The sequence below is a fragment of the Diceros bicornis genome, chromosome 15, assembly GCF_020826845.1.
Source record: "Diceros bicornis minor isolate mBicDic1 chromosome 15, mDicBic1.mat.cur, whole genome shotgun sequence".
In the NCBI taxonomy this organism is placed as follows: Eukaryota; Metazoa; Chordata; class Mammalia; order Perissodactyla; family Rhinocerotidae; genus Diceros; species Diceros bicornis.
The window spans coordinates 14,314,443-14,386,531 of record NC_080754.1 but is presented as its reverse complement, the minus strand read 5'-3'; the positions used below and the strand labels follow the sequence as shown (position 1 = coordinate 14,386,531).

The 72,089-nt window shown below is 41.9% G+C and overlaps 1 protein-coding gene across 1 annotated transcript; it reads right to left on the bottom strand.

Moving 5' to 3' along the window:
* Nucleotides 1–21,989: 21,989 nt before the first annotated feature.
* Nucleotides 21,990–71,738, bottom strand: PLCXD2 (phosphatidylinositol specific phospholipase C X domain containing 2). Its single transcript, XM_058555766.1, has 4 exons — nt 71,043–71,738; nt 41,382–41,842; nt 34,945–35,186; nt 21,990–28,520 (listed from the first exon to the last, which is right to left on the bottom strand). The coding sequence occupies exons 1-4, from the start codon at nt 71,203–71,205 to the stop codon at nt 28,361–28,363; spliced, it is 1,026 nt and encodes a 341-aa protein (XP_058411749.1). The 5' UTR covers nt 71,206–71,738; the 3' UTR covers nt 21,990–28,360.
* Nucleotides 71,739–72,089: the final 351 nt, after the last annotated feature.

The following is a 72,089-nucleotide window of genomic DNA, read 5'->3' as shown; positions in this document are numbered from 1 at the left end:
GGTCATCTGCCTGCCCCCCTCCCCCCGCCACAGTGAGATTATCCACCATGTGGTAGTTTATGTTTCTGTGGTTTGCAGAGGGCTTGGGCTGGTTTTAACTAATTTTCTTCAAGGTCCTCTAAGCCAGTTTAAAATTATTTTGTAAACTATTCATTCTATCACATGCTTTGGCAAAATCTTCTGCAATCTAATAAGCATCTGGATACGTTCTCTGAGAGGCAGCCTTCAAAGTCTCCTTTTCTTAAATTTCAGCTTTCTACCTCAAATCTCTTTACCTCCTTGGTGTTTAAATTTTCCCAGGCGCTAAGTGTTTAGACTCAGTCTTGCTACATAATCCACAAGAGACTCTTTAAGATTCATGGTCTGTGTCTCCAATGAGAGGTTTTACAAAATGAATTGAACATGAGGTGGTAATAAATAGGTCATTGAATGCTTGGGGGTTGCAGCTTGCCTTGTTCTTTGCTTATTTTTAATTCAGTCCATACAAGTTATTTCTTGTGGGTCCATTACGTGAAAGACACTGGGCCACAGCTCTTTGGCCCTGAACCTCGCACAAGTTTCTCTCTCTCTGCTCTATCCCAGGGTGATTACTATTTGTCTTACAGACACACACACACACACACTCACACTCACATAAACATCTTTGTCTCCATCTGCATTTTTTTTTAATTTTCTGAGATCACAAGGTTGACTTAGAATAGTTTTTCCCAAACTTCCCATTAAAAATAATCACCTGGGCATTAAAAAATATGTTTTTTTAGTCCCTCTAAGCTGGTTTAAAATTATTTAAAATATAAATAAGAGAAGGCACATATATTCCCTGGCATATATGATTCAATGTTGCCGAGAAAGGGACCAAGCATTTTATTTTTAGGAGGTTTCTCATATGATTCTTGTCAATGGATGAATTTAGGAAACTCTGGAGTAGGAGATGATCTCCTAGGTCACTTCCAACTTTAACACATGACACTTCAGACAATCGTGATGATTTTTCTCAGAGGTCTTAATTGATAAATTACATTAAGTCTCTTCTTTAACCTCTGGCCCTAATGTGTGCTTGCCTCCTGAAATTCCCTAGCAGCTATCTGTGCTATTCAGGAGTTCCTCATGCACTAACTTGCAGAGTTTCTTCAATGCCTCAAACTTTTATTGAAATCTTTAATTTTATTTAACATTTTGAATTTTTTTCATCCTTCCTAAGGAGACATGGTAGACTCCTTGAGAGGAGGGGCAATGTTCTAGATATTTCTTTTTAATTCTTCGTTTGTGTTCACATAATGTTTTACACTCAAATGAATGAGGTTTTGTTTCTAATTTAATTTTCCCTTTAAATGTTAATATTTTGCTGGATGGATAAGGAATATATCATTTCATTCCATATACCAAGAGGTATACAATTTGGGAACCCTAGTTTTATCCTAGCTGGTGCAGCTGTTAGGTACTCATATAACCGACTAATCCTTTATAAAAACTTAATCGGACAGCTGCCTTGATAATATGCAGTTTCAATAACAGCCTCTGTTGAGGAAAAGAATATCCCATTGTAGTAGGTCTCACAGATTAATGATGTTTCTCTGCAAAGAAACGTCTAATGGACAGGAGTTCCCTAAAGTGAGACTCAAGCTACACGTTGAAAAAAATCACCCTCAATTTCTACCATGAGATGGAAGTGTATTCTTTGGAGTTAGCAACTGTTGGTATCTTTGTTGTATTAATGGTTTAATTAGACTGTTTCATTGTAGCAAAACAGTTCTTTAAAGTGCTTTTAACAAGGATACTATTGTTAAAGAAAAACAGCTCTTTCATTCAAGCCGTTAAAATTATAGGAGGGAAAAATGGAAAAATACCCCTGGCAGCATATTTTTCAGTTCAGCTGTGACTTCTCCAGTCTGATCACCAAAAAGCCTCTGCAAGGCAGTTCTTGTTTACACAGCAGTTTGATCTGGATTCTCGTAAAATTAGCGAAGGTTGACAAATTAATTTAACACCACCACCCTCCAGGATGTTGTAAATGTAAAGGAGACTAAAACAAACATAGGAAATGTTCTTGTAATAGGGCAGTGTACAGTTGGATCCAATAAAACATAAAAATCTTGCTTACAAATATAATTTTGTGCAGAGTATCAACCAACGGTTGATATTACTTATTTTTTTATGTGTGCCTACATCATCCTTCGTACACCACTAAAACAGAAGTCTTTGTTTCCCCACAGATTTTTTTTACCAGAATTTCCCAGAGACATCTATTCGATTCTCAGATTAAGCAGGCCAGTGGTTTTGGGCTATCACAGTTTACAATCTCTTTCAAGAATTCATGAAATAAGCATCTTACATTGTTGGTGGTTAATTATGTTAGAGCATTCAGTCTCTTTGAACTTATCCTCAAAATGGATTTTTTTTTTAATGAAAAATCTCACAGGTAATCTGAAACTTATGTCCCAATAGAATTTAACAGGAAAGACTCCTCAGCCTTGTCCAAGTTAATTTAGAAGTACAAATAAGAAGACTCTAAAATTTTAAATGAGAAACTCATGTTTAAAGTCTGACTTTGAAAGACCTAGGAAATATATATTGTGTAAATGTAATTAATCTAACAAATATTCTGATTTGCAAACTGCTCAATTTAACAAGAAAAATGAGGTGACTATAAAGAGGGACAGCAGTTGGCTGCTCTGGTAGGGCCTCACAAGGTCACCAAGGGAAATAGATTTGTGTCATTTTTGCCTGCCCTGCCTTCCTGTCAGAGAATCTCAATAAGCAGACAGAAGCTCAAAGGGCTAAACGTTCCCTTTCCCAGCTCCCAGTCTTCTCAGGCACCCGGCTACATTTGCCTGAGACTTTGAGTCTTCGCTGAGGAATGCAAATGTCCCGGGTGCCTTTACAGATTAAGGTTGGCGCCCCTGATGGAGGATAGAGTCCAGGTATGGTCGTTGGAACTCTAGCTGGTGTGTGTAGTAACAGTGCCAGCGGCAGCATCTCGAATAGACTGTCCTGGGTGCCATCTTGGCTCTGTTTTGCCCCGAGTGTTTTCTTCCTGTGCTTCTCTCCAGCCTTCTCAGACATTCTTTGAACTATCTGACATCCTTCCAATAAATTCCTTTTCTGCTTAAAGCTCCAGAGTTAGCGTCTGTTTGCAGAACCAAGAAGCCTGCAACACCAAGGTTTAATTCCAGCTCTTTAGGACCAGAAACTCCAGTGTGTCCACATGCCCACAGGTGATCGGGCTCTGGGGGCAGCACATCTCACAAGAAACTGAGGTTAGTGTCACTAATTTATCCAACAAGATAAAGAAAAATAGAGGGAAATAGGAGTAAGTAAAAATAAAGCTGTTAGAGCATGAATCAGACCGCTAAAGGTATTACTTTAGAATGAGAAATGGAACTTGTAGGCAAATGAGAACTCTCAGCTCAACTGGTCCTCACATTCTCTTCTTTGGGAAACCAAAGCAGTCAGAGGCTTCCATGGGGAGGATGATGAATATGGAGTCTGAGCAAAGGAAACCAGGCTCTCTTCAAGGGTGGGTCACCAAGTAACAGCTCCTGGGTTCCTCTGCCCTGGCTTTGCTGCAGCTGATGAGTTCCTGCTTCTGGCTCTGCAGTGCCCTTTAAGTCTCGTCTTTTAAAATGTAAAGATATTCAGAACAGATAATACATTAAATCATTTACTTTAGTAAAGTGTTTCCCAAACTTCAGTCATTCATGTACTATCATCACAATTTTGTCATATTCCTGAACTATTCGTTCTATTTCTTTTTTATATCTAAATACCTCCAATACTGTTGTTCTAAATAATATAAACAAATGTGAAAGCTTGCTATGCTATGTATTCTTTAATACTCATGGAAATAAACTCATATATTAAAATTATTATACATTATCATCTTGCATTCCATCCAGAAAGTGTATCAAATGAAGTAGGATTTCGTCCTTGTTTTAAAAATCATGCATAGAAGTTAACATTTTGGAGTCCTTACCTATCAGAAAATGTCTATATTTTGCTCTAACCCTTGAGTTAGTTGGCCTTGGTATAGAATTCTAGGTTGAAATCCCCCTCAGGTCTTTGAAGGCATTTCCTCAACATCTAACACCAGACAGTGATGATGATAAGTCAGAAGGCAGGTTAATGAACATTCCTTGTAGGTTACTTTTTTTCCTCTCTGAAAGATCTTGTGTTCTTTTAATCTCTGGCACTCTAAAATATCATAAGATTGCCTAGTTTGTTTTCCTTTTTAATTTATTTGGCTGGGCATGAGCCCTTTACAATGCTTTGTAAGCATTGTGACTTTTGAGTGCTAAGGTTCTTTTTGATAATTTCTCCCCTTTGATTTTCTGTGCTATTTCTGAGACACCTGTTAGTTACATATGGGACTTCCTAAATTAGCTCTCAGTGTTAGGAGCCTGTATCAGTCAGAGTTTGGTTAGCAAAACGAAAGCTTTCCTGTATGTTCCCAGTAGAAAGTGTTTTAATAGAGGAATAAGCATTGGAAGGGCTGGAGGAAGGAAAGTATCATGAACTGTCACTGACTAGTTCAGTCTGCCATCCCAATGTGCGTGATTCCCTGGATGGTCACCTTGAAGCTGCTTCAAACCTCATGTGCACCTTCTGCCCCTGCATTTGCCTGCAACAGTCTCCATGATTCTGGAGAATAATGGCATCTTCTCTTCTACCATCCAAATCACAGATACACACTCCAGGCTCTAACCGGAAACCATGTGGGAGGGAACTCTGGGAAATATAGTTCCTGCTTCTTTGGGATGCAGAGAAGTCCTTAGCAGGTATGGCTCAGATGCCAAGGAGACAGAGACAATCCAGCACAGAGCCTCACTGGCTGCCTGCATACCCTAAATCTACCATATACTAGCCATATGGTCTGGGAGAAATGTCTAAATTTCTTAATGCTTTAATCTCTCCAGCTGTAGAGAGGGAATAATATTACTAGCTACCTCACAGGTTTGCTGGGAAGGCTGATAGAAAGAATGCATGTAATGGATGTATTCGAGTGCTTTTAGTATATGTTGGCTATTCTAATTTTTATTATTAGTATTTAATTATCTTTTTATGACATTTCCACCAATGACATTTTGCTCTAAATTTTGAAAAGCTTCTTCAGCATTATTTTCTAGTCTATGGATTTTTTATAACAATAATAATTTTAATCACTAAGGGAACTTTTTTATTCAGACTGTTCTTTTTTAATAGTCTTCTTCTCTGTTATAAGTTTATTCTTTTTTAAAAAAATACTTTTATTTTAATAAGGTCTTGGGAAGATCAAGAGGCCAAATCTTGGGACTAGTTCGCTGTTTTGCTTGGAAGCTGACAGTATTGAACCGACAGTCAGTTATTCTGCCTTTATTTTGTGTCAGGCCGTGTGCTAAGAGCTTCACTTTCACACTCTCAGCTAACACACTCCAATCTTAAGACATGCATACTAGTATTATCCCCATTTCTAAAGATGAGATAACTGAGGCAGGCTTGCAGAGGTCAAATGACTTGCCCAAGGTCGCATAGCTAGTAACTTGTAGAGCTAAAATTTAAACACAGATCTATTGGTGACAGGGTTCAAATTCTGAACCACTACTGCTAGACGGATCTCATGATTTTGAATGGCTGCATAAGATGCTCGTGTGTGTGTGTATCCAATCCCTCTCTGATGAACACTTACGCTGTCTTCAAAATTTGCTGCTATAAACAAGCCTTACATAAATTTCTGTGTACTATGTGGAAATTTTAATGCACTCTTCTATTTTTGTCTAAAAATAAGTCCTAGAAGTAGATTCGCTAAGTCAAAAGTTACCCACATTAAAACATTTTTATATAGTTTGACAGACTGCCCTTACAAAAGAGGTTGTAGCATTTCACACCTCCATCACGGCAATGTGTCAAAGTGTCTGTTCACCACATGCTCACCAATACCTGGTGTTACCCAATTTTTGCCAATCTCATAGAAAGCAAATGCTTTCTCACTGTTTAAATTTGCTTTTATTTCATTGTTAGTGTGGCTAAGCAGCTCTTCATTTGATTATGGGTCATTTACCTTTCTTCTTTTGTGAATTGCCAGTTCATTTCCTGCCCAACTTTCTACTGGGGTATTGCCTCTAACTTGTACAGATTTATAAATACTCTTTAGGGATAGTAATATTTTGCTTGTTATTTACGTTGCAAATATACTTTCCTAAGTCACTGTTTCTATTTTTACCTTTGCTTATAGTATTTGTAAAAGAAATTTTAAGTATTTATGTAGTCAAATCTATCCTAATTAACTTTTACATATATTCTTTATTTCAGTGGATGAAAGAATGAAACCAACATGAAAATTGGATCATTAGGAGTTTGACTTATGATCTGAGTTTCTAAAAGAATCAGACAACTCGACAATCTCTTGGCCCAGCTTCAGAAAACAGGTGAATTGTTTAAGACGGTGTAAGTTTTCACTTACGCATTCAATATTTAGTGAAGCCAACTTAAGAAGGATTTCCAATGGGCTGGGTTGAAAGCTACTAAGCTTGCCCTTCTGGCTTGTGTCCTGCTTAAAATGCGTGGAGTTAAAGGCAGAGCTGGATTTGGATGTTAGTGAAGGCTGTTGGGATGGGCGCTGGGTGGGTCATCCCTCTTCTTCAATGCTGAGCTTCCTAACTGGTGCCAGCTGCCGACATCAGAAGACCTCACCACTGTTTCTCCAGTGTTGTGTTCTTTGTTTTTCATTTCTGTTTAACATTGCTCCCAGGATAAATGAAATTCAAGTTATAGCTGAGTAGAGATTTATAACAAGACTGTTCACCAGGCAAAAGTCCCCAGGGTTTGGGAGAGCACGTGAGGACTGGGGCTGCAGGGAATGATTCTAAATTAAGGCTCCACGTTCAAGGGCTGTGAATTAGGCACACGCTCTGATTCAGGGTAAAGTTCTAGTTCTTTCTCTTCCTACCTTTTATTAGAAGAATCTCTCTGGACCCTCCTCTTACCTTCCTTCTCCAGGCAATCAAAACTTCTTCAGCCATGCCTACCACAACTCTCTCTACTTTTGTCCTTTCTCCTCAGGATATTCAGAGAAATTCCTAAAAGGAAGCAGCTTTCTCTTTAAAGTCTGAATTCTTAAAAAGGAAGGATGCAAATCCTAATTTCCTTTTCTCTGAGACAGCTCTTGGACCTCAACTCCTCTGAAAGACTCCGTGAGCATCCATCTAGAACTTTTCTGTAGTGTGTCCAGTTATCATTGCCCTTACAGCCTCCCATCTTGCTGCCTTGGCTCCTTTATTGGTTCATCTGCTCCATGAGTTGTTAGTCTTCCTCTGGACAGAAATGTGAGCTACTCATCTCCGTATCTACAGCACTTAGCACGGCATCAAACACACATTAGGCACTCTATAAGTGTCTTTTTATTGGATCTATGTTAGAACGATGGAAAATATTTGATTCCAACATGCTTTTGTGACCTTGGCTTGGGGCAAGTGGGAATTAATAGCTTCTGATATAAATACATGTGAAAAATAATAGTATCCCAGTTGGAGGCATATCAGATAGTGCAAAGAAGAACAATGGTGACCCACAGATAATCCTCTTAGGGAAACAGCCATAGATTAAGCATAACTAGACATTGTCAGAGTGCGTGTCTGCAGAATCAGAGAAAAAATATGTTTGGAGAATGGGCTCAGTGCACAATGTAACCGAATACTGTTCAGGCCACTGTATCCAGTGATCAGTTTACTCTAATTTCATTGGCTAATCTTATTAGAAGATCATGTAAAATAAGATGTCAATGGGATATAAAATTTAGCATGCTGAGAGTTACTTGAAGACATCTGAAGTTCAGTATAATTAACTGACCCTGAGATTCATTTAGACATCTCAAAAGAATTTTTTACATGCCAAAGGTTCTTGTAATTTGCCTTTTCTAAAAATGATCAAAATATGTTGTAGCAATTTTGGAGAAAGGGGTATGCTATCAATAGAAGTCTTTAAGGCCCATAAATTGGACAGACACTTGCTAATTAATTCCAGAAATTAAATAAGTATCTAGATTTGGTGTAACTCACACCCAGGAATAGTCCAGACAAAGAATTTTTCTTTTTACCAAATTGATCTAATGCCTTTCTCATATTAAAATTCTTTCCATGCATTGTACAGAGACACACACACACACACACACAAAACTTGTAAATTACTTTGGTTCCACCACAATTACAGCAGAACAGAACACTTGGTGCCCCCAAATGCCTGAAGATTTATGGCACGAAAGTCTCCTCTGTCCAAAATGCTGCTTCCTCCTTTTGGCCTAGTGAGCAGTGAAGAACAGGATTATCTGGAACAGTCTCTGCATCTTCTGGAAAGGTCGATTGGATATGCCCCTCCTTACTTTCACTGTCTGGCAGACTCTTGGCACAGATGGGGTACTGTGGACTCCACCTCGCTTGACTATCAAGGGGCAGAGTGAGGACTCTGCGTAGGTGTACATGCAGCCAGATGGCTTTTTGAAAGTAGGAAAACAGAGTTCTGGATTGCCTCATGCTCTGAAACACTGTTTCTCCCTCTAGACAACTGGCAGGGCCAGAGAATCCAGTCCAACGTTAGGAATTCAGCTCAATTCAAGAAGCAAGGATGTGCTCACCGACACTGAAGAAAAGGCTGTGAAGGTGCCAACTGGTGCTTGTTCATTTGGCCATTAGCATTAGAGAATGTGTGAGATTGTCGCATACATCAGTTGCTTGTCTGGTTTGTTTTGACTCAGTGGGAGTACATTGAGGTCTGTATCTGAGCTGAGTTTGAAATTGACAATGATTGTTGGAATCATGGGCCGTTTGGTTCTCTGGCTTCATTCCGAGGTAGTACATTGTTGAATCATAAGCCGATCCTCTTCCTCTCCTGCCTTAACTGAATGTATACAGTGGTCAACACAAGGGTGATTTTTTCTGGTTGTTTGTTTATTTTGTTGTTTCTAAAAAGTGCGTGTAGCCAATATGGTTGTGGACAGTGTCAACTAAGCATTATTTATGATGTTACCCATCCCTCTCCCCAAGAGACTACCTGAGAAGAAGTCAATTAGGTATTAGGAATAGAGTCAAAACTGAGAAGTGCAAAAACTCAGTAAGATTTGTGTTGAGTACAACAGGAAGTCAATCGAGGACACTGCCAGGAAACCAGTCTATTCTCACTGAGTTCATGGAGTTCCCCTGTCACCCAGAAAATTACCAGATATCCCTTGGTGATAATAATTAATGATGTCTTTCCCTCTGTCATCTTTAAAGAGGGACAAAAATGGGCAGGAAAGTGTTGCAGCCTCTGAATACTGCTGAGACGTAAGACCGTTGATGCCCAATTTCTTTCAGTGCTTTTCTTGTTGGACCAGAGGTTCTTTCCGTTACTTGTGAGAGCGGTTCTTCAGGGCCTTAGAGCTCCCTGGGCACGGGGCTGGGGTGATGAGTAAGCCAGTGTGGGCCATGACACCACACACTTCACTAGAACTCCCTGTCATGGCTTGGAGCTTGGTGCAATTAGCGATTCCTTTGAACGGTACTGCCCTGGGCTGCTCTCTCTCGTGCCATATCACAATGAGCAAGCATTATTCTTTCCTTTTTATGGGAGAAGTAGAGCAGAGACAAGTGAACTAACCACAGAGGTGAAAAATAAAAACTATCAATGCTTGGAATGGAATGTCATAATTCTATCAATCATCCTGAAGACCATTAATTTCTGCAAAAAATAAGAAGGGAATCAGAGTCTCTCCAAAGAAAACTGCCCTTTCAGTTCAGGGCCTCGGGGAAAATCTTTGATGCGTTCTTCTTCCTTCTTGTGCCTTCTATTCATTACGAATAGCCTTTCATGATGCTTACAAGAAGGGACATGAGCACAGGCACCCAGTTAGCAATAACCTGGGTGAGTAACCCTGGGTAGGGCTGCTGAGGTGGCTCAGGGAGGGGCTGATGGCGGGGATGCTCTCAGGATGCAAAGCAAATTTAGAGCTCTTCCACAGCCCTTAACCATTGTTTTGTGAACTTCAGAGGAGGCGTTTTGCTTATAATGTCACCCATCCCCCAACACACACAGTTCCCTCTGACTCACTGCCGTGTTCTGTTGTTCTGTAACCTTGGGCAAGTCTGGTCACCTCTAATGGCCTCTGTTTATTTATAGAGGGAGGATGGTAGTCATGCCTGCCTGCTGGCTGGAGCTCGAGTTAGTGACACACAGGTGTGGCAAGGCTGAGTGTCTGGGCCAGAGTTGCAGCAGGACAAGAGAACTCTACATTTCCCGAGCTGAGTGGGCTTCTCTAGAAAAGATGGCTGCCCAGCCTTTCTGGTTTATAACCACCTCAAGGTTTTATTCCTCCCAGTGCATAAGAGATAGGAACGATGGCTCCAGAGAGATAAAAACCATTTCTGTGATTACTTTTTTAAAGAAATTTCTGATCTTAACTTTTCTAGTTTTTCATAGAAGACAGAATATTAAAACTAGAGGACATCTTAAAAAAATGATAAAACCACCCCTGTCTCCATTTTGAAAAAGAGAAAATTGGGGCCGAGAGAGCTGAAGTGACTTGCTCAGTGTTGCACGGGCAGCAGCAGCAGCAGAATCAAACAAGACCACGGCCTCCCGTCTGCTGGGCCATTCTGTCACCGGATGGCAGGACAGCAAGGAGCCCTCAATGCACCAGTCCCTCTGCACCACAGGTTAATACTTCTAGTTCTTTCTTTAGTCATGCCTGGCAATTCAGTCTTTTTTTTTTTTTAAATCACTTGCTCTACTAAATTTACAGTCAGTTACCAATTCATTATCACCAGTGAATATTTATTGAGAACTCCTAATCTTCAGGATAGTGTAAAAATAATTAAAAATACACAGAGACACACCCAAATAGGGACTCTAAGGAAGCTGTGTTTTGGCTCACTTGATAAGTTTAAAACTTTCAAGATTATTTAATCCTGTTTCAAAAGCAGTGTCTAACATGTTTCTGGGAAAGAGAGGGTGTCTATTGCAGAATTGAGGATGACCCATCCATAAATGTTTGTGAGTATTCAGAGTGAGGATGCAGATGGTAAAGAATCGAAACTGAGTCACCACCACGAAGTTTAAAAGTTGGCACCAACCCGCCCAGCGAGACACTGTGGAGTCAGGACAGGGATGCTTGTTTTGGGTTATGTTTTACGTTCTATTTGTTGGACTGCAAGTTACCAACACAATTACATTCTGTAATGATACCTCTTATAAGGGACATTTCCATTTTGCAAAGAGAAACAAAATGAGACGAATTTTCGTAGAGGACAGTAGGTTTCGGGAAGGCTAGACATTGATTCTTGCCTTTATTCAGGATTCCTATCTAGGAAGCAGAGCTAGATTTTTTGGAATACATATGTTTGAACTTGAAGCTACATCTCCTCAGAATTGGTAGAATCAGACTGAGATACTGATTTTCCTTGGGCACAGAGAAGTCTGCCACCTGCTTATTCACTGCAACTTCTCTGGTTTGCCTCTGGGTTTTCTCCTCTCTTGCAACCTGCTCACATACTAACCACAAGTTTTCAGCTGCTTGTCTTGTGAAATCTAACGAGACCACCCCAAGCAGGCTCCATGGATGAAAGTCATCATTAACCAGAAATACACAACTCCAGGTCGAGCTCAAGGCACCATAAAAGGCTTATCTTAAATAAATCCTTGAAAACATCAGCCCAGCGATGACAAAAAAAGAATTCTGCCTAGTTAGAGTTCTCTGCAGGAAATATTTTTGATATTGTTTTGGCTTCAGAAAAAAAAAATACTGGGCTTTGTGGGGGTTACCTAAGTGCACAGTGAAACTGCAGATTCAAACTGTTTGAATCCCATCCTTCAAATACAGAGATCTTATGTGAAAACAATCTCATTTTTCGTTTTGCTTTCTGGGAACGCCTCCAAGGCATGGTGAGTTGCCAGCTTTTTGTGACCTTCAGTTCCTTAACTGCTCCCAAGGGAAACGACCTTGGAAATGTAGAGAGGAGGGGACGATTTTCAAGTTGGTGTGGGGCGGGAGCAGAGGTTCCATTCTCTTTGTTTGCTCATTGCCCAAAGCTTATGGGTTCTCCTGTACCAAGATCTTTAGAGCCTCTGAGGTCCCAGAAATGGTGACAAAAGGTGCAATAAAGATGCATATTAACCCCAAAGCAAGGACAATGACAACAAGAATGTCACATGGGATGGAGATTCAAGCAGCCAGCTAGGAGCAGCTCCCAGCTAGGAACAGTTCCCTGTTCCATTTCCTTGTTCCCATTAGGAATAAGAAAACATTTAGTCGCCTCCAGATGCACAGCAGATGCAGGGCTCCCTGACCCCTCAGAGCATTTTAGGACTGAAATGGAATTCACAGGGCACAGATTCTTCCTGCAACTTTAATTGGTTTCTACAGGGATTGGGACTACACCCATGATGGTGGACTGTAGGAGGACTTCCTTAGCTTTCCTACCACTTGGCAACTGCTCGACCCATGAGCCATCCATCTGGTGATAGAGTTAACCAAGAGAGGATTTGTGTATATCAAGAGACACCATGGGGGCACCATAACCCCAGCCCACGTACACTGTCCCACAGGCGTGCAACAGATTAGAGGGCTGTGGTTTCTTACCTTTCTCCTATCAAGAATTCCTTTGATATCTTACTTTGCTCATGGGCACACGGATTTGAAAGATTATTCCTTTAAAGTAGATTTTATTAAGTAACAATTAGTGTCTTCATTTTCATTACTCAATAAAAATCTAATTAGAATAACAATATTACCACTCTGACCTAATAGAATCCCAGCCAAAAGCAAAGCAATCAATGTGTGAGTGGGTCTCTGTAGCCCAAGAACAGGTTGGGAAGCCATTTGGCACTTGTAATTTCTGAAAACAGCTTGTGTGTCCCATTCCTACCATTTGAAAACCTTAGGAATCCAGAAAACAACTGTGTATTAGGGGAAAAAAAGCACAGGATTTGGAATCCCAAGACCTATGAGACTTGTCAGTTGAGTGATGTTGAGGACACTCACCGTTATTGGATCTCAGGTTCCTTATCTGAAAGGGTATCATCTGAACATGATATTCCCCTTACAAAGCTGTTATGAAGATTCAATAAAACCATACCAGGGGCTGGCCCCGTGGCTTAGCGGTTAAGTGCGCACGCTCCGCTACTGGCGGCCCGGGTTCGGATCCCCGGCGCCCACCGACGCGCCACTTCTCTGGCCATGCTGAGGCCGCATCCCACATACAGCAACTAGAAGGATGTGCAGCTATGACATACAACTATCTACTGGGGCTTTGGGGGAAAAAAAGGAGGAGGATTGGCAATAGATTTTAGCTCAGAGCCGGACTTCCTCAGCAAAAAGAGGAGGATCAGCACGGATGTTAGCTCAGGGCTGATCTTCTGCACACACACACAAAAAAAACCATACCGGGAAGTTTTGACATATTTAGCTTTCTCAAAGACAGAAATTTGACTGCAGAAATAAACTTTAGAAAAATCCTAGTATAATATATGAAAAATTTGTTTCTATGTTACATTAAAATCAAATAAGCAAACAAAGCAATGTTTGTGAACCAGGAGATAAGAGCAATTTTCTCTCACAGCTTCAGAAAGAGATCAAAATGCTGACCTGTGGGCACTTGTGTGTGTGTGAGTGTGTGCACATGTGTGTATGTGTGTTTTGCGGTTACTTTCCCGGAAGAGAGAAAAATCGCTGTGAAATTGAGTTTTATGTCTGTACAGGATCAAGAACACTTGGGTGTGGGGGGTGGGAGGGTCATCAATATATACTCTGAGGATCCAAGTAAATAATTTAGAAAGAACTCCTTCCTTACGAGGAAGCGATATAGATACAGTTGGTTGACAATTTTTCCCAGGGCAGAGTGCTGAAGAACATGGGTGTTGGAGTCAGACAGACCCCAACTCAAATTTCACCTCATCTTTTTGGCTCTGTGACTTGGGCACGTTGCATAAGTTTGTTACAGAGATTCAATGAAAAAAGTGTAGATACAAAGGCAGCACTTCATTTCCTGGTCATAATACGCCCTGGATAAAGGTGAAATGTTATTATGAGTCCTTGTATTTCAGCTTTAACTTTTTATCCTGATGCTTTGGTTAACAAAGGTGACAGTATGTGAGTAGAGGTCATGCAGGGCCTGCTGTGTGAGGAAAGGTGCTGGATGGATTGGTGATGCAATCCTGTTTGTAATGCCTTTGCTGTCACACTGTTAGGTATGTATGAGGCAGGTCGGTAAAAAGAAGAAACTCTTTGTTCAATGATATTTAGCCAGCCACATTTCATAATGGTATTTCCTTATCTCGATCTTGTAAATGCTTAGGAATTTTGGCTGCTCTGGAATTTTGGCCAGACAGCCAATGGAATTTTTAGGATGTATCCGAACAAAAGTGAAATGGGGTTGGGGGCAAAGGAAGGCTCGTTGCTGCACGTGGCTCGTCTGCTGCCTCAATGACGCCAACCAGCCTTTTGGACTCAAGCTCACATGGTTCTCTTTGGGCTGCAGGTACTGGAGTCCTTGATATGAGAGAATGTTCTGCTTTCTCTTGTGTTAAGCCTTTTTCTGCCTAAATCCCTCGGATTTAGGTAAGTGGATATTAGCTGAAGTGAAAAGGGATAGTAATTAGATTCTTGAGTTCCCAGAGAAGGACTGGGAGGTGTCATTTCTTTCCCTGGAAATAGTTCAGACGTTGTACTTTAGTTGAGGCACATGAATTTGAGTCTCTGGAGTAGAAAGGAGCAGAAAGCTAGCTCGAGAATTGCCTGGGTTACTTAGGAAATATCCAGGACAGGGAAGACCCCAGTGACTGCCGCCACTAGGCACTTCCCTTTTCTCCCCACCTGTTCCTCCCCTCACCTCCTTGCAAAGAAGGTCCAATCTAGTCAGTGGCGCCCTTTTGGTTACAGTGGTACCCAGCTGGCCTTGGCACGTCACATCCAGGGGCCAGTGGAGAACCTCTGACTATGTTAGGCAGCCTTGCTTTCCTCAGGGACCCCTCCCCACCCCGCAACTGATGCTCCTGCATGTGTTTAACTCCATGACAGGTTGGGAATGAGGCAGAGCTGAGTAGAATCCTGGCTCAGCCTCTGACTAACTGCATGGACTTCAGCAAATTAATTAACTTCTGGGTTCTAACTTTCTAATATGTAAAAGGAATCATGTCTATCTAGTCTAGTCAATCTCAAGAATAACCTCTCTCCTCTTAATATCCAATATACATGAAATGGGAAGAGAAGCTGGGTATACTCTCAGGGGCCACCACTGTGTTTTTGGACTTGAGCCAGATGCTGCCAGAAAGAGTGGGTGAGACCTGAGCGTCTGTCTCTAAGGCAGCCTGCAGTATTGTGGGTAAATCTGGTCATGCATCTGAATGCCCGACCCCCTTCTCCCTCTTTAAAACCAACTCCATCTCTCGCATTATCTACAAACATACTCTGGATACCTGCCCAACACACACAACATTTTACAGGGATTAATATCATCACAGAAATCTATCAGTTTTTCATAATTTTCCACCACATTCCTGGGAGGTAGCCACAGGCTTACTCAAAATCACACACAAGGTTTGTGTCCGGGCCACACTCTGCAATGGTTTCAACTCCTGCATCTAGTTAACTGCCTGAGCTATCAAAAATTCTGGCCACAAACTTCACCTAAGGGAATTAGCTTCAGTTCCATAAATGATTGACAAAAATAGTGTCAAACATTACCTTGTTTAATGCATGGCCCAACCCCTTCCCTAAGGGGAGTTTAGAAAAATATGGCCTCTCTATCTCCAGGCTTCTAACAATTAGAAGAGCCAGGAACCATTGCATAGACCTGACAAGTGTATATGGTGACAAAATGACAACTGTTCTGCAATTAGAGGAGTTATATTCAGGTCTAAAGAAGAGTGGATCATGTTCATTAAAAATAACATTTTCAGAATGTGTAGACTTGAAGGGGAAAAATTCCATGTTTTTTGGTGATTACTTAATAATCTCATTCTCTCTCAAGAATCACTTAATAAGTTGTTCTATTGTTAGTCTATTTCTTCCCTGTGCACCTCCAGCTGTAGGGGAAGCTTCTCCAAAGTCACAGCTCTTATGCCTGTGGTGACATCAGGTATCCAGTTTGTGCATGAGTCTTTCAGGTTTGTTTGTTATTGAGCTGGGAAGGCCCCTGGGGCATGTACTACTCTCAGCAGGATAAAAATGTGCTCTGGTTAGAAGACAATATGGGCTATAGCTTCAGAGAAGGTTTTTCTATGTTGCGTTGTGTCTATTCTACGGAGAGACTCAGTCAGGCAAGGGCTTTCCTTAGTGGTCTTCCGTCAAAGGTAGGAAACAGCCTTGCCTCAGTAAATGATTGACCTGGCCGCCTGGGGTGATAAGCTTAGGTAAATAGGCTTGATTCTGCTCCAGAAATTTCAAGACTTTTAACTCCCTAGGTCCCAAAGCAGAAAAACGCACTTTGCTCTTTGGGAGATCCTGTCATTTAAGGTTGACGGCTCTCTGCATTGACAGTGTGTCTGAGGAACACCTCAGAATTATATGCAAATACCAATCCTCTCTGGTCTATCTTGAAAACAGAAAGAATTCATGCAAGCAAAATTCTGGAACAAAGCCATATTTGCAGAGCCATGACCGATGGAAGAATTTCAATAAACTGGAAATATGATTTTTTTAATAATGAAAGATAAAAAATTTTACAAACTTTTGAAATAGGTAGAGGAACAAGAATGATTTTTGAAGGAGAGAGAAGATGGAAGAAAAATACAGCCCATTTTCCAGAACACGCTGGTGACAAATGATTGAATTCTCCCAACACGCACCCGCATCCACCACATCTCCTTCAGTAGACCATCATCAGAGATGCTCTGGCTACAAGCATGTGCAAAATGCTTGTTGTGATCTTGAGAGAAGGGCCTGTGAGCGGACAGATCACCTACCTTGATTGCTGCCTGCAATCTGGATTCTTCTCTCAGCTTCCTTCCTGATTCAGCAGTGATGGCCCATGACTGTTCCAATCCTTGCTGAAGAGCTTGGGATGTTGGAAAGAAGCATCGACACAGGCTTCTACTTTTCCCCAAGTATAAAATCGAGGTGTTCCCCTCCGTTCCCTTTCCTGCTCTGTCTGGCCTCTGCAGACAGTGATCACTTGCTTGCAGCCAGGTATGTTGACAGATGTGAAGGAGGGAGCCTGCCCTGGTCTCAGCTGCCGGCTCTGACCAATCATTACACACCAGGCCAGGCTCTGAGTCCTGCTCAAACCTGACCAGAGATCTAGGTGACAAAATCAGACAGCAGTACTGTGAGGGGCGAAAAGCAGGGTCTGTTAGCTATTGACTATGCAGAAAAGCAATTACTTTGTAACTGGATCCGTGCAGTAGACAAGACAAGCATACACGGGAGGAAATCTCTTTTATTTTATTCCCTTTTATTTTAGCAATCTCAGAAGGGAATCTCGGAGGTCACTTTATTAAACCTCCATTTAATAATGAAGTTTCTTTTAGTGAATTCCTGTCTGGTGAGAATCATCTGGAAGTTTTCTGAATAAATATGGCTGTCATTTACAGAGCGTGCACTATATGTTAGGCATTTTATGTCTATTACCACAAATCCTTGTAAAATCCTTGAGATTTCATTCCTATTTTATGGATGAGGGAACAGAGGCTCAAAGGGGTAATGGTCATGCAACTAGTTGGTGCTGAAGTCAGGGTTTGAATTCAGATCTGCTGGAAAACCAGTTCCAGTGTCAATGCACTTTCTGTGATACACTCTGTTCCAGGCTGAAAAGAGCTCCCAAAGATGTCCATGTCCTAATCCCCAGAACCTGTGAATATGTCACCTTACATAGTAAAAGGGACTTTGCAGTTGTGATCAAGTTAAGGATTTTGAGATGGGAGATTATCCTGGATTATCCAGGGGGGCTCAATGTATCACAAGGGTCCTCATAAGAGGTTAGAATCAAAGAAGGAGATGTGATGACAGAAGAAGAGTCAGAGAGAGATTGTAGATACTATGCTGCTGGCTTTGAAGGTGGAGGATGGGGCTGTGACCCAAGAAAGGTGACTTCTTCTACTAGCTGAAAAGGCAAGGAAATGGATTCTCCTCTAGAGTCCAGAAGGAACATTGCCCTGCCAGCCCATTTTAGACTTCTGACTCTAGATTTGAAAGGTAATAAATTTGTGTTGTTGTAAGCCACAATATTTGTGGTAGTTTGTTATGGTAGCAATAGGAAACTCATACATTCTCTCAGAAATACTCTTTGTGATGGTGAGCTCACAATCTGACGTAGCATCCCATTACACTTAAGAATGCTCTTTATTAAGCCAAGCTCTACCTTTTTGAAATGGCAACTCATGGGACACAGGGAGGCCTGTGGAAATGATGGGAAAGGACACTTGGAAGGGACTCAGAGCTTGGATTCTAGTGCCAGCTCTGTCTTAGGCCAGTCAGTTCTCTCTGGCTTTCAGTTTTCTCTCCTGTAACATTAGCACCTGGACAAATGTTCTTTGGTCCCTTCCATGACTAAAGTAATCAGATTCTAACATCTCAGCTATGTAACAACTTGAAAATATTTTAAGATATCCCTATCCCCTTTCTCTCAATCTTTTCCAAACTCAGCATCCCCAGTCTCTCATGTGACATGATTCTGGACCCTTCACTCTCATACTGCCCTTCTCTAGGAAGGATCCAGTGTACCCATCTCCATCTGAAATGTGGTGCTCATATCTGTGCCTAGCGCCTAGCCATCTCTCTGGCTGCCAGTGTGCTAAGTTTCTCTGGCTTGCCCCCCACCCTTTCTTCCCAGAGCCCATCTAACTATCCCTTAGGATCCATTGGACTTGGCTTAGTCTGTTCCTTTTTGTCTGGTTTTACCCAATCTTACCTCTTGAAAGAGAGCACTCAGAGTGAACAAATTCATATGAGTCTTAATTTAGTTTTTTTTCTTTTAATAGAAAGGACCAAGGCTTTCTAGTCTAGCCTAAATTAGCCATCTTTGCTTGCTTACCAACATTTAAATGATCATTCATTCTCACAGGCACGTGAAAGGCAGTGGTATAACTTCTTCGGATCATAGATTCCTTTGAAAATCCGATGAAAGCTATGGATCCTCTACAGAAAAAGTGCACGTGTATCTAAAATTTTGTGTGTCACCTCAGGGCCTTCTGACCCCACTAAAGTAGTCCCCCCACCCCTCTGATGTGTGGCAAGTTAGTTCTACGGGCACAAGGGCGTTGGTGGGGGAAGCTTTTGCAAATGCAATCTAACATCTCCTTCCAGATCCCCTACTTCACAGAGGCCCTAGAAACGAGGCTCCCCGGGCCTGGATGGAGTAAACACCCAATGAGAATCAATGCAGTTAAGTCTTTAGGCCGAAAAGCAGAGATGTTCTCAGGTTAAACAAAGAACAATTTTCAGGGCCTTCTTTTGCAACAAGAGCTCTGCTTTCCAGGGCCTTTCTCCACAGGATAAATCCTATTCTTCAGACACCAGGCCCCTTAGATTAAACCCATCTGCTTGCCTGAAGCTTCTCTCAATCACATGATGCTACTGGACAGAGGCTGACACTTCTGTGTCCCCTTTCCCCACCCACGTTATCCCAAAACACTGCCCAGCTGTGCAAACACCTTGGTCTGACTAGCACTTTTGTTCTACTGGCACTGGTCCAGGCCATCCGGGGTGAGGTTTGAGGCACATGGGCTTCGGCCACCGTCCCTCCCTTGCAACCTCCCACTCTCTCTGAGATGAAAGGTTTCAAGTCTTAAAAATAATAACACTCCTTAGTCAAAGTGAGCAGATTTGCAGAGGGGTAAACAAAGAAACATATTGCTGATCAAGAAGAATTCCTTTGGGAAAAAAACACAACAAAAATCCACGACATTCAGGCATCCTAACCTCAGGGATTCACAGAAAAGGAATCACTTTCCAAGTGGAAGAAATGGAGCCTGCTGTCTGCATTCCATGTTAACCCAACACGGCCGTCTGTGGGACAGAGTGATTCCGGCACCTTTCCCCCTCTAGTTTAAGCTGCTCTGGAGGACGACATGGAGAGAGGATGATCTGGGCACGGAATTCCACAGGAAACATGAAGAAAGTTCTCTTATGAAAAAAGAGGTGATTTTCTATTTCGAATAGCGGCTCATTTACACTCTTATTTAGTTAGTTAAGGACGTTTAAAAAGAGCCCAGCCAAACCCAATTCTCAGCAAGTGTGTGGTAGAATCAACTGCAGTTTTTCAACCTGGAAAGGATCATAAACTTGAGTCATTCCCATAGCTTCCTCACAGTGGACTCTTTAAAAAACCTAAATAAATTTATTTTGAAGGGAAATTTTATATCACTATTGAAAAACCTAGGATCACTTGCTACAAAGAGAAAGTAACCACAAAATACACACAATACAAACAAAATGGTATTAAATTTTAGCTGGATACTATTGTCTTTTTTGTTTTTGCTAGATAAACAGGGTTAGAGAGGTTTCACCACTAAGCTGAGACTTTCCTCTCAATGAATCAGAATGATTAAGTGGTTAATGATATTAACGCTATTTAAGGATGTGGCATCTTCTACCCCACATCATCTCGCATACCACCAGTGGCACGAGTCCCAAGTTCTGAGCAATGCATATTTGGTCTGGTGATTGTGCAACTTCCTCTTTCACTGTCTGAATTTATCTGCTCTATCTCTCATTAATTAGTTTCTGCTAAATCATTCACCAAAAAACACAATGGTTATCAGTCAACCATGTTGAAGGCATTGTGCTGGGAGCTATTTGTAGGAAGTTGGTGCAGAGTCCCCACCTCTAGTACTAAGACTAATAGCTACTCTTGAGCATTAACCATGTGCCAGGCTCTGTGTTAAAATGCTTTCCATATATTTTCTTATTTAGACTTCTCAACAACCCCTCGTAGTAGGTATGATTAGTCCTATATCCTATACATTTAGAACTATTAGTTTGCCTCAGGTCACCCAGCCAGGGTGTGATAGAGTTGAAATAGAAACTCAGATCTGTGCATGTCTGAAATGCCTGTTCTTAGCTTCTGTGCTAAATAGAATTTTTATAACCCAGTTGTAATATGATAAATTAATTCGTAATTAGATATTAAAGAGTTCATACATAATGCAACAGCTCCATTGTTGTAGAAGCAATGTCACAACCCAATTGCGTGTTCAGAAATGGAGGCAGGTCAGCAGTGTCCTTGCAATTACACTATGTGGGTTATCCCTCCTTTACTTATGTTTGGACCCAGCCCTATCTACATCATGTCATTTTTTATTAAAATCAAATAAGAAGGACTGACAGTGGTGCTTATCAAAGCCAACCAGAAGATAGTATGGTAGATTTACTAAACAATGACTAAAAATACAGGCAGAACATTTTGACCATGACTATGTTCTTCAATTGCTATGGTAACTTAAACAGAAATATAATTATCCCTAATTACCTGTTCTAACATTCAACTATGTGAAATGAATGATTAGTTAGAACTAATTTGATCTCTGTTAAATTCATACACAGGACTTTCACCTCAACCCATTATTTTTGTAGTGGGTAGGGCAAAAGAGATAGTCACTGAAATTCAGTGGCCTCAGATATTGTATTAAAAAGCATTAGGAATGAGGAAAATATTGGAATCTTCATTGCAAACAGAAACTGCAGGCCCATTCTTACTTACTCTTTGTATGCACAAACACAGAATCTCTGCACTGTTCTATTTCCAGGCATTTGGCAATCACTCAGGGTAATGTGGGCTGGAGATGGTGGTCAGGCGAGAATATGTATGTCAGCAGGCCCTGGCCTAAGCCAAGTAGAAATAGCTGAAGTGCTGAGGATGAAGCTTAGAAAAGCACAGGCGGCTAGACTGTGTGCACATTCATGCATGGCTCATCCTGGGGATCGCAGGCACGTGCAGCTAACTACAATAGGTACCAGACATGGCTGGAAGGGTCTTCATCCAATATCGTATAATAATGTATTTTATTGAAGCTGAATCTATAACTTTTTAAAACAAAATTAGAAATAGGCCAATAATAAAATGTGCATACAAACAAAGGAAAGGTACCTGCTGAAGGTTTATATTTATTATTAGGTTTAAGCCTATTTAGGTAGTTCAAATCAAATACAAGAAAAGACATCATGTTATCATATCTATTAAACTTTTTTCACAGTTAAAATGAGGTAATCTGGCATTACAATGTTTTAGGTTGAATTAAACAATTTAATCCAGGTTACAAGAAAGAAGGAGAGAGAGATATTTGAACAATTATTTCCCAGGGGGAAAAAAAGCCAAGTGAAATGTGTGTGAACAAGATAGTTAAGCCACAAGATACATTTCAGAGTACCAACCAGCGTATATGCAAAATTTTAATTCTAACCTTTAAAGTGGTATAGTTTATTATTATTTTTTTACTTAGCAAATAACATGCACTGTAATATAAAACAAGCACAGAGGACAAAATATAAAATCTAATAGCGTATTTATCAGATTAACATATCATCTGAATTGAACAAGACTTATTTTCACTGTGACAATCTCTGTATTTTCTAATTCTGATCAGTGAGGTTAAGTATTACAGTTGGCATATACACAATACAAACAATGCATACAAAATCTGTATGTAATACTTATTAATATTGGGGTGTCAATTAGTACATATAATAGCAGCAAGGTACCACTGTCTCCAGAATATGTTCTAAGATTTATCATATTGATATTACAGGTCCATGACCATAGTGTTATTAGTGCTATAAACTAATAGCAAGTGTAAAACTGCAAATGTACAAAGATACCGAAGGCCTACTTAACTTTTAAAAGTGCTGTGCTTCTCATTAGGCTCGAAGCTTGTGAGCAAGCCCCTGCTATTTGAATGAAATACTGGCCCCGGGTTCCGGGAAACTCTCAGACACAGTTCTAGTGATTGGGTGGTAGTGAGGGCTGGGGGGCAAGGGGGACGGGCAGAATAATGCATTTGAGATGAGTAAGGAGCAAAAACCACAGTGATGAGAGTATGTTTGGACATCAGTGAACGTATGTGCCTTTTATTGTAAGTTTTGCCAGCATCCTGTGATTAATAATAATCAGCAGATGACAGAGGATGGCCAAGACACAAGAGGAGGAAGTGGTATTGTGTGAAGGAGATGAGAAGGAATGAGATGGAAAATGCCTCTAGACTATTGATGGGGCTGCCTTCATAGACTGTGGGATTGAATTTCCAGTAAAGAGAAGGAAAATATTTTATCCCAACTATGTGGCTTAGAAACAAGTTTGAACAGTCCTAAGAACAAGTTTTGTTGGAGAAAAAACTAGAACACTATATTAACTGCAAGATAGAAAGTGTTATCTTAGGGGCTAACGAGGTGGCGTAGCGGTTAAGTTCGGGTGCTCCGCTTCGGCAGCCCGCAGTTTGCTGGTTTGGATCCTGGGCGCGGACCACCACTCATCAAGCCATGCTAGGGTTGCGTCCTACATAGAGCAACTAGAAGGATGTACAACTATGACATACAACTATCTACTGGAGCTTTGGGGAGAAAAAAAGGCAAAAAGGAGGAAGATTGGCAACAGATGTTAGCTCAGGGCCAATCTTCCTGAAAAAGACAAAACAAAACAAAAAAAGTTATCTTAGAATATTTTTATAGTATCTAAGACTGTGCTAGTTCAACAACATCAATAGGGTTTTGTACTGTATTCTTCTGAGTTAGGGTCAATTCAATGATAGAGTGCCATTAGTGTCACTATTTCTAGAAGGAAACTGGAGAAGCCAGAGGATCAGGAGATAGTGGGTCTCTTGGGGGAAGTAAAGAATTTGGAATTAAGTGTGAAGTTTCCGGGTACGTCACTTATCACTCAATCAGCTCACTCCTGTGTATCCCAAGGCCACATTTGTGAGTGACAAAGCTATGATGGCAAGAACTAGGGAGCAGCCTGAGGCACAGGGGCAAGATGTACTGGAAAGTCAGTGGGATTTAGAGGGACAAGCAAGTTCTACGCCACACAGAACAAACTTCCTGTCCTTCTGGACATTTGATGTTATCAATCTCTCTTCCTTTCCTTTTGGCATAACATGACTATTTAGCAGGTATTTGGGAAAGCCCACCTCTCAGGAACTCATGTACATGTAAGCAGATTTCTTTCAGCCCTACTCATTATCTGGATTACTGAAGGCGCCACTGTTGGACAAGTTCTGTCATCCCACGCCACACTTTTGAGAAATAAGCCCAAGTAGCATTTCTCTACACATGCCACACAAGGAAGAATTACCACAACTGTACAGGCCCTGAGTATACGGCATTGAACCTAATCATTAGGGACCTGATACTTTGAAGAGTTAGTCAACCAAGGTTTGCAAAAGAGTGCGAAAGTAGCAGACAGCATCTTTATTCCAGATGAAAGAGCCAAGGCAAACTCAGCACAGGATCACTTACTTGCTCAGCCACGGGAGGGGACTCTCATGGCTGTGCCTCACTCATTAGCCCGCTCTGTTTCCCAGAACCCAACAGTAAAAATCTGCAGTCAGCCAATAAAGAACATTACAAAAACTTCAACTGTGGCATGAGCTAATTCTGTAAGATGGCCTGAATTTGGGTAGCCCCTTTGCTTCCCAGGAAAAGAGGCAGTTTCATTTCAGTCTTAATTTCTTCTTTTTCCCCACCTTTAGCTGAGCACTAAGCCTTCTAGCTGGGTTTTAATAATGTCTCTTTGGGGAGAATTTTATTACGGTAATATTCAGAAAAATAGAAATAGAAAATCCTGACACAACACAAAACTGCATTTAATTCCAGAATGCTCCACTACACTGTCTTCTCGAACAGAAACATCAAGTTTTTGATGTGAATACGAGGTCACAGAAGAAGAAATAGGATTCTTAAGATCAGTCATGATCTGGGCTCAGATCTTGTGCTTTTCTTTGAGTTTATATAAAATCCTGGGTTTGGACTGTGGCTTAACTGTTCTCAAGAATTCAGGGGTCTGGACTCAGTGCTAAGGAAAATAAACTTAATTACTAGACAGTCTAATACAGCAAATATATAATGTTTTTTAGTATAACCCTCTTAGATCTGCTATTAATTTAAAATTTAATCCTCAATAATATATCATTCCCTTCCATCAATTCCATCTTGACCTCTCTCCCCAATCCTAAGAATATATTCTGGACCCATGAAACCACAGTGGTACTTCCAATAGGCTCAAAGTTCAAGCCTTTAAACACTGCTCTAATCTAACTGAAATCTGTGATGGTCCCCTTTGCCACAAAGCCATGGAAATGTGGCTATGTGGGAAACGGTCCAGAGAGCTCATGAAAAACCAGTCTACGTTTCAGAATAAATATGGCCCCAAATCCTGTGAAACTAAAGTCCTCTTTGGCTCAATCAAGTAGCTTTACAGCTAATTGTAAAGTTAATTCTGAGAAAATATGAGAGCCTTGTTCAATCGGAAAGGTCCCCAGAACTTGTGAGAATAAGCGATGTAGTTGGGTCACCATATTTATTGTTGGCAGTTGCAGAATGAGCCATGGACCTAAAGTCTATTTTCCCTCTGTCCCACCGTTGAGCTCTCCTTCTTGGCCTTAGGAGCAGGAGCATTCTTTACAAGATGTTGAGCAACTCGTTCTTAGGGCAGAGATTCTGTCAATTCAAGGGTGTTTATCAAGGGTGAATTGTAAATAATCCTCCTCCTACCTCCCAGAACTCCAGTGCAGAATTTCAAAATGGAAGCCAGGCTGGCAACCCAAAGCAGCATGAAGAAGTGAGGCCTGCACTCGCCACGCAGAGCAGGACTCCATGTACGTGACCTTGTCTCATTTTCTGTGCTTTTGTGTCATGCTTGATGACTTTTCTCTTATCATGCAAACACTGAGATGCACTTAAATGTTACAACCCAAGTGAAGTGCAACTATATATTTTACAACTAAAGGAGGAAATCAAGTAAACATTTCACTGAACAGTCAGCAGCCCTTGGGTGTCATTGGCATCCCAGGTAGATACCTGTCAACACGCCTGGCCTCATAGCACCAAGCACCTGGACAAAGCTGAGGCTCAAATAAAACAGAGCAAAGTAAGTCTCCTCTTGCCTCCTTATCTCTTTGCCAAGTAACAAAGGGTTAAAAGAGAGGAAATGATCTAGGCCCTAGCAATTGACCAAGAATTAAAAACAAGACCAAAATGAAATAATAACAACACAAATAAAACCCTGAGGGTGGGCCAGGGACTTCAGAGCTTGTCACTGGAGTTTAATATCAGGACTGAAGGAAAATTGAGAAAGTGAGTGCACTCACGCTCTTACTCCTTTCCAGAGAAGGCCCTAAAGCAGTTGACAATAAAATCCTAGAATCCTCTTTGTTGAGGGGTTCAAATGCAAGAAAAGGAAAAGTTAAACCAGATTCTCCCAGAGGCATTTGTGTTGTGACCTCCTCAAGCTGTGAAAGCAAAAGCTCAGGGCTTAAATCACCCTACAGAGAGGAAAGGCTGAAAGACCAAGAGTTGGGGGTGTGCATGTGCTTTTAGTAGCTCACCTAGTATACCACTTACTGCAGCAACATGCGAAATCCAGCTACGAGCATCCAAGAATAGGAACGGGCAGCTGCTGCGGGGTCCCATGATCTTTATAAATGCACACATCCATCCAGGATTCCGTGTTTATCTTTCTTCCTTAAGAATCCAGAAGCTGACACTTTCTTGGAGATTCTCAGACAGTTCTGAGGAGCATCGATCGAAGTGCACACACTCCCATGCCCAGTTTGTTCTCCAGCTCCTTCCTTTTCAGCCTTCTTCTGGAGGGTCTTCCTCAAGAACTGAGAGTTCTTCATGACCCATTTCATCTTCTGCTCTAGTGCATGACTTGGTAGTGGCCTCTCAGATCTGGACACTGACATCCACACATGAACACTGTCTTGGGCATGACTGGGGGAGCCAGGACGTCTACAGCAGTCAGAGGTCACTCATGGTCCTGAGATGTGTGGTCCTGTTGAGGGGAGGAAGACCATGGCAGCATCTGGCCTGGGTGAGAAAAGTTCAGGAAGCTCCTTTGTGAGTGCTCTTAGGGTAAGAAGCACTGAGGATAATTAATCTATAAATAAATAAATAAATAATAAATAAATAAATAAAATGAAACACAAGAGGGCTCTTTATAGATAACCACCTCTTATCAGTTAAAAGAAAAATCCTCTCTTGAGTTTCAAAGCCCTCATACAGTGGTAGTTAGTAGGCTCAGAACAACCTGCAGAAAGTAGAACAATCAAGACATGAACTGGAAATGTTCCAACACTGGGTATTTCTCACTTGATGACACACAAGTCATCCTAAATGTCCCCGAGGTAGTCTTGTTTTCAAGGAGTTACAGAATGGCTCCAAAGCCACTTGGAGCTCCCTCCTTAAATCCATTGCACTTCCCCACGCATCCTGCATCTGCCTCCACGGAGTCACGGACAAGGTGCCTTCCATCAGTGTTGTGTCCCACGGTGCAAACCTGAGTCCTAGGCAGACAACAACAAAATGCAGTGCCAAGATCTGGCTTGAAGATCCCACTCCAGAAAGGACTTTGCCAAAATGATGCAGGCGCCCACCTGGTAGCCATTTTGGAAAAAGCTACAAAATTAGATCAAAGAATCTGGCAAGCAACAAACATGCATATCTATCTCTTGTTGGGCCCCACACCGAAAAGATGTCCCATCATTGTTCCTTTCACTTTTAAGAAGGGGCCAAAAGAAATAGAAAGGAATCAATGTTTTAAAACTGAGAAATACATTTCTGATACCAAGGGCAGTATGCACTGGTTATCTAAAGAATGAAGGTGACCAGTTACCAGGCACAATCTAAGCAACAACAGCTTGTGGCTGAAATACCTTGGTGACAAATAAGTCTTACTCTCTCAGGGAAGAAGTGGTGACATTCAACACACATAGAGAGAATTGGTGCTTGGCCTTTTCTCCCCTCGAAGCCCAGGCTGATGTTAGAGCCACCCACAGGGCAGTCCACAGCTGCAATGAGCCACTCTTTTGACGAGGAACGCCTTTCTGATCCCACCTTCTCACTGGCTCAAACACAACATCCCGGAAGACAACAGGGAACTGGGCCAATTAGGGGACACTCAATTCCCCAATGGAACGTAGAGACTCCATTTCCATATTGCATTTAACATCATAAGCCATTGGGGAGATCCTGACCCTGATCACGTGAAACATGCTTTCTTCCCTTGGACTTGAGTTCTTTAAAAGTCTCATTTGGGAAAAATGCAATTAAAAGCCCTGTAATTTTATCCAAATGGCCCTGTCAGGAGGGAAAAGAAAATGCCCTCCTCCTCTTACTCATTTTACCATTACTGCCCAGGGGCCACCTTAACAGGAAATCCTTCAGAACTCTAGCCTGGATCAACAAACTCAACATTAAGTTAAATAAAAAATTAAATCAGCATTTCGCCAAAGCTCTATCCTCCTGCAGGAGGTCATTCAATTCAATGACAGTTGTGGCAAAGTCCACCAGGTCCACGAAGTCAGATGTGATGATGTTGACCCCCATGGCTCCAGGCTTCTGAGTTTTCACCCAGTCCAGGATGGCAGGAAGATTCCTACACAGAGGAGAGAACAGAAAGTAGAGTTTAGAAGGACCCCTCTAGAAATGGAAGTGAAACATTTCCGTTAATGTAACAAAAGTATGTCAGTAGAAGCATGAGCCCCTAGAAGTTTGTCTGTTTAAGCTCTGTATCTCTTTCAGGGATGAAGTTGATGTCTATTCCATCAGAGATTTGTACTTGCAGGATTTCTGTGCTGGAAGAGATTATTGGCCTCAAGCACCAAAGAGGTGCTTGAGGTACAAAAACACCTTAGTTTTTCAAGGTGTCAACAGCACCTTGAAAAACTAAGATCAAGAGCCTAATTATTGTATTGATGAGTTAATTTTTTTATCACGAAATTTTTCAAATATTTTGTAACATTTAAAGAAATTTACAGTGAGTATATTCACCATCTAGATTCTACCACTAACTTTTTACTCTACTTACTTAGAACATATCTATCCATCAATCCATCACTCTACCCTTCCATCAATCCATCTTATATTTCTGACAGATTCCAACTGCAAATATCTAAACACATCCCCTAAATATCTCAGTATGCAAATCATTAACTAGGTTTTAATATTTGCTTTCAGTTTTTCTTTTGACCTAAAGTTTACATCCAATAAAATGCACGAATCTTAGTGTACACTAGTTGAGTTCTGACAAATGTATACCCATAACCCATACCCGTATCAAGGTATAGAACCAGCACCACAGAAGGGCCTGCATGCATCTTCCCCACCAATCCCTCTCCCCATCCTCCCAGAGGCAACAATTATACTGATTTTTTTTCCTACTATAGATTATATTTGCTTGTTCTAGAACTTCATATAAGCCATGCAATATGTATTCTTGTATGTGAGGTTCTTTCACTCAGCGTTACGGTTTTGAAATTTATCCACATTGCTGCACACATCAGTAGTTTGTTCTTTTTATCACTGCATAGTATTCCATTGTATGAATGTACTGTTGTTTATCCATTTTCCAATTGATGGATAAATGAGCTGTTTCCAGTTTGGGGATATTATAAAGAAAACTCTTCTATTCTTATACAAGTCTTTCTGTGGACATTTATTTTCATTTCTCTTGGGTAAAGACCAAGGAGTGAAATTGTGTTATTATATGGTAGATGTACATTTAGTTTTATAAGAAACTTCCAGATCTTTCCCAAAGAGGTTGTTCCATTGTACATTTCCATCAACAAAGTATGAGAGTTCTGGTTGCTTCACATCCTCCCCAAAATTTGGTGCTATCAGTCTTTTTAATTTTAGCCATTCCAGTGGGTGTTTAAAGATATAGTGTTTTAATTTGATTTTTCTGATAACTAATGATGTTGAGGAGTTTGTCACATACTTATTGGTCATTTGTGTCTGTTCTTTGGGAAGTAACTGTTCAATTCTTTTATCCATTCTTTCTTTTTCTTTTATGTTGAGTTCTAGAAGTTATTTACATTTTCTGGATACTAGTCTTTTGTAAGATATTGCTTTTTGAATATTTTATCCCTGCCTATAGCTTGCCTATTAATTTTCTCAATGGTATATTTTGGTGAGCTGAATTTCTTAATTTTGATGGAGTCTAATTTATCAATTTTTTCTTTTATAGTTTCTGTGACCTAAGAAACTTTTGCCTACTCCCAAGTCACAAAGATATTTTCCTGCTTTATTCTAAATGCTTTATGGTTTTAGCTTTTATGTTTAGATCTATGATCCATCTCAAGTTAATATGGTATGAAGTAAGGGTCAAGGTTCATTTCTTCCTTATGGATATACAGTTGCTTCGGCACAGTGTGTGGCTTCTTAATAGACCAGTGCTTACTCAGTTGTCTTACAAACACAGTCTGTCAGTCTCATTTTATAATTTGTGGGCTTTCTATGTGATAGCCAGACTGTTTTGCCCAGAGAAGCTCACAGTTTAGTGACATAAACAAATGATGACAATTTAATGTGACACTTTCTATATTAGCAGTTAAGTATAAAATACCCTGGGTGGTATAGAGGAGGCAGCAATGAAGTGTACTCACAGTTTTGCATCACAGTAGAAATAGTGAACTAAATACTCAAGAGGCTGAGAATGCTTTAAGGAAGACACAAACTGGGGCTTACGTTGGGTTAAGTGACTGGAGATTCTTTAGGAGGGATACGCTCTAGGCCAAATTGAAAATAAGCGAAGTTTATTATCTTAATGGGTCCCTTCCTCTTCTTCTGGTAACACTCTTCTTGGTTGTCATCTTCTCCTTTCCTTTTCTGCTTTGAAGCTGCCTTCCCTTCTTTTAGCCAACATCCTGACTTCTCAGTCTTCTCCTAGACAACCTTATCAAGGCCTTGGTACCATTCTGTCCTTCTCCTCTTATCATGATGACTATCAGCAGTCCTGGCTCTCTTCCCTCACTCAGCAGACTCTATAATCAGCGATGGGTTAAAACCCATCTCCTACATTTATTTGCATTTTTATATTAATAGCTGATTACAAATTAATAGACCACCATCACAGGCACTTCCATTTTTAACTGGGACTCCTGAAGACTTAATTACTTCAATTTGACCTCATCTTATTTAATTTCTCTGTGCCTCAGTCTCTCCTTCTGTGAAATGGGGATAATAATTATACTTAATTCATATAGATTTTTGAGGAATTAAATAAAGTAATACATATAAAGTGCGTAGAACCATGCCTGGGATTTAGTAAGCACTATGTCAGTGTTTGGCACGAGAGAAGGAATCAACGTTAGAGTGTCAGGTAGAGGTATTTGGGGGCTGGAGGTGAAAAATTTTCCTAAAGTCATCCTGCTGTTAGGTGACAAAATGTTGTGGCCTGAGAATGAAGAGCTGCAAATCCCGCCTTCCAGTGGAGATAGAGACCAGGAAAACACAGTGGCCCACATGAAGGGCCCATTCAAGTCTTCCTTTAAGGATCACCAGTCAGTGCTTAAGTATGAAATGCAGGCGCCACCTTCTGGTCATCACGGGGAAATGAGAATTAAAGGCCTGGCGGCAACTCCAGTGGGCTGACTCCAGCCAGAGCCAAACCTCCGAGGATCACTGCAGCCTGCGCAGAGAAATGAGGGAGAGGTGTGCCCCTGCAGTCTCCGGTGACAAAGAGCTCTGTGTCAGCTTCAGGTTGCATGTGTCGACCTTCCCCAAGGCAAGGATCAAATAACCCGGATCACGTACAAAGAAAGGGAAATGTAGAACCCATTGTGAGGAGGAGCCACCTTATTTTCTTAACTTCTGGCATTTGCCAAGATGAGAGATCGATACAGAACGCTGAGCCAGATATTGCTGACAGGCCTGTGAGGCACCAAATGCCATGGGCTGCAGAGCAGTGGGTGAGAAACTTCCCTTTAACTTTGAGGCCCATAGAGAACAAGGCTGGTGCTGCGTCTCTGGGTTTCTTTACAGACAGGGATGGCATGCGTATCCCGTGCCAGGCACTGTGGTAGTGTTTTCATGTTAAGACTCTACAACCTTGTGTGGTATTATTAACCCATTTAACTGGTGAGAAAACCACAGCTCAGAGACCTCAGGACACTTGTCAAAGGCCACCCTGTTGTCAAGGGACTGTGTTAGTTTGCTAGGGCTGCCGTAGAAAGTGCCACAGGCTGGGTGTCTTAAACAACAGAAATTAAGTTTCCCAAAGTTCTGGAGGCTAGAAGTCCAACAACAAGGTGTCGGCAGGATTGGCTTTTCCTGAGGCCTCTCTCCTTGGCTTGCAGATGGCTACCTTCTCGTTGTGTCCTCACATGATCATTCCTCTGTGTTCCAGCATCCTTGGTGTCTCTCTGTCCTAATCTCCTCTTCTTATAAGGACACCAGTCAGATCAGATTAGGGCCCACCCTAAAGGCCTCATTTTAACTTCATTACCTCTTTAAAGGCTCTATCTCCACATACAGTCACATTCTGAGGTACTGGGGGTTAGGGTTTCACTATATGAATTTTCAGGGAGCACAATTCAGCCCATAACAGGGACCAAGTCAGACTTCAATCTCAGGCTTCTGATTTCAGTCTGCGTCCCTGTCTCTGGTCCCATGGCTGCTCTGTCCTCAGGCTTAGGCAAAACTTGCTTTCATTTGATTTCAGCAGGAGGGCAAGGTTTCTAAGAATCCTACCATAGAAAGGATAACTACCATAGAAATTCAGTCAGAATGGCTATGTTTTTCATGGCTTCCTTTTAGGGTGATGAACCAAAGTGAACAAGATCTCAGGTCCAAGTTCACCTAAGAGTTGGGGGAGGGAGGGTTAACTCTGCTGAGAAAACCACCGCTACATTTGTAGGAAAATAGACCTGTTTGTTTCCTCTAGGTTAGGCTGCTAACCAGTGCCCAGGACGAGTTTGACAGCACCCCTGTGTGCCTTAGTTAGGACAGACTTTCTGGGTGTTGGGACTGAGGAGAAGGCCCAGTGACAACTGCTTCTTTCCTATGCTTGTTCAATAGCCCAGAGGAAATGACAGCCACATGTCATGCATGTGTCTGGGGACAAGCTCTTGATCAAAGCTGAACTTCTTCCTTCCATTGTTGTGGAGGCCTAGGAATGCATATGAATCTCTGTAATATTCTTGTGACCAGCAGGGGTCGAGTTGCCCAAGTATTTTTCCAGCCTCAGAGAACCTGCTCGCTAGAACTGGGCGAGGGCTCTGGCATGCTGGGATGCTGTGGCTTTGGGCATGTGCTGCCATCATTACCACTAAGTAATTCCAGGAATTTACAAGTACGAAAAGCATTGAGACTTTGTGGTTTCACAGTTGTAACCAGTAAGATCTGACCAGACTCAGGTATTAATAAGACAATTACAGGCCAGTGGAGCAGAAAGGAACAGGGACTGAAATATACTCTACCCAAGTCAGTGTTGAACACTGGAAAGAGCAATAGTCCAACAGCCAGAAGTCAGAGCTGAGACATATTATTGACTCTTATCAGCTACGTGGGTCTGGGTCACTGAACCTCACTAAGCCCATCTTAAATGGGGCTGATAATGTGCTCTAGACATTGTGCCTCTTCGAGGCTGGCTGAATCTAAGAATCAAATGAAATCATCTGCAAGAACGTACTTTATATTCAGAATACAGTTTACAGATATAACTTATCCTTATTTTTAAATACTCCCTCTCCCTTATTAGCAGGGCTCTCGGCACCAACTTTTATTATAGTGATTTTCACATGGCTTTATAGAAATTTACATGTTTATTTTTCCTGCTAGACTGTAAGTTCCTTGAGGGTAGACACTGTATTATTCATCTTGTATCTTTGGACTTAGCTCCTCCTTGGTACTCAATCTTTGTTGAATGAATAAATAAATAATGTTAATCTATAAATTTACCACAGGCATGAGGAAAATGGTGTGGACACACGAACATACATTATAAAAAAGAAAGTTCGTAATTCTGGATCTTTCAGAGATCTATCACTGGTTTATGAAATTCTCTTTTCTAAGTTCAGCACAAATAATTCAGTCTAGACTTAGAAGAGCCACACAGAGAGGGGTTTCTGGTCTTGTTCACGGCCAACATAATCAGGAGTCCTCACCAAGAAAGAAAAGGGCAGGTGCTCATTGTTATCCTAACTCCTGCCAGCTGAACTCCTGCTATCTGAAGTCATGCTATCCAAACTCAGAGCCAAATAGACAGGGACAGTTTTGTGGATGAGTCTTTCACTATCTGAACTCTGGTGCTCACTCCCTGGAACTCAGGAATCAAAGTGACTCCTGTAAACATCCCTTGTGACCCAAACATGTTAGCTCCCTCAGCTGGGATTGCAAGGGATGCCCTGCTAGCCACATGTATTTATAACATTCCCTTTATGCAAAGACACAGACATAGACACAGACATGTACATAGATATAAGGCTTTTCCAAACGACACCTGTTCCTCGACAACACCTATCATTCATTGGTGTCCAGGATAAAGAACATCAGATAATACAAAATTTCTGGGGCTTCTCCTGCCTAATTGCACAGTCAGGCTCCATTCTGTGCTTCGAGTATTTGAAGCTCTGGCTTAGTGGGTGGCACCCCAAGCTGCTTCTGAGGATTCACGGTCGCCGTAGAAGGCAGGACGCCCCACAGCCCTGGAGGGCCATCTCTGAACTGCTTCTTAAATGACTGAGTACTTGGGCCGGCTGCGAGGGCAGAGGCAAGAACATGATGTGACCACTTTCCAGAAGCCAACAGACGGGTGTTGGCTTAAAGTACTTTGCCTTAGTATCAAAATTTAGAGTGTTTATGATATAAAATGTACATTTTAACAAAGTATTTAGAGATCCTTTGGCCACAGTTAATGCAAGCTACCCCAAATGCACAGATTTTTCAAATACAAGGTTTTTTGTTTTGTTGCTATTTCAAATCTTCAAACTATATGGTTTTACCACTGTTTATTCAGAAGAGAATCAAGATCAATGCTTTTTTTTTCAAACCTTACTTGTGAGAGGGAAGCAAATTCTTACCTGTGAACCAGAGTGTTCTTGAGGCCACCAACCAGGCCTCGGGCGATGGTCTTCACTCTGGGGGTGAGAATGGCTTGAGAGACGTGGAAGGAGCCGCGAGGGGCCCGCTCACTCAGAGTGGTCTCCAGGAAGAGGATTAGCTTGCTCACACTTGTCGTGTTTGCCCAGGGCGCTGGAATCTTCTTTCCGGGCCACAGGAAGGGGTATTGCTTGTAGAATGGACAGTGATAGAAAATAAGAACCTGAAACATTGGAAACAGAGGAAGGAGAGTAGTTCACGAACAAGCTCAGTTAACTCCTTGGCTTTATGCTGACTGCTAGGAGGAAAGGCAGACAAATACAAACATACACGGAAATTCAAGTATCATTATGTACTTTTTTATAAAAATCAATAAGCAATGATTAAAGTACTCACTATGTGTCTGACTCAAATACTCTTAAATTATTTTTGTCATGACCACCTGTGGAAGTATGGTAAAATCCTGAACTCTTTCTCAGATTGTTTAAATGAATGCATAAAATAAAAGACAGGATTACAAAGAAAATCAATGAGATGAAAATATAGCTATCGACATATTAAGTTTGTAATAAAGCAATGTATGTGCTTCGCAATAAATACCTTAAATAAAAATATTGTGTTGTAAGTCTAATAAGTTCCATAATTTTGAGTTAATTATGAATATAAATGATATTTCAAAAGATATCTGTGAGAACTGAAATGTGATATGGAAATATCTGTGATTTCTATGGGGAAAAAGTCACAGTAGGGCCAATCCTGCTATCGGTCACTGCAGGCACTTACAATCAATGGGTATATTAATTTTCAGTTAAAGGTTAGTGGGAATAAATATGTAGTTTTTCCCAGGCAAATTCACAGACTTCTTACATTCCACCCATACTCTCTCCCCTTGGGAATCCTTGGACCCAGGTGGAGGACCCCTGTGGCTAGTGCTGTCTGAAGTTATGACTCCTCTGCTCATGAAATGGACACAGCTCTTGGAGTTGAGATCAATACGTTGAACTGATTTGGGAGTACACAGATCTTCCACTGTGCAGACTGACTCTGAATGAGACTGCCTTTCCCAGGAGAGCGAGAGAGTGCGCTACTTGAGGCATGAAAGACTTTGAGGAGGTGATGGGTCTCCAGTGGGACCTCTCAGGATGGTGGTGATTTCGAAAATAATTAGCAAGCCACATCCACAGCATTAATTAGTTTATGAGAGGCAGCTGAGGGACAGGGAATTGCTAATTAAGTTTCTAGAAATAATATATTTTTTCCTTCCTGGGTACCAGAGATTCTCCCTGGAGGAATGTCTGGTGTGCATGTTTACACTCTCTGGACTGCAATCCTCAGATAGCTGGCCCCAGAGCATAATCCTCCAGGCACCCAAGATTGAGGGCTCTGAATGTGCGTCTTGTTTCCAGTGCTCATTTAGCTTGTGACTAAGGTGCCAGACTAACTGCTCCTGAAGGCCTAGAGCTAGGGAGCGCCAGTCCTGATGCCCGAACAGGCTAATAGCTGTTCTTGTGTTTAATGGTTTTGAGTAATGTCTGACTGACTGCTATCAACGGCTGTGTGTTAATGAGGTTAATCACCGGCTCACTGTAAGCAGATTGCCTGGGAGATGGGGGAGATTTCCTGCTGGCTGTGGAACTGGCTAGTTTGGAAGGCTGGGGTCTCCAGCGTCATAAGTAAGGAAAGCTGGACTGTGAGATGGACTGTGGGAGAGGCGGAGCCTGTGTGATCCTTGACAGGCCTGTCAGACTGTTTCCTGTGTCTCCGGGGATGAGAGGACAGTGCTGTTCTTTACTCTGCCTTGGAAAAGATGCAAAAAGTACAAATTATATGAAAGGGGTTTTATGCCTTTCCTCAAGGGCCTTCTTGAGCAATCTGACCCTAAAGGTTATGGGGAGAGTTTGCGTTTACAGTAGGAGGTTGGCCTAGCATACCAACCCTTATTCTACAGACTTCTAGGGGCAGTAACTCTTGCCCCAGGGCCTGTATTTTGCATCTGCTCCCCTACCTGGCTCTGCTGTATCTTTTTCTGAAATACTCTCCCTTCTAATGATCAGTTTTTCTCTTGAGACTCAGATTAAAAATCTCATTTCCTTTGAGAATTATTCCGTGACTGGCCTCCTCTTGTTCTGATCAGTCCTGTCCTGGAGGATCCTGGGACGTAGATTTGTCTATGTACCATTTTTCAATTGATTACAAAACCCCTTTCTTCACATAGTACATTTGAAGCAGTTTTATCTTCAATTGTATATCAGTTGTTTTGTATTTTACTAGTGTTATGTATTCTTACCTTTTCATTAAGACTCTAAATACTGTCAAGGTGTAGATTAAATATTCTAATTCACTGTACCCTCAAAACCCATAGCCACTAATGTACAAAGGTACACCTGTGAGCTGTGATGTAATTGCATGTTGAATAAATGAAATTTGACTAAACGGTTGTGCACTCCTTGCTGTTAAATTGTAGTAATAAAATACTCAGGGGGTTACATGCAAGGCAGCGCATTACACAATGAATACTTAAAGTTTAACCACCAGTGTGGCACTGGCCCAGCAGGGGGGAGATGCCTGAGGACTCTGTAGTTCTCTTTGTTTAGCTTTTAAGAAGAGACATGGCAGGGAAACTTTGGGAAAGGACGAAGAAAAAGGAGATCCTAGAATTTATATTGACGACACTCTCTCTTTCTCTGATATGTCATCACCGTCTCTTTCCTTTATAATTTTGAGTGTATTTGTCGTTGGATGACACAGATTAGCCCATACTTAAAAACTGTGATAGATCATCTCTGTGCTGCTAGAAATTCACTGTCCGCACTATGCATTATTCCTGAAAATACCTGTTACTCCTGCAGATTTCTAAACAACTTAGCATGCAATATGGCGACCCATCCAGAATACTATGTGTGTACAAAATTATAATACTATATTTACAACAGATACCTGTTTATAAACTTAGCTGTACTGAAATTTTTTTTTTTTAATTTTTTATTTATTTATTTTTCCCTCAAAGCCCCAGTAGATAGTTGTATGTCATAGCTGCACATCCTTGTAGTTGCTGTATGTGGGACGCGGCCTCAGCATGGCTGGACAAGCAGTGCGTCGGTGCGCGCCCGGGATCCGAACCCGGGCCGCCAGCAGCGGAACTCGCGCACTTAACCGCTAAGCCACGGGGCCGGCCCTAGCTGTACTGAAATTTAACTTTCCGTGAATTCCCACAGTCAAAAGCCCTCTTACAGATCTCTGTTCCTTTCTCCATTCTGCTAACCCTCTGAGACCCTGTGATACTAGTGGCTCGTGAATCAGGAGAAACTGTTTTTATTGGCATCATCTACACTAGTTGTGAAAATCACCAAGATGTGTGAACTGGCTCTTGCCACTGTGGGGGATCAAAATTGGCCACCCCAAAATGTGTCTCTTTGGCTTGATTATTTTTAAAGACAAAAGATTCTGAAAGAAACTTTGACCTTCCCACTAACTGCCTAAAAGAATTTAAGACAGAAGGCCTGTTCCAGGAAGGAGCTAATACCATAAGGTAACTATAGTATAATGTAAACCAGCTGTGATAGACAGGCAGGCACTAGCAAGCCCATTTTTATCAAAGTTCTGTCTCTTGGGTCACATTGTCTATAGATGGCCCAGAAAACACTTGGTTATCAAATATTTGCATTTCCCTCTCCATGGAAATTGCCTTCCACTCTTTGAAGTCTCAAACCACTATCCCCAACGACCTCCTTTGTCTTTAGCTGAAGATGGTATTTAAGGTGGTGGCTTTGGCCATTTTGGCGAGTTGCACACTTTTCCTGGGTTTCTCTCATGTATACATGTTATTAAACTTTGATTTTCTCCTGTTATTCTGTCTCATGTCAATTTAGTTCCTAGACCAGCCAGAAGGACCTAGAGGGTAGAGGAATTGTCTTCCTCCCCTACACCACTCACTAACAATGTTCTCTGGGCAAGGCGCTTAATCTCTCCAAGCCTCCATTTCCTCATCTGTAAAATGAGGATAATAACAAAATACTGACCTCCTAGTGTCATTCAGAGGACTATATGTGTTAATCCATGTACCTAGCACAGTGTAAAGGCTCAATAAATGTTAGTTGCTATTGCGATTGTTGTTGTTATTATTATTATTTAATATTGCAAGAGAGATACTCTACTGGGTAAAAAAAATCTCTCCAATAGACCTGTGAGTCTGAACAGATGTCAACTCAAGTTTAGAGGGAGGGATGTTGTCACCCACTAATGGCCCTGAGGAACTCAAGGGTGGGTTTGGAAGCATTTAACTGTTTAAGAGATGCGATCACCAACCACCCTGAACCAGACCAAGCCTCACCACAAGAGCAATACCTATGACCTTTGCCTCATTTTTAATGCTAAGATCTTCTCGGGGAAGAGCTCAGGCCTTATTACCATAACCTGCAATGTACGTGGAAGAATGTTTTCCAGCTGATGCTTCACAAGCCAATGCCCGCCTCTCCCTTTTGAATACCCATTTCCCATCCGAAATAAAAGGCCCCAGCTGTCCCGTCTTTGGGAACAGCCCTGACTTTGGAAGTGATTCCATGTGGCCTTCTATTTGCTGCAAATATACCCTACTTCGTGTGACAACTACTTTGCGTAGAGAGTCTGATTTTAACTCGCCAGGAGGCGAACCCACTTTGGTTTGGTAACAGTGTGATAAACAGTTGGCAAAATATAAAGTTTTGGTGAGAAGAAAAGGCTTAGATAACTTTTTATAGATACTAAAAGTTAACTAGTTAACTCCTTAGCCTCTCTGGAGTCAAAGATATTTAGGACTTTCTGGGTGTGCAAAACAACCTGGTGTTTAATCCAGTTAGTCAGGCCAAACCTGAGAGTCATCCTTGAATCCTCACTTTCTTTTGCACCCCAAATTCCACCCATCAGAAAAGCTTGTTGGCTCTACCTTCCCCTAGATTCCCCATCTGACCGCTTCCCACTAGTAGTCTCCTCACTGGTTTCCCCTCTTTCCTTATTCTCCTACCCCTAGCAACCACAGAGATCCCATTAAGACCTAATTCAAGTCACAGCACCCTGTGCTTGGAACCTTCCAGAACCCTCCTCAGAGTAAAAGCCAAAGTCCTTACATGATCCCCCGTTATCTCTCTGACCTGCTCCCACTGCTTTGCTCTCCAGCCCCGAGGCCCTGCTTTTCCTCAGAGGTGTCAGGCACACTCCTGCTTTGGGGCTCTGCACCGGCTGGTTCCTTTGCTAGGAAAACTCTTCCTCTAATCTCCCCACTATCTACCCTGATCAACCTATTTAAAATTTCTACCAATACTCCAATCCACAGAATGTTGGCTCCCTCTTGACTTTCTTTGTCCATTACCCTGATCACTTTCTAGCATTATATATAATGTGTTCACTATGTTTATTATCTATGATCTATCTCCCTCTAGCTGAATGAAAGGATCTATCCTCCCTCCAGGGCAAGGATCTTTATCTATGGATTTATCCCAAGCACTTAGAATGATGCTTGGCACATAGTTGATATTCAGTAAATATTTGCAAGTGAATAATCTTTAATTGATTTTTAATTAAAAACTCTTCCCTAAGTTTAACAATAACTGCCTCTTTAAGATGCTTTGGTTAATGCATCTATGAGTAAGTGAGCAACTATGAACAAAAGGTACTTGTTTTTTTATCCTTTTTTTTAATAAAAAGAGTCTAATTGGAGGCTGACCTTTCCCGAAGCTCCCCTCTCCCACTATCTATCATCCTTTGGGATCAGAGTGGAATATATCTGAGGCTCACTTTCTTTTTCTTGAGTGTGTCTTTCATGAGTCTAGGTCTGGAGGCTTTTCTCAGCCTAAGCAATATGGGGAATGTTCTTGCAGCCTGGATCCCTTCCATGGGCTCTTCCTTGACTCTCTTGCTATGACCCAAATTCTGTAAAGATGGCCTTTTAAAATGTTAACAGCCCTGAGATGAATTGTTTCACATGCCTTTCTCAGCTAATGCTTTTACTTATCAATCAATACCTTGGCAGGGATTATCTGACATTGAGTTGAAAGCAGCATGGAATGGATTATCCCTGAGGAGAATTAGGAAGGTGAAAATAGACTCTGTGGGAGATAGATAAATGGTGTGACCAACTGGTCCAATTTCACAACTGTGCCTTGGGTTGGTTCTGGCTAGCTCATTCAAAGTTAATTTAGATGCCAAACAGGTTGCCAAACAAGTTTTAAATATTTGGTAGGTGTTAATCCCAGTTCCACGGTGCCCCGGGAGCCCAGGAAGCTATCCTAGAGCCCGGGAACCAGCGTGTGTATGTTTAATATTCCAAACAATCTTTGCCTTCTAGTCTAAGAGCCTGGAGTGAGCTCTCTTCCAGCTGGCCATATAGAAAAAGCAGAAAGAGTTCCGTTCTTGCCCTTGGAATCTCATCTCTGCTTCCTCCTACCTGGCACTTCTTCTCCCACAGGGTTTGCAGCCTCATACTCTCCACACTGCAGACTGAGCCCAGCTTGCTTCCAAAGGCCTCCTGGATCCGGAGAACCAGGCGTTTGTGATGGGCCTCCTCCATGGCGTAGAAGTGGTTGAAATCCAGGAAGACAATCTCTCTGGGGTGCTGCGTAAGAAAAGAGTCAATCTCCATCAGCCCGTCCCAGACCTTGATGCCAAAGAGCCCGTGAATGAAGTAGAGCTCCTGGTCGGCATCCCCAGGCTTGGAAGACACACGCAGATCGAAGTAGCGGATCCCAGCTTCCAGCTGTTCCCGGAATGTCAGGTTCTGAGTCACAGACCACTTCTTCATTAGCTTCTTTACCAAGGAGATCCTGGCGAGGCGTTTGATAGCTGGGGTCTGGTCAGGCCCCACTGGGGACTTTTCATCCACCCAGTAGCTGAATGAGTCATGGGAGCCTGCACAAAGCAATAAAGCCAAGGAGAGCAGTTGAGACTGGGAAAGAGCTGGGAAAAATAAGCCAACTGATAAGAAAACAAACAAAAATTAAGAACAAAATACACACAAAAAATTGTAAACGAATACTCACAAAAATTTTCAAGCTTGCTAGGAATGAGCAAGCACAAATAAAAGTAATGTAGTCTTATTACCAGCTTGTTAAGCCGGGGGTAAAACTATAATTCTCATATATTGTTAGTGTAAGGTAAATTAATACCCTTTTTGAAAGCTATTTAGAAATATGTTTGGAAAGAGGAGCTTTAAAATATTCATACCATTTGATCTAGTAATTTCATTTCAGAAAAGCTATCCTGAGGAAATAAATTAATGTTTGGAAAAATAAATATGTCTTCTGAAGAATATTCATAATAGAGACAAAGTGGAGGTTGCTGAAGTGTCTCTCATAGAAGTACGCTTGATGGTGGCATATCCACTTTATTCATGCAGTCATTGAAACAAAGGATATGAAAACTCTGCGTCTGTCTCAATAATGCTGGGATGGGCATTTAAATTCTAGGAAAGGCAGAATTAAAAAAAAAAACTTGCCTTCTTTTTATGGTTTTGTATATACTACTTTACTATGGTAAAAATGAGTCAGTAGGAATGGTTTCTTGACAGATCAGATAAACATTCTGAAGAGCTCAGTACAGGTTATTTACATGTCCCTCTTTTTGAACTCATCCCTTAATGAGCCAAATCTGCTACTAAATGATCAAATGCATGTCCCATTCCTTCGCCTTAAAGAAAAGGGGGTAGGTAGGTATCCTCTTAGAAACTGAGATGATCTTATTGTTATAGGCATTTCATACATAACGTAGAATTTTATACAACTCTACTGTCTTATGTTTTATTATTTCCATTTTCTTGAAAATAAATCATTCTGGGATGGCTTTACTATTTTATCCTCTCAGAAATAAATTCAAAAAAGAAAAAAAGAAGGTGACAAGCGATGCTTTACTTTTATGTAGTCTCTAGAACATGGAGGATATTCATTAACTATTAAGAAAAAGCATATTTATTAATCCTTAGGCAAAGTCAATTTTGCAAGTGAGAAAATTACCAGCATATTTCAGGTAAAAAAAAAATGCCATGACTAATAGCAATGTGGAGCGAGTCCCCCTGGATTTTCCATATTGGTTGCCTCTGTTAATGAGACTCACTGGATACTTGCCTAATGCCCTGCTTCCCTTGGCTGTACAGAAACAGGAAACCTTTATACCTCCTCATTGAGAGATTTATTATGAATACATTATATATAGATGGTGAACAGCCAGTTCTCTCTTCTTTTTAAATTATGTTAGCAGTTCAGCTGTTCAGGATTGAGTGTGTGATGTAGTACGAGGCATGCATCGAACTTGATTCTTCCCTGGGCATCAGGGAATAGCCATTATCTGAGCACGGAGGAGAGACGAATCCCCTCTGGTGTTCTCTTCTTGGTGCTGAGCCCAGTTCCATCTCCAGAGGGAGATGTGCTAACAACCTCCAAGCTTTTGCTCTGTGTCGGAGGATTATGCAGCAATGTGACAGTGATGGGGCTCCAGGGACCATTTCTGAAAACACAGAGATGCACGTGGTACCCAGCCCATCCCACAGAAGAGGAAGGGCATGCGCATACCCCAGGGAACATGGAGTCTCTCTTCACCTCCCTGCTCCCTTTCCTTTCTGACATCCTGTGTCCAGTGCCGCCCCCTCCCTCCCCTTGACAGGAAAGGACAGGACACCGGAGCAGGTTTGCTGAATGTTTTATGGCAGCCGTCCTACCCAGGCCTACAGCCGTGAAGGCCAGCCATCACTCATTAACCACTATCAATATTTTTGCCTTTCTATTTATTTTTTTCCAGGAAGCTTTTGCCTCATACAGAGTGAGTGAAATAATATTCATGTACTTAAGTGCATCTAACTATTTCTTTTTCCAAAAACAGGATAAAAATGCCCTCCCCTCCCCCGCACATAGAACATTTACAAGGTATGCAATCTGCAAACAGTACTTATAAAAAGAAAATCCTAATATTTTACACCCCCAATTCATTATCAAAGTTTCCTCTTCTCCCCGCACCTGATGGAAGTTATTTTACTCTTGGAAGACTCTCTGCAGCGCGGCTTCCTTCTCCCTCTCCCCTGGGATGTATGGATTAAATTCATGCATTCCCCCAGAAGAGGAGAAAAAATCCTGCTCCATTGCTCCTCACCTTATTCCCTAAGAGAATTGCTGCGTGGGAGTTGTTAGGGACGGCAGCTCCATGAGTTCTGGTTTGTTTTATGATAAAAGAGAAAACAGTTTAGGACCTCACTCTGCTGTGATTTCTGTCATGGAAAGTGTTTTTGCCGCTGCTATCCAGCAACATCTATGCACCTTCCCTCATCCCTCTCTATGGCTCCTTTATCTCTGTCTAAAATAGACTTAAGTGGTACTCTTTATCTTAAGAACAAAACAAAGCACTTTCCCTTACGTGTCTTACCCCTTCAAGCGACTGTCTTCTCTTTCTTCCTTGCTGTCAAATTCTTGAAAGTGAGGCCAGTCCTGTGGCCTTTGTCTCCTATGATCCCCTCCCTCTTTCCCATGCGGAGCTGCCTCCTATCCTTCTATTGCTACCCTTGATGCTTATAACCTTTGAATCAACAATTCCAAATGGCTTTATTCTTCTCGGCTTCTCTGAGTGTATGCTAAGTCAGCTCTTTTCTGGAAACTTCCATTCCCTTGTGCTCTGTGATGCATATTTCTAGGTGTTTCTATCCTTCTGTTACCACTCTCCTTTGGCCTACTTTGCTGGCTCCTCTGCCTCCTTCTTGTCCCAAATTTAAATGTTTTCCGAGGATCTCTATTCTCTTCCTTTCCCCCTTCAGAGATTTTATCCACTCTCCAAGTTTACCACAGCACTGATATGCTGATGACCCCAAAAGCTTCATTTCTAGCCCAGACTCTTCCAAGTTCCAAATTTATGTTTCCAACTTACTGCAGTGGTCTTCCACCCAATGTCCTACTCTCACAACAAATCACAGATTTTCAAAGTCTGGCTACTCACGATGTGCCTCTCACTCCCAGAAAAGGGACTTCCTGAATTTCTGCCAATAGTTCACTCAGTTATTTGAACTTGAAACCTTGGATTCTATTTAAACTCTTCCCTCTCCTTCACCCCTTTCATCCAATCAGTTACCAAAAATTTGCCTTTGACTTTTACAACATATATCAGACATGTCTCTTCCTTCAACCTTCAACTGCTACTGCTCTCATTCATACACTCATTACTTGTCATATAATCAGGACCAAAGGAACCCTAACTTGTGTCCTTTCAGTCCAGCCTTTCTCCAATTTTTCGAAACTTATTTTTCTGCAATCCTTTCATTTTCACAATTACTACTCTTGTCTCTTTCTCTTTCCTTATACAATCTACAGGCATTAAAAATGTTTCTATTTCCTCTCTTTATGTATACAAAACCCTGGATAATGTACGTGAGAGCGCTTTGTAATCTAAAGCAGTGATTCTCAACCTTGGATTGAGCACATCAGAATCCCTGGGGGAGCTTTTCAAAAACACCAGTGCCATCAACCCACCCCAGACCCAGCAAGTCAGAATCTCTCTGGGGTGAGAGTTGAGAATGGAAAACTGAAAAGCTCCCAGGTTATTCTATCAGGCACTCAGGCTTGACACCTGTGGCCATAAATGTAAGATTATCCTTTGCCAACAAGCTCTCTGACTTCTGGGGTCACCTTCTCTGGTTCGTTTCTAGCACTTTCAAATCTTCAAATAATAACCTGGTGGACGGCCTTCCCCATATCTTGGTAGAAGCTTTCTTCAGCATTCATTTTGTTCCAGGAACGCCTCCTGCCCTTTGACCAGCTGAACAACCATAGCTTGTTTGTGAAGAAGAAAAATAGTAGGAGGCCTTGCTTTCCTTCTCATGCCTTCTAGTAAGTGACTAGATGAAGCTATTTAAGGTTAATTAGCACCTTTGAGATGTGTGCTGGGTTACAGAGTTCAGAATAAAGTCATCGTGGCAGCAACATTACGAGGAAAGAGAGATTTGAATGGGAAAAGGTTTGTTCAGTGTTCTAGTTATTTCCTCCTCGACAGCATTTGGTTAGAAGATGGTCTAAGAGACCAGGTACGAGGAAATGAGCTGGCCCTGGGAGGACCAGGGACAACCAATTTGCTCTATATCTGGAACACCAATTGCCATTTGATTCTTTCTAAGGTTGTTATTTGAGAATTAGGAAATCTCAAGTGAGCACACAATAGTTTCTGGTTAAAGCACTTTCATTACCCATTTCTTGCAAATTGGAGTAGTAGCCATTTTTCTGAACTCACTTAATTAAAAAGAATTTAAAGCAAGCTTCTTGGGAACCTGGTCTCTAAATAAAACAAAAAGAATTCAAACCACACATCCTGAAATGATAATTTCATTACAGCACAATGGCATTTCAGATGACATGTGACCATACTTACAGCCACGGGGGGAAGAATGAGACAAGTTAAGTGATGAATATAAGAAAGAGAGAAACTTCTTTACCACATCTCTGGATGGCACCTGGGGAGGTGGTGATGGTGACCCCAGGTCAAAGAATCCCTGACCTCACATATTTAAGAAAATCTCTTTTCCCCACTCCCTTAGGTACTACCCCTGCCTTTGGAGCCCTTCTAATTTTGAAGCCCATCAGCCCCCTCCAAGCACTGGATCCCACTCCCCCACCCTGTGTTTGCTCACATCATTCAATGTATTGGTGCCTCTAGGCTATGCATTCTCAAGGGGGTGACACTGCCTCCAAGAGGACAAAAATTGGTTCTTGGGGGATGAAAAAAACTTACTCTTTTTATGTATAATGCATATATGTATGTATATACACAGTACCTAAACAGATATACAGTATATCTGTGGTATTAAAATTTCATTGCTGGGGTGGTGAGCAGCATAGAAATGGCTAAAATGACTCCTTAGTATGCCAATAAAGAAGAAAGGGCTGAGAAATATCATTCTAGGCTGAGCTCCACAGTAACCCAATGGACACTGACTCGTCTGGGCTGGATCTCTGACCCTGCACCTCTTTTTGTCCTTAAATGGCATCTCTCTCAATGCCCCCAGCAACTGTTTCCCACTAGACACCCATCCATGAGGTGACCCAGTACTGGAAGGTTCTCTTCCCATACCCTGCCCCCAGAACACTAATGGGTTGGGAACTCAACTCAATTCCCTCTTTTCCAGGTATCTTTTAAATATTCCCATTAGGCATCTCCAGGACCCACAAGTTATTTCTCTGCCTACTCAGTCCCAAAGGACCCAGACTTACAGTTTACAAGATGCCAGTTTAGCAAGAAGGGAATTTACAAATGGTGAGTCCTGAGCCCCACCTTGGTGAATTACCATAGCTCTGAATAAGCTAACTGGAGAGTTCTCACAGCGGTTCAGAGTATGGGGTCTGGTGTCAGGCTGCCTAAATTCATAGTCCTGGCTCTACTGCTTACTAGTTATGTGACTGAAATGCTCTGCCTCAGTTTCCTCACTTGTCAAATAGGGATAAGAACAGTACCAACATCAATGTTTTGTGATGAAGGTTAAATGATTAACTCAGGTAAGCACTTAGAAGAGGCTCTGGCCAAGAGAATGAGCTCAAACATATTATTACTACTATTATTTCATTATTAAGGGATTTGTGTCATCTTCTACTTGGACAATACTATCTGAGAAACAAATAATTCTGGTTTTTAAATGATGTTGTGAAATTTCATTAAGTACTTATACTTAGGGATCTGCTATAGCAGTTGACTGGAAAAAATGAAGTTTGCAGTTTAACTGATTTGCTTTAGGTTACATCCAGAATTAACATCAAAAGGAGTAAATTCAGATAAACAGTATTATAGATTTTAAGTAGAAATTGGCACTAAAAGTAAAATTATAAATTATCTCTAGTCTGCTCCTACGTCAGTCACTTAGGAATAAATAAATACAGTACTACACAATTTGAAAGTATAGGAGAGAAAGTTCCAAGAATATTCTTGAACTTTTTATTTCCAACATCATAGAATTAGACATCCTCAAGTGATTTCTATAGAAAAACAAATACAGAAAAACCAATCCAATCTATTGCTAAAAGCATGTTGGACACCAGATTTTTGAAGAGTGAAAACCTATAATCCTTTATTTAAAATGGAAAAAACAGTAATGCTTTCCCAACCCATCAAAAAACCCTATCAGTTTTAACAAATATCACAAAAACACTCAAAACCTATAAAACCATCCACAAAGAATCATTCCAGAATATAAAGTATTTTAAACACCAAGCACCAGAATCAAAGACACTTTCAGAAGTTTTTCTGTCTTTTCTTACACACTGAAAACATTAGTGCATAGTTCTTGGGGACACAAGCACAGCCAAGCGTGTTAGTTCGCCTCTCTCAACATACTTTATCTCTTTCCATTTTTCTTTGCATGTGTGGGCTTTTCAGGCCTCTTGGGTTCACCTATTTTATTCACAGGCTTTTAGCTTTTTTAGAAGATGTTTTCACTCAATAATGTGGTAAGTTGAGAGCACTAATGCACAACTTGAGCCTATTGGGAGATGCAACACATTCTCCATCTTCTTGTCTGGATGTACCTGCAACTCAAAATGTTTTTGCTAGCCCACATGTGTGAATTCACTATAAAGAGATTTTTGATTCAGGCAGTGAATTCCAGACAAAACAAATCTTAAAAGTTGTTATAGCAAATGTTTAGATAGCAAGACTTCATCATAGGGATCTCTATAGAGGTGTTTGGAACTAATGTCTCTCAGTTACCAAAGCATTTATGGGCATGTCTATGTGTCTATGTTGACACTAAAACTGGTCTATCTGAAGTGAAATTCAGATAAAACTCTTACTCAGGAGAAAAACCAAAACACACTTCATCTACTTGGAAAAGTATGTTTAAAAGAACTGAAAAATATCTAGTATTTCACAGAAGTATTTTTATTAATATCAAGAGAGCTTCTAATAGATATAATAATCATTCTGCAAAATTTCTTTTAAAGACAATTATTATTTTGAGCTTATTTTTTAAAAAGCCATGTAAACTCCAAATTTTTATCAGGACTTCATCATATTTTTTCGATCAGAACTAAGATAGTCTGGTCCACGGTAAGCTTGGTCTTAAAACATATATTAAACGTGCATGCATTTTCTATCAGGAATTGTCAGTGTCCAATTAGGGCTTGTCTATTTTACTCAGCTTGAACTTTAGGTCATATGATTCATAATTTACATATTCTTTCCCTGATTATCAGCCTATATACCGTCAAGTGAGGCCAGAGTAATGTAGGAAGCCTGCAGGAAAACGGGTGTAGCTGTCTTGCTGGACACCCACCAGAGCTGATGCTGCATAAAATGGCATTGAATGTCAAATGTGTTTTTCTAAACTAATGTAAAATACACATACCAAAAAAATGTTCTGGGCAAATTGGCAAGATCTTAGCTGCAAAGACGCTTCCCCATCCAAAAACAACAAAAGGATATCAAAGGTGCCCAAACACAAAAGACCAAAAGTCTTGCTTCCACTCTATCCTAATAAAGCCAGGTCATTCAGATGACCAGAAGGTGTCTGGGCAGGAATAAAGGCTAAGCTAGATCAAAAGACGGTCAGTGCAAACAATAGAAGAGAGAGCACTGTCATGCTTTATATAGAGAGAAAAGCTGTAAGTGTTTAAGCCAAAGAGAGACAGTAATTTTCTCCCATCTCCTAAGAGAGAACAGACCCCAGATGGAATTGGGGTCATACTGGGAGGCCCAGCTCAACAAAAGCTCTTTTTGATACTGTCCATCCATCTCTGAGAGTTTTGGAGACGACAGCCCGGTGACTTGTTAAACCATTTTAAAGGATTGAATTTTTCTGAGAAAATAAGATGTTTTATGCTTTGATTTACATAGAGCCCAGAAGACTCTGTCTTAATAAAATTTTTATTAAGAAATCTTTCAACAATATTTCTTAGAAAATGAGCTAAAGAAATGAGATTTAGGCCCTCAAACACATTGTCTCACTAAAAGTGCTTGCATTTTAATGGACCTGCAATTTTTAAGAAACTAAAAAAATTTCAAATGTACTAAAACTGAGGCAATCAAAACATTTCCACTCAAGATTGTTTGATCAAAAACTCTGGATATTTTTCTAAGGTTTGGAGAGACCACTTCTTAATTTTACATATGACTAAAAACGTGTCTCAATATGCATATGGAACTTATCAGCAAGGTCAAGTTTCAGAACAGCCATGTAGGAACTGCTGACACCCTCAGCACCAATGTCCACTGTCAGACTCAAACACCTCTCTGGCCCTTCAGAGAGCACTGGGCCAACTGGACTCAGACCCCTACTGTTCGGCTCTGACTTCCCACGGAGGTCATCACCAGCTCATCTCCCTCTCCGGCATCTTCTTGATCAGGACAGCCAGCTCTGGCAGGACAGCGGGCTTCCAGGGATAGCTATGTTGGGGGCACACCAGCAGAGCAGCGGCTGAAGGGGCCGGTCCACAAGGGATGTGAGAGCATTGCTGGAATGAACTGCACATTTGGTGCCAGTTAATGCAGATTTTCACCAGTGACTCCTTACAAAATGGGCAAGATGTTTAAAAAAATGCTCTCTTTGACGCACATAGTAAACTCTTTATCTTGAATATGAACATGTGATAAGAAAAAAAAAGTCATTTTTAGTCCACACTGTCCTCTAAGCAGAGCGAATCCTGGTAACTGCTATCCTTTGTTTGCTAAGCACAACTGAAATATTCATCTTTGGCATTAACGGTTTCTGACATACTCGAAACAGTATTAAGCAGCGGGTGGGGGTGTGCAAGTCTGGAGCCAGAAGCTTGGAAAGATCTAAATTGTTCTGCTGAGAAAGGGGAGAGAGGTTGAGAGAGAGGCCAGGAAGGAAGGCTGAGAATCAGAAGGCGAAAGAAAGAACGAATCACAGGGGCTGCGGGGCTGGGGAGAGGCTTCTGGGAGAGGGGACAAACCTAATGGGACTTTTCAAAAATGTGCTACAATTTCACTTCTACAGTTCTAAGTCATGAATAACCCTGTCTGAAGCAAACATGTGTCTCGGTCCAACCCTGTTTCCAGGCCCCATCACCCCAGGGGCTCTCCTCTGCTGGATCGTCCTCCTTGCCTCATCTCACCCAATGCCTGGACCAGAAACTAACGGCAGGGGCAGACCTAGCTGGGGAGTGGAGTAGAGCCACATAAAAGAGACGAGAAGGTGGAAGACGACAAGAGGAGGCCTCTCTCTGGTTGAGATGGACTTTAAAAAGATCATTTTATGAAAAATCTTTTTCTTGGTCTGCTGGAATTAAAACTCTACCATCAAGGCTAGCAATATAAGCATCGATAATCTAGGGCATTCTAAGGAGAGAAATGATGTATAAAGAGACAAAAGCATAAAGCAGAAAATGAGATGGACACCAGGAATGGAGTGTTTCACAAATGCTATGGAGGTAATGACAGCAGCTAGAAAATTTATTGTTCAGTTAACCTGCACACAGGAGACATCCGAGGATGAGGTAGGGAATATCTTTTTATTAGTTGACTATAGATTTACAACCACAAAGAGAGGCGAGCTCCAGCTTCACATTGCCCAGAGTAGCCCTGCAGCGGTGTAGAATGCAGCATTCTCCAGCCGGTATGTCATGGCTGCGTGTGTTGCTGAGCGTGGTGCACCCCTGCTGAGGCTCAGAGGCTCCAACTTTGCTCCTCCACAACCGTAGATGGGCCCGATGATAAGTCTCCCGTAAATAATAATGCCTCGGTCTCATGTGCTGCATTTGCCTTATTTAAAGGTAACAGATTCCCAGAAAGGGAGAGCGACCCCAGGCTCGAGGCTTGTGAACTCTGAGCAGCCTTCGATCTGTTCTTGCAGTGTGATGATCTACATAAATCTCGCAGGGATGGTGGTATCTAGAATTAGTGTTTAGATGACAGAGCCAGCCCAATCTTTCCTTTCCTTTCCTTTTCCTTGCTTATGTAAAAACAAAAAGAGAGAGACACAGGTGGTGTGTTCCTTTCACACCTCTCCCTTTCCCGCTTACACTGTTGGACTATTTCCCTTGATTCTCCAAGGAGCTAGTGGAAGATACAGAATTGCCAGACTCCACACCTCCACTGACATTTAAAGGTCAAGTCTCTTTGTATTGTACGTAATGATACCTCCCTCCCACATGTGTGAAAAGGATGGCTGTGAGAATTACTAGGAGGGAGGAAGGAACCTTTGCAAGTTCACTGGGGCAAAAGGACTTGATTTACTGCCATTCTGCTGAACACTTAAGCAGAATTGTTTCATAAAATAGAGTTAAGAAAAGTTAAAATCAAAGGAGGAATTCATCCAGACATTGTTTTCCACCTCTTTTCTGTATTGATTTTAATATGGTTACCCTCTCAATAAATAAAGACTTCTAAAAGAACTGGATTAATGCCATAAATAGGATGCGGTTTTCAAACACTTTCTTTCAGAGTAGTGGCTGCTTCTTTGGCTGCTGGACCCTTAGTGCCAGAGACCGTGTATTATCTCTGAAAGAGATTCCACGGTGGGAAAGCCATTTGGCCTAGCTCCATTTGAATTTCCCCATCTGAAGGAAGAATTTATTTTGGAGGAATCACATATTCAGTATGTATTTCTTTAAAAAGTATCTCTCCTTTCCCTCTGCCCCCAGAGCTCATGGAAACCTCTCCTCCAAGAGCTAAAAGCATCCCACAGACATTGTTTACCTCCCCAGCGCCTGCACTTCAGTTCCGTCATCATGAACTTGCTGGTGATCCCGGGCGGGGGCTCACGTCTGAAAGTAACTAATAACAACTTCACTTGATTGAATGTTCATGAGTATCAAATACCAGCCTGGGCACTTCTCTTACATGGTCTCATTTAATCTCTGCCACGATCCTGCAAGGGAGTGATTACCTGCATTTTACAGATGAGGAAACTGAGGTTCAGACCGGTTTTGCAACTAGTTTAGGGTTACAAAGATTGCAAATGGCTGCCTGGGGCAGAAACCCAGGTCTGTCAGACCTGAATCCACACACAGCTACTCGAGGGACGATATTATTGCTTCCATATCCTTACTGATTAAACAAGTCAAATGCATTGCGCATTTACTTCCCGTAACATGGTGATCACAGGGTTTGTTTTTAGAGCTAAACGTCTGACCCTCACCCCGGTGCAGGAAATTGATGGAGAGATTACAGTGATTGTAAACTTTGTAAAGACATGAAGGATTTCATTGTAGGGACACATGAGGGCACTCTAACCTTCTCTCAGTTGAGGACACGTTTTCTTTGCAGTTACACAGCTCAGAGCCTGAATCCCAGCGCTGGCTCTGCTCTGATGACTTGTATGAACTTCAGCTTTTAAAGTTCATACTGGAGTTCAGTTTCTCCATTTGCAAATTTAGGAAGGTGGGTGAAATGAGCTTTAGAGTCTCTTCTGTCTTAAGCATCACGTGATTCCAATTTATTAACAGCTAATTAAAGGAATTTATGACCCTATCTTAACAAGGATTATTAATTACTGCAAAGAAATAAGATACATTTCTTTCATATTTGCTATACTTAAGCAGAAAATGTGCTTATAGATCTAACTCATCATATTTGCAAAAAGCAAATCATTTCCCAAGCCTAAGCGTGTATGGATTTATTTTTGGCCCATCTGAGAATTCCGTCAAATTTCTGGAGGAATTCTTTCCGTCACAGATTCAGCTTCTCACTTGCACGAGGACCGTCCTCTGGGGGGCCAGCGTTGGATCTGCACTACATTAATTGAATGCATTGGCCAGTAGGTCGCTTCTTGTTTAGCATTTAGGTAACAGTTCCCTTTAGTCCAAAGGCTGGCATTTCATTGCTTTGCGGAATATTTTTATGAGATTTATCGTAGGGACTTTGAAAAAAACACCTTCATAATCACCTAGCTTGGTTGAAATTTTTCACAGGGCGGGGTGAGTTTAAGATTCATTTGACAAACTGCAGAATGATGGACATCGAGGGAAGCTCCTCAGCTAGATCTCCGGCAAGAACAAGAGGGGTTTGTTCTCTCTCCTGTAAATGAAGCACCAAGCCAAGGCCTCCGACAGAGGAAAGGGAAGGAGGAGGAGGGACAATCCAACAAGTAGCAGTCTAACTTACACGAAATGATGGGTTTACAGGACATTTGTACGTTACACACACAGCGGGGGAAGTGAAGGAAAACACCCCCAGCCTGGAAGATGAGTGTTCTGACAAGCTTACAAATCTGCTAAAAGCCTCTGCCGATCTTTCCGGACAGAGGCAGGAGGATTTTTTCTCTGCTGGAGCCTTGCGGGGCGATTACTACACAGACCACTTAAACCACTGGACTGCTTTTATTCTGAGTCAATACAAAGCCTCCTAGATGTCTCGTCTTGAAAAAAAAAAGTGACTTGTTCAGCTGGAACAGGTTAGCAGGCGGTCCTTCAGACACAGCGGTCCTCGTGGGTGCTCAGGATCAGAGTCGGGCGTGGAAACAAACGCCTCGGATGAAAAGAAAGCTAGTCTGTATTACAACCAACAAAAGGAATTGAAGTTACAGCCCAACACTGGGTCAATCTCCAACTCTATCAATGTCTTTTATTTAAATGCAATTAAATGAATTTGGCAAGACCAGGGTTTTACAATTCTGGTATTGTTATCAGGATTTCTGTTGCAATTTGCTTAACTTCTCTGTACCTCGATTTCCTCATCTGTCAAACAGAGATAATAATAGTACTTACATCAGTGGGTTGTAAAGGTTAACTGGCCTTACAAAAATCAAGTACAGCAATATCAGGCACCTAGTAAGTGCTTTAGAAGTGTTTTATAGTAGGCTCTTCTTCTGCCTCTTTTTCTTATTCTTATTCTTAAAGCCTTGGGACACCTTGAGAAGACATGGCAATGCAGGTATAAGATTTTGTCTTCCCCTATGCACTATTATTTTCTCTCTGTGTGTCCTAGTTTCTCCTTAAATTAACTAGAAATATCTGCTCTTTATGCTTAAATTCTTTGTAGATATTTCAAGATTCCATGTCTCTCTCCTCTTTTGCTCCCTCCCTTTTCATAAAGTACTTCTTCTGAACCAGCATACAGACACCGAGCATACAGAGATGACAACACAGAGTTGTGTACAGCAGAAACACAAGTAAACAGTCTCAACGGCACACAATGTGCCCCATGATGGAGGTGTGCACAGAAGTACCCGAGCTGTTTCTTGCGGGATGAATCATTCTCGGCCAAGTGAAGTGGGGGTATTGGGAGGGACGGTGTCGTGGCTGAGGAAAGAGCATGTTCAAAGACTGAAGTCATGAAAAGAGACAAAATATTTTCTTTTGGGGTTTTCTTTGGGCCCTAAGTTGTCACTGGCTCCCTAAAGCCCACTCGACAAAGCAGAAAGTGCCCAGCACCACGTTGAAAACCTCTCTCAATCTGGCTTAAGTCTGTCTTTCCAGTCCTTTCTGTTTCTCTCTTCCGTCTCTTCTACAGTGAGTCCCTGCAGCCCTTCCCTGTTTCCTGAAGGTGCCCTTGCTTTCTCATCTCTAATCGTATTCATTTGGTTCCCTCCGTCTGGAATGCCCTTCCTCCCCACACTGAAATCTTACTCACTCCTCAGGCCAGCCCCCAGGTGCCCTCCTGGTGCAGCTGTTCCGGAACTCCTATCTGGAAGTACCTGCCCCTTTTCCAGGTCCTTAGCACAGTTTGCTTGTTTCTTTACTGTGGCACTCTCCATATTCTGCTTTTATTGGCTTTATTTGAACCTTAGGATTCTCCTACAGTATTACAAACTATACCTTGTTAATTTTGTAAAGATTTCCTATGGCATCTAGTATGATGCTAGGTGCACACTAGGTGATCAAAAAGGACTGATAATAATAGTTATATATCCAAAAGTTATTCTTGTTTTGTGCTAGACAATATTCTAAGCACATTGCGTGTATTATCTTATTTAATTCTTAAACAACTTTGTTGTGTAGTGAAGAACTTAACCTTGCCCAAGGAGAGGTCTGCTCTTTGTCCTCGGCTCTGGGAGGTAATCTTAAACCCTGGGAATATCCTGGCTGATAAGAGTATCTTTGTTTAGCTGGGGGTGCTTTAAGGCCACATCAAAAAGTCTAAGGATGAGATTTATGGTGGTGGCTTTAACTCACACAGGTACAGGCTTGACCTCTGGGGGGCTGGATACTGAGGTCAGCCATGCGGAGCCTCAATAGAGACTCTGGACACGAAGGCTTGGGTGACCGTCCTGGGTTAGCGATACCTTGTGTGATTGTCATACATCAATACCAGGAAAGTAGCTCTGACCATGACTCCAGGGGAGCAGACAGCTGGAAACGCCACGTTTGGAACTTTCCTGAACTCGGTCCTATGTACCTCTTCACTTGGCTGATTTTAATCGGTAGCTTTCAGCTGTAATAAACAGTAACTGTGAGTATAACAGTTTTCAGTGGTTTTGTGAGTACCTCTAGTAAATTATTGAAACTAAGGGTGATCTTGAGAACTCCCCAAACTTGCAATTAGTGTCAGAGTGAGGGCCGTCTCGTGGACTGTGCTTCCTGTAACCTTGCACTTGTGAAGTAGATACTATAATTATCTCAGTTTCACAGATGAGAAAACTAAGGGACAGAAAGGTTAAATTTTTTATTCAAGGTCATGTAACTCGTAACTAGGATTTGATCATAGGTATGGTAAAACAGAACACACACTCTGAACTACTTCTCTATACTGCCTCCCATGTGAATAAAAGTTAAAGATAGAGATAAGATAAAAAATATTAAGAACAGACATAAAAATGAACGTGTCCTTAAAGGCTGAGGATGTTTAGGGCAGCTTTTGTACAAAAACATCTTGTATTACAACTCAGGTATTTAATCTCTATGAACATTGAATATTGCAATAAATTTGAAATGAATAGATTATAATTTTGCATGTGAAAATATTTCTGTGGCCTGAGGTAAGAACATAGTCATTTGCAAAGTTATGTATGAGAAGCAGGCCTTATGGTTACTGAATATAGCAAAAGATTTGTCTAGAAAAACAAGAAACTCTAAGAGTCTTTGGGAACAATCTCATTGTCCCTTGCCTTCCATTTTAATTACAGGCGTACCTTGTTTTCAGATATCGCACTTCACAGATATTGCATTTTTTACAAATTGAAGGTTTGTGGCAAACCTGCATTGAGCAAGTCAAACGGTGCCATTCTTCCAACAGCACTTGCTTACTTTGCGTCTCTGTGGCACATTTTGGTAATTCTCGCAATATTTCCAACTTTTTCATTATTATTATATTTGTTCTGGCGATCTGTGATCAGGGATCTTTGATGTCACTATTGTCATCGTTTTGGGGCCCCACGCACTGCGCCCATATAGGACGGTGAACTTAATCGATAAATATTGTGTGCACTCTGACTGCTCCACCAACTGGCCGTTCCCCCGTCTCTCTCCCTCTCCTTGGGCCTCCCTATTTCCTGAGACACAGCAATATTGAAATTAGGCCAATTAATAACCCTACAATGGCCTCTAAGTGTTCAAGTGAAAGGAAGAGGTGCACATCTCTCACTTTAAATCAAAAGCTAGAAATGATTAAGTTGAGTGAGGAAGGCATGTCAAAAGCCTAGATAGACCGAAAGCTAGGCCTCTTGTGCCAGTTAGCCAAGTGGTGAATGCAAAGGAAAAGTTCCTGAAGGAAACTGAAAGTGTTACTCCAGTGAACACACAAATGATAAGAAAGCAAAACAACTTTATTGCTGGTATGGAGAAAGTTTTAGTGGTCTGAATAGAAGATCAAACCAGCCACAATATTCCCTTAAGACAAAGCCTAATTCAGAGCAAGGCCTTAATTCTCTTCAATTCTATGAAGACTGAGAGAGGTGAGGAAGCTGCAGAAGAAAAGTGTGAAGCTAGTAGAGGTTGGCTCATGAAATTTAAGGAAAGAAGCCATCTCCATAACATAAAAGTGCAAGGTGAAGCAGCAAGTGCTGATGTAGAAGCTGCAGCAAGTTATCCAGAAGATCTAGCTGAGATCATTAATGAAGGTGGCTACACTAAACAACAGATTTTCAATGTAGATGAAACAGCCTTATATTGGAAGCGGGGGCCATCTAGGACTTTCATAGCTAGAGAGGAGAAGTCAATGCCTGGCTTCGAAGCTTCAAAGGACAGGCTTACTCTCTTCTTAGGGGCTAATGCAGCTGGTGACTTTAAGTTGAAGCCAATGCTCATTTACCATTGTGAAAATCCTAGGGCCCTTAAGAATTATGCTAAATCTACTCTGCCTGTGCTCTATAAATGGAACAACAAGGTCTGGATGACAGCATATCTGTTTACAACATGGTTTACTAAATATTTTAAGCCCACTGATGAGACCTACTGCCCAGAAAAAAAGTTTCCTTTCAAAATATTACTGATCATTGACAATGCCCTGGTCATCCAAGAGCTCTGATGGAGATGTACAATGAGATTAATATCATTTTTGTGCCTGCTAACACAACATCCATTTTGCAGCCCATGAATCAAGGAGTAATTTCGACTTTCAAGTCTTATTATCTAAGAAATACATTTCATAAGGCTATAGATGCCATAGATAGTGATTCCTCTGATGGATCTGGGCAAAGTAAATTGAAAACCTTCTGGAAAGAATTCACCATTCTAGATGCCATTAAGAACTTTCATGATTCATGGGAAAAGGTCAAAATATCAACATTAAAAGGAGTTTGAAAGAAGTTAATTCCAACCCTCACGGATGACTTTGAGCAGTTCAAGACTTCAGTGGAGGAAGTAACTGCAGATGTGGTGGAGACAGCAAGAGAACTAGAATTAGAAGTGGAGCCTGAAGATGTGACTGAATTGCTGCAATCTCATGATAAAACTTTAAAGGATGAGGATTTGCTTCTTAAGGATGAGCAAAGAAAGTGGTTTCTTGAGATGGAATCTACTCCTGGTGAAGATGCTGTGAAGACTGTTGAAATGATAATAAAGGATTTAGAACATTACATAAAAGTAGTTGATAATGCAGCGGCAGGGTTTGAGAGGACTGACTCCAATTTTAAAAGAACTTCTACTGCGGGTAAAATGCTATCAAACAGCATCGCATGCTACAGAGAAATCGTTTGTGAAAGGGTCAGTTGCTGCGACAAACTTTCTTGTTGTCTTATTTTAAGAAATTGCCACATCCTCCCCAAGCTTCAGCAACCACCACGCTGATCAGTCAGCAGCTGTCAACCTCGAGGCAGGACCCTCCACCAGCAAAAAGATTATGACTCGCTGAAGGCTCAGATGATGGTTAGCAGTTTTTAGCAATAAACTATTTTTTGATTAAGGTATGCACATTGGTTTTTTAGACATAATGCTCTTGTGCAGTTAAGAGACTATAGTAGTGTAAACATAACTTTTATACGCATTGGGAAACCAAAAAATTTTTGTGACTTGCTTCATTGCGATATTCGCTTTGTTGTGGTGGAGTGGAACCGACACTGCAGTATATCTGAGGTGCTCCTGTATTGGTATGTGACTCAGGTCACAGTCATTTGTCTGTGAGCTCACGTGACTGCACTAAGCAGATTTAACTGCTCTTTGCCCTGTGCTTCCACAGCGTTTTGTTCACATGATGCACTTGGGACACTGTAGTAATTATCTCCGTATTTGTCACCAACACCTGAGTGTGAGTTTTTGAGGGTGGCGTCATGTCTAATTCATGTGCATATCTCCATACTTCGTAAGTTTCTGGCATATAGCAAGCACTGAATACATGTGTGTAGAATAAGTGTAAGCATGATTTCTTGAATGAACAGCTGTTTAGAGAGTTGCCTATGAGAGGTAAGCCTAGGTCTCCTGGTCCTCTCCCAAACTTCTCTTTGGTCCATCCATAATTCTCTAAAGAGACAAGAGTTCACTCTCCGCACCTTTTCACCTTCAGCACCATTTATCTCCATTTGTTCTTCTAGTTTGACCTATCTGGGTCAATAAAGAGCAATGTGTCAGAAAACACAGAAGACAAAAATAAACCAGAAAGGATGACTAAAGGAGCAGCTATGATAAAATACCACATTGAACAATTTAAAAGGAAATGTCCTAGAGAGTAGATTTCCTGCAAATTATGTCCATGTAAATTATCTTCTAATAACATCTCCTTGGGGTCTCCCATCTCACACACTTGAATTAGGTCTTTGAGAAAAATGCAGCATTTGTGGAGAACTTGACTCCATACTGACAAGTGCAGAAAGGCTGAGGCATCTTCAGAATATACAAAATATAGCCCGCGTGAGTCCAAGGTTCAAGACCAGGGGACTGTTCAGCAGTTTCCCACACCAAAGAATAATATCTTTAAACCTTGCCAACCCAAAAGGATAAACTCCTCCTATCAGACTGGATTATTTTCCATGGGGCATGTGGGAGAATGTTAATAATAACCATCCAACTGTCAGCAAAATCTGAGAGGTCCATGCGGCCAATTGAAGTTTTAATCAGGTGTCTATTGAATTCATAATTATTCACAGTGCAACAAAGCAACTGTATAAGGCAGAACACTTGGAACCAGAGGATATTGATCAACTTTTTTATGTGCTGAGAAGCCAAGGGGCATCCTACTGTCTGAGGACAGCCATCAGCCTGGGAATCAAGAGAGCCGGTCCTGGTCTACCCCCAACTAGCTGGATGAACTAGAGAAAGTTGGAGTAAATCAGAGGTTTTCAGGGTGCTTTCAGACCAGGAATGTTGTCAAACAAAGTATTTACATGTAAAAATAAATAGAAGTAGAGCTTCTCTGATTAAAGGCCTGTCCCTGATAGTCCCCACTCTTGGTCTTGAAGTGTCCCCGGGGCTCCAAGAGAGCACCAGGGCTCTGCAGGGCACTATGGGAATTCCACTGCCCTAGATATTCTCCAAATCAGTCTCAACATCCAATGAGTTGTGTGAGTCAAAGGGTTTTCAATTCCACATATGGGAGGCATTTTGAAGCCCTCTACATATGGATGGGTATCTATCTTATTTTGAAAGACTTCCTCTTCCTCCAGTGTCCAATAAACCCCAATCCTTACCCCCAAATAAGACATTGTATAAGTAATTCACTAATTAGAAATTCTTCCTCTATTTTGCTAATTATCACCCTGCTCTGTCTCTGAACAGATGGCATCGTCTTTGGTAAAGTGACACCCTACAAGGGCACTTGGTCATCCCCCCAAATGAGCTTTCTCATTTGACTGAACAATCTTTCAGTTTTTAACACAAGAGAAAGAATAGTATGAAGGTTTAGGGGAAAACAGGAAAATGTTTATAGTAGGAGAAAAAGTTACATTAAATTAAATATTCTACTATAAAATTCTCCTGCTTTCATTGAGCCTCTTGGTGTAACCCTGGATGTCAGTGTGTGAAATAAATGGTATTGATGATCTGGCAAAGGAACTAAAAGTTTCCATGTCACAGCTGGGTGGTGATGTAATGCACATAGCTAACCCCCACCCCCACCCCCAAGCTGTCAAGATAGTTGGGGAAATAGTTAAACAAGAAATAGTAGAATTCATGCAGAACAAGCAGAACACTAGATGAGCATTGGAGGTTGCTTAAATGGTACTGGAAGTTCAGGACAGATTTCCTGAAAGAAGTAACATTTTAGCTGAAATCTAAAAAAAAAAAATAAAAAAATAAAGACACTAATTTCAAACTCAAATCATCTCATATTGGATATAATAGTACCTGTGGGTGAGGGCAGTGGGTTTGGCAAATTGCAAAATGTAAGATTTGGCTTTGAAATAATTTCCACTGGGTTCCATCTATACCTTTCTCCCAACTCGGAAATGTTCCACAGGTACCTCAAACTCAGCACGCCCAAACTAAGCATATCTGCTTCCCTCCACCACCCCTAAACCTGCTCCTTCCCGTGTATCCCTATCTCTGCAAAGGCTATCACCCTCCACCCAGGTACCCAAGACAGCTGTGCCTTCTCTTTCACCATCCAGTTCATCGCCAAGTCCAGCTGATACGTCTTCCTCTCTATCTCCTGTGTCTGTCCCTTTTCCTTCATCCACACTGTCACTCTCCTTCTCACGTCCGCATCACCTCCCACCTGGAGGACCTCATCGGCAACTAAGTGGTTACAGTACTTGGTTACAGTACTTCCTGATTCCAATCCATTTTGTGGACTGCAGCCAGAGGGATCTTCCCAAAACACATAGTTGACCTTGTCAATCACCTGCTAGCCACTCTTCCCACTCCTGGGAGGGTAAGGTTAAATCCCTTTAACACAGCTCATTAGCCCTCTCGGTGTCCTGCCACTCTCCTCCTTGGACCCTACAGTACACTGCAATGAACTTCTTTGTTTGTACAAGGGCCGTTTCCTCTCTTCAAGGTCTTCATCTGCATTGTTTGCTTTCCTAGAACACTCTTTCCTAGAACAGTCTTTCCCTTGTTCCTGTTATCCTGGAGAATAATTCCTATGTATCCTTCAGATTGTAGTTAACTTCCCACCTCCTCCAGGAGGCCTCCCTGGACTCCCAAGTCTTGTAAAGTTGCCCCTACTATACTCTTCTTCCAGCAGTGACGTCTACCTCCCCAATCATTCTACATAGGACATTGTGTCATAACTGCTTGATTAAATGTCCATTTCTCCAACTAGACTGTAAGCTCTTTGGAGGCAGGAGCCATGTCTATCCGGATCATCACTGAACCACCAGTGCCCAGGAGAGAGCCTGGCATATGGAAGAGAATGAACACATATGTATTAAACAGAATAAAAGAAACAATGAATTTCTCATGTTACCTGTCAGCATCCTTAACAACTGATGGGCCATTTTGTTTCTCTTCACCCTTAGCCAGTTCTCTGAGGGCTTTTCACCCATTCCTGACCAAGTTTCTCAGTGGCTGCTTTTTGCCTTTGGGATAACGTTTAACATTTAATCTTGGCATGACACATAAGGCTCATTAGCCCACTTTCCCAGCCTCATATCCAAAACTTTCTTTAAATGAAATCTATGCTCTGACCACTCCAGACTGTTCCGGTTTCCTCAAGGTCACTCTCATCTCTCGCTCCTTGGTACCTCTGCATTGTGACACTCTTTTTTCCACCTGTAACACGTGGATATTTACTACTTGCTCTTGTCAAGTAGTCCTTGTCATTCACCTGCTTGACATTCTTCCCACTCCTGTTAAGGTAAAGTTAAATCACTTTAACGTGACTTTAACCCAAGGGTCATCTCCTCTTGGGAGCCCAATCTACCCAGCTTTCCTCCTCCTTCCAGTGACTAGATTGCGTGTTGGTTTTCTGAGTATTTTAGTGTCCTATGCATTCTTCTCCACAGGGTTTGAATTTTGGCTTTCTTCTAAGATCATAACTTCACAAAGAGCAGGGAGAATCGTCTTCATCTCCATATTCACTTCAACTAACACAGTACCTGCCACAAGGGCATTCAATAAATATCCTTTGAATAAACGATTTTCCTTGAGATGAATACATTTTTTGAATATAGGCAATGAGAATGAAAAGAAGCAAAAGCAATAATTTTTTTTTAGCCAAACTGACACAATGTGCTCACACAATTCTTACAATTCTTATGAGGATCTACCTGGGTACCTCCTGCCAGGACGATGACCTGAACTCAAACCCAGGGAGGAGGGGGGACACTGTCTTCACCTTTATCTGTTTAGCATTTTTTATCTGGTTTCAATTGTACCTTAAGAATATCACTTTCAGTATATAAGCCTTCAAATCATACATGTTCATAAAATATTCATCTCAGTTTGACACAGTCTAGGAATTTTTCAGTTCCCCCATTACTCCTGCACTCTAAGATATTTGCATTAGCAGGTACAAATGCTTCCTATTTTTCCCTTTATTTTGCTATTGTCAGGTCTGTACAGAGAAAAAAAAATGTTGGATAGGATATTCTCTCCAAGAAGAAATAATACCTTACAGCCAATAGTTCTAGAATAATTGGAAATTAAAAAAAAGCAACCTTTTATTCTCTTAGAAAATTTCAGCTGCTTAGCAGACAATGGATCCAAGAAAGACTGCTGATGTTTCATAGATAACACAATCTAGACATGCCCCTCAGAGCAATGCAGGCCTCTGTGGCCAAATCCATTTTCTCTTGGAGCAACCTAGAGATCTACTAACATAATCCTCCCAGGTATGTTTGATCGTCATGAGTGTTCAGAGATATAATCCAAACTCTTATAGATGTGAGAAAGTAGAAGGACTGCTGCTTAACCACAGGTGTAAATACTCAAACAGATTTGGTCACAGTTGTCCTCCACCTAAATTTGGGTCTTTTTTCTTTTTTTTTTTGTGAGGAAGATTGGCCCTGAGCTAACATCTGTGCCAATCTTCCTCTACTTTATATATGGGATGCCACCACAGCATGGCTTGATGAGCAGTGTGTAGGTCCGCACCTGGGATCCGAGCCTGTGAACCCCTCAAACCCATGAACCCCAGGCCGCTGAAGCGGAACATGCAAACTTAACCACTACGCTACTGGGCCAGCCCCTGAATTTGGGTCTTGACGGTGTGTTCAAATTCTTTTCACCTGTACAAACACACCCACTTATTACAACATCTATAAATAACCCCTCCTCCGCAGGCCTGGTTTGAAACTCTCATTAGAGTTAGTTAGTATTTGCAAAGTGGTTTGCACTTTTCCCAAAGGCAAAGTTACAGGACAATGAAGCTTTCACTAACATTACCTCTAGTGTGCCTGGACTTATATGCTCTAAGAGGCTGGGGAGATATGTGGAGCCAGCTTGTCTATGGAGTGGAGGTCAGGTCAGATCATGTGCTAGAAACCAAATCCTCAGCCTCAGGAGCACATCTGACACAGCAACATGCAGGTGACAGAGCAGGCTCCGAGGATCTGAACCGTCAGTGGGCATGATTTGCAGGATCTTTATAAAGAGATCTTTATTAGAACGCGGGCGCTCTTGAGGGTGAGGCTAAGGTCATAGCTCAGTGGTTGTGCACTGGTGATGGGTACTATGTGTGTGTGTGTGTGGGGGGTGATGCATATGTTTGGAGGCATCATGAAGCTATTCCAATGGCTAAGGAAGGAGCTACAAACTATGTACAGAGATTTGTTCAAAGGAAGGCATTTTGTAATGTTCCTACTCTTGAGCTGGAAACAAAATGACTGGGTTAGGAGGACAAGTGATGGGGAAACGAGGAGACCAGAAGCAAAGCTAACAATATGGTCCTGTCATGGAGAGCTGAATTTTTCCCAAAGGCTTTGGATGTCTGGAAATGACAAAGTTTGACAGCTGAACATGGGACGGGAGGACAGAGTAAGTAGCTAAAGAGGATTTTCTGGCTCTCTTGATCAGCTGGCCTCACACTGCATTTAAGAGTCCCTTGGTTCGCACTTCCTGGGCAACCTTCCATGTACCCTTCCCTTAACGCTCAGTCCCTGAGGGGATGACCATTCCAGTTCCCCTGATCTGATCAGACAGAAAACACTGAGCCACACGGCTTAATTGGAAGGTTAGCTCCTTGACTAGACTGTAAATTATCCGAGGTTATGGACTGCATCTCACACTCTCTTTTGTTGTCCATTTCAGGCTCAGGCTTTCAATACTTGAATGTTGTGATTAAGGTAAAAAAAAGACACATAATAATAATAACAATTATTATTTTTTTCTGCTTATTTTGTGACAGAAACTCTTCTAAGTATGCCATATGAATTAATTTAATTCTCACACTGACTGAATGAGGTAGTACCGTGATTATATCTGCTTTATAGAGAAGGACACTGAGGCACACACAGGTTAAGTAACTTGTCCAAGGTCACAGAGTCGTAAGGGGCAGAGTTGGGGTTCAAATTCATATACTGTGGTTTTAGCGTTAATACTCTAAACCAATCCACGATTCCACCTCTTACAGACATGTGTGACGCCTGAATTCCTTGCGGCTTTTGTGTGATGGGGGTGAGAGGGGGGAAATCTAGGGAAGTGATGAACCTTCTTAGAAGAGAAACCCACTAATGGGAACACCAAAGTCATAGCCTCTTTTTATTCCTCACCATGACCACTCAGAGAAAAAACGTAAAACAACAACAACAATCTATTCCCACTTAAGGGAACATTTTGGCCCCGTATGATTTTTTCCTGCCTGGGTCAGACCTGGTAGATTCAACTTGGTCCTCGGTTTTCCACAACTCCAAATCCTGTAGGAGATGGGTTTGTTCTAGGGCCAACTCACGGCTCATGGTATCCTCAAAGAGGAGCCAACCTAAACTTCTTGATCCACATGTATTTTGCACCCTTTTGGGGTGGTTCCCCCAAATCTCTTTTAGATGCACCAGACCTGATCCAACTTCCACAGCACGATTTGAATAAGATCTCTTTATCCCGCCCCCGGGGTGATTTCGTCTCCATGTCACACGTGTGGGAAGTGAGTGTGGGACCACAGGAGAAGAGCTATAGAAGTCACCACGTGGTCAAGGCAGAACTGCATGGGAAAGGATAGGATTCCAGAAAGGTAAAAAAGAAGAGAAGGGAATGATCATCAGCAAGAAGAGAACAGAGAACCGTCCGGGAATAGGAGAGCAGGGAGGAGCGTCTGAGCAAGGATTGACCCCGGAAAGGGAGAGGCCGGGAGACAGGCCAGGTCAAGGAAGGAAGGAAGGTGAAGAGGGGAACAAGAAACAAAAGCAGCTGAGGCTGCAGCCAGACAGGAAACGTGAGAAGCTCAAATTTGACAGGGGAAGAAGGAAGGCAGAAAGGATGCAGGTGAAAGAATTGTTCCTAGGACAGAAGTTCCAGGAGAGTTCTGCTTTGACTCTTCTGACCATTTTACTCTGCCTCAGAATCTTCATTTTTAATGCAGCTCAGTGACAAACCTTATCTGGAGCTACAGGAATATTACGTAAAAGTAACAAGAAATGGTTTGGAAATGTTCAGATTGCTTCATATGGCTATTTACACAGGGTGAACCTAACCAAACTATTTAGTTTAGCTGTGATCACCATTGAAAATGATGGTGTCTGCAAGCCACCTTTCAGCATTCTTATTCTCCGGTTCCATACATTAAATTATTCACTTAACAGTCACCAATGATCCAGCCGCTACCCTGTACTGGGACTTAGGTTATAAAGAGAAATAAGTCATATTCTCTGTGTGCAAGTTGTTCATAGATGATGTGGAAGACAGACACCTGAAAATAATCTGCTGAGAAGTACCATGATAAAGATATTAACAGCACATTACTGAGGGGCAGGAGAGGGAGTCCTCCAGCCATTTCCCAAAACACCCCCATCCCTTAGCTCATTTGGTGTATTTCACCTGGAAAGCCCCCTTCCCAGCCCTGGCTCCCAAGCCACATCCCTTAAAATTTTGACCATTCTTTAAATTTCAGGTCAAATGCCATTTTTTCAACAAAGTAGTTCCTAATCTTAAAAGTTGGAATTAATCTTTCCATTCTGTGTGCTTCTATAACACTTTATTTATATCTCTGTTTTAATATTTACCCAATTAGTTTTTCCAAAAATTATGTATGGTGAAGGTATATATATATACAGCAAGGTTGATGCCTGATTCATCTTTGGGTCTCCCAGGCCTGAGCATGGAGGTTTCCTAAAATGTACTCAGGTCTGTTCATTTAGAAAACTAATGTACAGTCTCTTTTTGGAGGCAAAAGTGAGAAGACCCTGCTTCATTCTGGCAATTGAGAGTCCTTGTTTTCACAAGCCAAAAATAATTTCTTATTTTGAAGAGGCATAAGAGAAACGGCCTTTAGACTTAAATGATGCAATCATTCTTCCCGTCTCTTTCTACATTTACAGAAAGAACAGGTAAAAACCAAAGAAACAAACAAAAATCCCTCAAATTAATCAAAGAATTTTTAATTTGGAGAGGATTCTATATTTTATTTAATCTAACATCTTAATTACAAATGAGGAAACTAATTCCTGAGAAATTCAGATCCTTCTTCAATATCACACAACCAGAATCAACAATATCAAATTTCAAGACCCTTAAGTTCAATGGTCTTTCCAATAGACCTTTCTAATAAAAAGAAGGGAAAAAGCATGGTTAAAAAAAAAAATAGCACTAAAATATATAAAGAAAAATAATTCATTGAAAAGCTGTATACATTATAGAAAAAATTTTTCCTATCAGTCCATTTGTCCATAAAGAACATTGTGCTTTCACTAACATCAGCAAAAATGTAGATTTAAAGCTTTAATTTAAAAATCTGACTTTCGCAATTTCCAGATTCTTTATCTTTAACGTCTCCAATCATTCTACACAGCTGGCAATCAGAATTGTTCTGAGGTTCTTCTCCAAGATATTTCAATGTGTTTGGGTGACAGTGGTCATTAACAGGTGGTCTTAACAGGTGTGGAAGCCAAATAATACACCAAGGCTTTGTTGAGAGGTGTATATTCACACTTGTTCTCTCCCATCGCGACTTAGGCAAATGCGGCAGATGCACTCACATCTGACGTAGTTTACTCCTTCCCAGGTCTGCTACTAGTGCCAGAACTTCTGCCTTTCCCCTGCCCTTTCCCATGTCATGCTGCCCCACCCCCATCCTGACAGATCTGACCCAATCTTACAGATGTCCTAGGTCCACAATGCGAACACATATTTATGTGCACACACACACACACAAAATATGTCTAAGCACTAAATTTGAATTTAAACTTACTAGGTTCCAATTCTAAACAGGGATATACATATATACACACACACACAATTGTAGAAAGGGAAATTTATATATATTTACTCAGATATATAATATGTACACATATACATCTGTCTATGTATGTATCTATCTGTTCACAGTGATATGTAATCACTCAGATAAAGACCACCCAGTTTTACAAGTTCTTTCATTCGCTGCAGAGGATGGTCTGTGAAGACTGGTTTTCAGTTAGAGACTACCCCCCGCCCTTACTGCTGCTCTGCACCTTTCAAGGTCCCCTTAGGGACACAGGGACAGTGTATGGGTTTTGAAGCCAGCTACATAAGGGCTTAAATATTAGTTCTGTTATTTACTATTTGTGTGATCTTGAGAAAATTACTTAACCTCTCTGGACAATAATTTCCTTATTTCCAAAATAAGGATGCAGAGGTGTAAGGACTTGGGATAACGTATGTCAGTGGTGTTGCACGGTCGTGCTCAGTAAACAATAGCTATTATGATGAAGGTGATGATGAGGGGGAAGAGGATGAGAGGAAGGAGGAGGAAGATGGTGGCCTCCACTTCCTGAATGCCTTTTGCATTTCAGAATTTCTCTGCAAGTCTTGGCAGAACTTGACTGCTGGCCTTTGGCTGGGGATATGAAGCCTGAGGTAGAGGAAAGAGACCTAGTGGTGTGGCGGGGGTGGGGTGGGGGTGGGGGTCCATGAATGGCCAGCACTAAATATGTGGTTTTCCTGTCTTGATCTTATATATGCGCACACTCATGTCCCTTCCGCTGCCAAGAGAAGGGCATTCGCTGTAGTAAATTCAAGACATTTTCAGCACTCAAGGCTTTTTTTTTTTTTTTTTGCTTAGAAGGACTGGACTTCACAAAACAGGGTGAACAACTTCTGCCTTCTCCATGATGGCTAATCACCAAATTTCCAGTTACAGGAGGAGGCTCCTGCTCTTTGCAAACCCTGGCAATTCATAACTGTGAGATACCCCATAGACTGCAGAATGAATGCCCAGCTCCTTTGTGGAGTCATGGAGTCAGAGTGCATAGCCAAGCCATGGGCAGAGCTACAGCTGTGCTGTGAGCTGTCCAAAGTACAACAGGAAGAAGGAAGCCGCAACCTACCTGGACATGCCCTGAATGACAGAGCTATTCAGGGCCTGCCTAAGATGCCATTCTGTTTGCAAACACACACTTCCTGCCCTATCACCTGACAAAACAATTCCACTGGAAAACCTGAAGACAAATGACTAATGTTAAAGAGGCCTGTGCATCATTTCAGCGATGACTCCACAGGCATCCATTAAACACGGAAAAGACCTGTTCTGAACGTGACCATCTGGCATTTCCCAAGGAGCTGTAGTCAAAGGCTGATAAAACACAAGTGATCATAACTATAAAGAGATTTTGCAACACTCTCCTTGCTCAAAAGCAACAATAGCCCACGAGGACAATGAACATGGAGGGCTTCCAAAAGAAGAAGTGAGGAAGGAAAAGGCTGCATCAGAAGCCAGCACTGCTCTTCCTCGTGCATAGAAAGCAAAGACCTGGGGTTGCATGAGGTCATCTTGTCAGCCACCAAAAAGGCAGATTGCTCCCGGGATGCCTGGGAGTCTGTCTAGGAGTGAAGTCAACTGCTGTGTCTCCAGGTGAGAGGAAGGATTGGCAATAGTCCATCCCCAGCTCCTAGGAGCGCTTTCCAAGCACCAGCATCTAGGACTTTGCCCGGCACACTAGGCCAAGATCACTGTAGTCTGAAGTCCTTGCCGAGAAATCGTGCTTTAACCAGCTTTTGAGTGGAAGGAAGAGGATACATTTAACAAATCTAATGAGAGTGATGTCAAGGTATTAAACCCCCAGGAGAGAGGCAGTGGCTGGAGCAGAAGTGCTTTTCAAGGCTTTGGTTCTAGATCAGCCAGCAGACACCTGTGTATATATAGACAAAGCTTCCAACACCACCACCCCATCACACCTAATGACTGCCTGTGACCAGCACTTGCATTCTCTATTTCTGACTTCTCCAACAACAGAAATATGCCTTTATACTCGGTCGGGTCTGAACTTATTCTCGAATTCTAATCTGTTTTTTGTTTTTTTCTCCAATATGCAAGGTCAGACAAATGAGAAAGGAAATACTTTTCAGTTTGAATTTTGATCCAGGTCTAAAATTAATGACTCTCTATTCATTACCCTTGGTCTCTCCTTTTTCCTTTAAGTGATTCAAGTAAATGCACCCCTCACATACCCTGGCCCCAACAGTAAGAAGGTAATATTCTTAGAATGAGGCTATCAAGTAAAAACAAAACAAAGACACAAACAAACAAACAAACAAACAAAAACCGTGCTTCCATTCTCCTAAATCTCTTTGCCAATGATGCAGTGTGCTTAAATCTCCATACAGCAGCTGCTTCAGTGTTAAGTTTTTGGTTTGGAAATAAACACAGGTTTAGTTAAGGTCACTGACAATTATTTTCTCAGTACAATAAAAAAGCAACACAACCCATTAAAAACACTAAAATGGCAGAATCACACACTGGGAGAGAAGCAGGAATAGAATACCTGGGATTGCCAGATTGGAAAGCGGGACGTTGTGGAGGTGAGGGGGGAGCGAGCCCATCCAGTCGGCATTGCAGACCTCCGATGATGTCTTTGTCCCGCTGGGGTTGGGGGAGCAGATGGTCCCCATCCTGAGTTTGCTCCTCGCCTTCCGCACCGCTAGCATCCCTGTCTGCTACTCAACAAACTGCCTAGGGTCAGCCCAGTGCCACTCACTCAGTGATCATCATTGCCCAGGCTCTAGGCATTTCAGGGCCACCTTTGTCACGCCAGTCTTGCCAAAAGGCCTTTTCTGCCTGGGAGACGGGACAAATAGGTGGTTCCCACCCCCTCAGCACCCGCAGTCCCCACCCTCCCCGGCCCAGCCGCTGTTTCACTCCCTTAATCTGCTCAAACCCGGCTCGGTTAAACTTCTTAGGTTCCCCTCTGGAGCCGGGGAAGGCAGGCCCCTAGGGATAAATCTCACAGGAACTGCCCGCCCGACGAGCAGCCACGCCCGGAGCCGCCACACGACAGGTGCTCACACCGCAAATAGACGAGCCGGTGGGTCTCGACACACGTGAGCGCCCGGACGCACCATCGCCGGCCTGGTTTATCTTCTGTGGATGTCACTGGGCCGGCACCTAAGCTGGCCTGCCTGCTAGCCCTCCCGGCTTCCCGGCACGGACTCCGCTGCCCCGGGGCTCCCGGAGGCGCTTAGAAGTGTAACCGGCGGCGCCCGCTCCCCGGCGGCCCCGCCCCGCCGCGCACTGCCGGGCAGATTTGCCGGGCGAGGCGGCCGGTGATTGGCTGCCGGCGGAGCGCGCTCTGATTGGCCCGCGCCCTCCCCGGCCGCCCGGCGGAGAGGCTCCCAGCGCTCGGCGGCCGCCGCCTCCTCCCTGCGGTCCTCCAGCCTGGCTGTGTGTAGACAGAGCCCGCCGCAGGGGCTGCCGGCAGGGAGGCTTGCAGGCTCGGACCAGTCGACCTCAGACAGGTCTTCTTTCCTCCAGCCTGTCGCGCAAGCAGCCCTCAGATATTAGAACCGACCACAGATGTTTCTTTCCCTCCTCA

Bases quoted from the DNA above. Each gene is read 5' to 3' on its own strand.
- PLCXD2 (XM_058555766.1), bottom strand. From the start codon at position 71,205: ATGCTAGCGGTGCGGAAGGCGAGGAGCAAACTCAGGATGGGGACCATC. The intron at 41,843-71,042 runs GTATTCTATTCC...TGCTTTGTGCAG, and splicing joins TTCCAATCTGGCAATCCCAG to GCTCCCATGACTCATTCAGC. The intron at 28,521-34,944 runs GTAAGAATTTGC...TCCTCTGTGTAG, and splicing joins AAGAACACTCTGGTTCACAG to GAATCTTCCTGCCATCCTGG.